Source organism: Pholcus phalangioides, unplaced genomic scaffold (assembly GCF_987345545.1).
Source record: "Pholcus phalangioides strain wild (caught in Gottingen) unplaced genomic scaffold, Ppha-v1.0 ptg000005l_1, whole genome shotgun sequence".
Lineage (NCBI taxonomy): Eukaryota > Metazoa > Arthropoda > Arachnida > Araneae > Pholcidae > Pholcus > Pholcus phalangioides.
Genome location: NW_028301598.1, coordinates 4,602,420 through 4,674,508, shown reverse-complemented (window position 1 = coordinate 4,674,508; position 72,089 = coordinate 4,602,420). Strand labels below are relative to the sequence as shown.

General features: G+C 37.1%; 3 protein-coding genes across 3 annotated transcripts; 1 reads left to right on the top strand and 2 right to left on the bottom strand.

Annotated features, from left to right (window-relative positions):
* Nucleotides 1–14,186: 14,186 nt before the first annotated feature.
* Nucleotides 14,187–15,334, bottom strand: LOC149085768 (ubiquitin-conjugating enzyme E2 Z-like). Its single transcript, XM_089232378.1, has one exon. The coding sequence runs from the start codon at nucleotides 15,055–15,057 to the stop codon at nucleotides 14,332–14,334; it is 726 nt and encodes a 241-aa protein (XP_089088504.1). The 5' UTR covers nucleotides 15,058–15,334; the 3' UTR covers nucleotides 14,187–14,331.
* Nucleotides 15,335–24,020: 8,686 nt separating this feature from the next.
* On the bottom strand, nucleotides 24,021–60,814 carry Ttc26 (tetratricopeptide repeat domain 26). The gene is made up of 17 exons (XM_089232162.1): nucleotides 60,731–60,814; nucleotides 57,614–57,748; nucleotides 56,902–56,994; nucleotides 56,103–56,217; nucleotides 55,361–55,556; nucleotides 54,511–54,580; nucleotides 49,315–49,416; nucleotides 47,305–47,379; nucleotides 43,848–43,950; nucleotides 39,750–39,859; nucleotides 38,982–39,045; nucleotides 38,807–38,895; nucleotides 34,386–34,469; nucleotides 34,214–34,283; nucleotides 29,990–30,096; nucleotides 25,685–25,818; nucleotides 24,021–24,496 (listed from the first exon to the last, which is right to left on the bottom strand). Exons 1-17 carry the CDS (start codon nucleotides 60,731–60,733, stop codon nucleotides 24,385–24,387), a joined length of 1,662 nt encoding a protein of 553 aa, XP_089088288.1. The 5' UTR covers nucleotides 60,734–60,814; the 3' UTR covers nucleotides 24,021–24,384.
* An 8,395-nt stretch (nucleotides 60,815–69,209) lies between these two features.
* LOC149085766 (proteasome inhibitor PI31 subunit-like) lies at nucleotides 69,210–70,106 on the top strand. Its single transcript, XM_089232388.1, has one exon. The coding sequence runs from the start codon at nucleotides 69,210–69,212 to the stop codon at nucleotides 70,104–70,106; it is 897 nt and encodes a 298-aa protein (XP_089088514.1).
* The last annotated feature ends 1,983 nt before the right edge of the window (nucleotides 70,107–72,089 follow it).

Here is a 72,089-nt window from a genome sequence, read left to right as displayed (position 1 = left end):
TAGCAGTGCTCTGTGACGGTGGCACAGTCATAGGCGGTGATAGACTTGGAAGTCTGGGGGGGGGGGGCACGATGATAATGATAATGATGATCTAATGTCGGTGGAGTCGACATTAGATCAGTCGACTCCACCTTTGACGCTGGAGGGGGGGGGTGCCCGCACGCCCCCCCCGTATCTCCGCCCATGGGCACAGCCCAAAAGACATCCCTGTTTATATGCTGCTACAATATATATCTCTCATCATCTGTTCACTAGTCTTCGGCTCCAGTACTTAATAAATTAATATTTTTTTATTTCCCGTGATAAAAAAGATACTTTGGTAATAATTCCTAATAATTCATTATTGGATTCTTATATAAACAAGTCATGGTTTTTTTCTTTATAATTATTTTTGCTACGAGCCTAATCTATGAAAATATTTTATTACGTAAATCTTTGAATTTATACAAAATGCTTTCACAATGCATGCTTACTTGCATGTAATTATGACAGGGTAAGGTAATTAAGGTAGATGGATACTTTCGGAATAACATACAATAATTAAAACCTGAAAGTGTTGACTGTGAAGAGGTCAACTAAAAATATTATATCCAATAGTAGTAGACTGTCGAGCCATCGAGAGTAACTTAAATTTCAAATAATTTGGCAAGTACCAACCAAATTTATTGTGGCACTAATCATAAACAATTGAATTAGTATTTGGTCATGCCAGAGCACTGGTTATAAATTTTTTCTACAATTCTATGAGGGAGGGGGAACAACAATTAAAATGAATTTTTTTTCACTATGCGATGGGCAATGGCGGCTCAAATGAGGTGTGACTCACGCAGACCCATGGAGCCACAGAAGAGGCATCACATCAGGGTTAAGGAAAAAAATAATTAGAGAAAAGTTTGAAAATTTTTCCTAAAAGGGTGCAACGAAAAGAGGGGTTTGGCTGTTCTAGCAATTTTCACGCAGTCAGATGAACCAACTTCAGGACCGTAACTAGCTCTTGGGTACCGAATACATCATTCATTTATCATCATGAAAATTTATACCGCAGTAAAATATTTAATTTCGTACTTTGAACAGGGCCGTAACTGCCCCGGGTGGCAGTTTTAGGTGGGAACAAAGAACACCATTACAAAATTATCGAATTTTAAAGTTGTGGGGGCGGCAAAATAATGTTTGCCACGGCCCTGCTTTCAATAGTGATAAAAAAAATTCAAAAAATTTAAACACATATAAGGAAATCGTCGGGAAAAATGAATTTCACGTGCAATATAGAATTCTTTGCATTTTACTTAACCTTTTCTCGTCAATCTTCATTGGATTCAGCTTACGCACCGCTTATTTTCCAAGTAATAGGATTAATAATGAAAATTAGAATACACAAACTTACCCTGATGTATTTTCATTGAAGAAAAACTTTTCTTACACACTCGAGCACGACAGTTTCAATTGTAAATCTGTCGATTCAAGTCCGGTAATTAAGAGAAATAACACTCTGCCCAAAGCGCTTTGACTCTGCCATTAAGTTTCGAAACAAGATCCTATGAGAAACAATTTCTGTATGAAAAATCTACAAAGATATCGCTGATAAGTTTCGTTTAACAACGAATTATATGAATCGCCACTATCTAGTAAATTCGCCTGTTGGAAAATCCAAATATGAAATGCCTAGATCTTTCCGATAGAGTAATTATGTTTGTACTTCATCTTCACTGTTTACACCAATGGTTCTCAAAGTGTGCGTCGTGGCTACTAGGGGTACCGCGCTGAGCCGTCGATATTGATGTGTGGCAATCATTCTGGCCAGCAGTAAACATAGGTAGTACTATACTTTTACTTGCTACCTAACATGCAAAAAAAGACAACGACGACGACTAAGGCAATTAGTGCAATGCCATTGCTGTAAGCACAACCATGCTAATAACATCCAATCACAATAAAGAATTGGCCATTGACAAAATCGGACAACCAAAACAATCTTCTCACAAGCTCCTACAGCTGGTTGTCGGCAGACTTCACTGATCGTTTAATAGCATTTTTAGCGTTTTGGAAAATAAAAGAACTTCGGAAAAAAAAGAAAGAGGAATATCAATGGTTTCAAAATCTTCTTTGCTTACTTGGAGTTACCTCCCCCATACCTACGTACCATTTACCCCACACAAATACACTGGTGAAATAAATTAAGAGAATTTGCATATTTTATCGAATTTCATGAAAAGAACTGAACTGAATGTAAAACCACTGCTTCTAGACAAAAATGCAAATCTTGTACGTCAAATACGTAAGCGTACACGTGTGTGTAGGCGGAGCCAGTAGAGAAACAGGCTTTATAAGCGCGCGTAAGTTAAGACGCATTTCGTTCGCTAGCACACCTCGGCGAATTTCTTGGTGTTATCTCAAGTCCAGATTTGTAGAGTTCAATTTAACGCCCAGAGTCGTGTGTAACATATGGAAACAGTTCCAGGATACCGGATCCATCGAGAGAAAGCCTGGGCAAGGTCGTCCAAGAGCCACGACGGCCAGAGAAGATCGCCATTTGTCGATTATAGCGAGGCGTAACAGGAGTGCTACAGCTCTCTCGTGACTTGTATGCAGCCACAGGAACCCGTGTATCAAGGGTGACTGTTTCGAAAAGACTTCATGAGAGAGGGTTGTTTGCAAGAAGACCTGCTGTTTGCGTCCCGCTCATTTCTACGGACAGGAGAATCCGTTTATCATGGTGCAGAGAGCATAGAGATTGGAGTATGGATCAATGGGCGACCGTCCTCTTCACTGATGAGTCCCGGTTCAGCCAAAGCACCGATTCTCGCCGTACGTTCATATGGAGAGAACCAGGGACCCGCTACCTACCCTCCAATGTCCGCGAAATCGACCATTATGGCAGAGGAGGTTTAATGGTCTGGGCAGGCATCATGCTGGATGGCCGCGCACCTCTCCATGTCTTTGAAAGAGGCACTGTGACTGGTGTGAGGTATAGGGATGAGGTCTTGGAGCCCTATGTTCGCCTAAAAGTCGAACATCCCTGAGGGGACCACACCCCGTATTAACCCATCTTTCAACCCATTTTTTTGTTTATTCTGCAACCGCTGTTTCATACCTTCCGACTCCAACAAGTGTTACGCACGATCATGCGTGTGTATTACAATTATTGAATGGTTATTTGTTTTGTATTGTATCAATGTATGTACATATCAAATTTCATTAAAATCGGTACTGTAGCTCTAGAGATAATCGACCAAGTCTGCAAATTCTCTTAATTTCTTACACCAGTGTATATCCGCTGCTACTTCCTCACCCAAGGGGATGTCGGTCAAACTGAAAGACCCCGTCTTTGCATGTGCTCTTTGGAATTCCTTCACTAATTGTAATAGCCACGAGCACTTTTTTGATGTTATCAGGGTTAGGAACTGGAAACTGGAATCTGTTTCTTCTCCCACGAAATGTAAGTTTCAGGAGGGAAAAAATCGTGTTTCCCATTTCAGAAGAAAAGGATTTCTTTTACGATAATTGCGGCGCCCCCCCCCCTAAATTTTGCGACCAGATGGGACCGCCCCTTTTGCAACTGCTTAGGTCTGGTTCTGCTTCAACAAAATGGAAAATGAAAAAACAACGAGATTTCTGTTTGAGAAAGGGGGTCTTCCTTCTGTCACACGGAACCCATGGATGGTCATCCATGAAGGTTTCCCTTTAAAGAATAATATTCGGTATACAATAAAAGAATAAAAAGTGAATCGTTTCCTCATCCAAGATCACTGACCCTCCTGAAATCCTTCGGAAAAACCGAAGTAAAAAATGTTCGAGCCCACGTGATCATGCGCAGGGCTACCTTTCAACAGAGATCTAAAAATCATACCCCCAACTAATAGGGGCTAACAGGGCTCCTACCAAGAATGAAGATTTGTTTTGGCACTTCCCCCAAAGTTTCCCATCACAAGTCGCCAAGTCTACATTGGAAATACTGTATACAGCGGCACCCTGTCTTGGCCGATCTCGTGGCACACCCCTTTCAATTAGGAACCGTGGCTGTACTCGGCACTGTTTGATTTCCAAACAAAAATATTGCTCCAAATGGAACCATAGCTCCAGAAGAGTGCGCAGGAAGGAATGAAGACTGGGCCTCCATGTGATCAGAAATAGATAACTGATAAGAATTGAAAATATTTAAGAAAATTTAATTAAAATATCATATTGGTATATAGAGAAAATACCCATATATGATATTTTAATTAAATTCTTTCATCTTAAAATGATAATTTTAATACAAATACAAATACAACGCCACAACAGGCAAAATGCCCAACGAGGTGGCTGATAAAAAGATGCCCATAAAAATATGGATGCCAAATATTTCAAAAATACAGCAACCCAATTAAAAATGCAATTAATAAAAATTATAAACAATATATACACGTGGTAAAATACAGTATTATACAATGCCCATAAAGAATACTTATGGTTGCCTTATTCTAAGTATGGATAGCTTCTCGATTTACCACAACATGTTTATCGTATTTCTTTTTAAACGTGTCAATTGTGTTACAATTTACTACCTCCGGGGGTAAGCTATTCCATTTATTAACAACCCTATTAGAGGAAAATTTCCTGCGACACCATAACCTTGCATTGTCCCTCACCAATCGATACTGGTGTCCCATTGTAAAAGCAGTAGATTGGCGGTGTACTAAAAGTTCATGGTCCATCCTATCCATCCCATTGAAAATTTTGAACACTTCGATCATATCTCCTCGACACCTGCGTTCATCCAATGTAAACATATTCAAAAAGTCAAGTCTCCCTTCATAACTCAAGCCCCGTGTGCCAATAAGGACACGCGTAGCTCTTCTTTGCACCCCCTTCAACCAAGTCTATGTCCCTCTGTAGGTATGGTCTCCAAAATCTTACTGCATAATCCAGTCCAGGACGAACTAAGCCTCGAAAAAGCGGAAGAATGACTTTAGGAGAACGCGAAGAGACCTTTTCGAAAATGAGACCAAGCATTCTATTCGCTTTTTTGACCACCGCTGAACAATGTTCAGAAAACCTAAGCCGCTCATCAATGAGAATTCCCAAATCGGTGACCCTAAATGCATCCGGGATAGTGACACCATTCAACTCGTAAGAGAACCGTGGGTTGTTCAAACCAAAATGAGCGACCATGCACTTATCAACGCTAAACGTCATGCTCCATTCATTTGCCCATGCTGCAATGCTGTTCAGACTGGTCTGGAGCGACTCCCTATCGCTTTGATTCCCGATTACCCCCATTAGCTTCACATCATCTGCGAATTTGCTAGTAATCCCATCGATACCCTGATCGAGTTTATCGATAAAAAGTGAAAAAAGTATGGGGCCAAGGACACTTCCTTGAGGAACTCCACTTGTGACGTCTGTCCAACCAGAGAATTCCCCGTTCACCATAACTCGTTGCGACCTATCTCTTAACCACGATTCTATCCAATTCCACAAGTTGCCCCCAATTCCAATCTCGTGTAAACGCGTCAAGAGTTTGCCATGTTGGACCCGATCGAATGTCTTCTGGAAATCAAGGTAAACAACATCTACATTTTAGCCCTTACCCAAAGCCTTTGTCACGTGATCATTGAAGCAAAGGAGGTTAGTTACACATGACTTCCCCTTCCTGAACCCATGCTGATTATCCGACAATACATTATTCTCGTCTATCCACTTCACAAACTGCCTTTTGATGATAATTTCAAAATTTTCGAGAGGGAGCTCGTCAAACTCACTGGAGGAAAATTGGACACAGCTTCTTTACTACCCTTCTTTAATATCGGAACAACATTAGCAAGTTTCGAATCCCTTGGGACTATACCCTCAGCCATAGCCCTCACATCCTGAAGCAGGGCCCCTAGGCTGGGATCTTTTACGGGCCGCCCGACCAGAATTTCACGGGGGCCCCCTTTATGAGGAATTTATAGCGTGAAAAACCAAAAAAATGATTAAAATCCTCCCGGGCCCCCAGGGCTGGAGCCTTGTCAGTACACCCCTTGTAGGAGCCATGTCCTCAGCAACACTACTTCTGTATATCTGTGCGACTGGACCCAACAATTCATTAGTACATTCCCTAAGGACCCTGGGATAGATATCATCTGGTCCTGGTGCTATGCTTGCACATACATTTCTTAAAAAATTCAGGACCTCCACGTCTTCTACTTGAATATCGTTGAGGGTTTTATTACCCCATGCAACGCGCGTATATCGAATATCATTATCTCCATTAAAAACCGACGCGGAAAAGTCATTGAAAGCATTACGCATGCCTACATTGCTCTCTAACGTAGATCCTCCTATCGAGAGGGGGCCAACCGTCCCCTTACATCCATTATTGATGTATCGAAAAAATGATTTTGGATCACAGCCAATGTTATCTGCCAACCTAGATTCAACTTCCTTTTTACTATCCCTTATCGCTTCCTTCAACAGTCTTCTTTTATCAGTAAACAATGATAGGTCCCCTCGTCCACTTTTATACTCTCTAAATACTCTTTTCTTTTCAAGATAAAGGTTTCGCACGCTATTTTTAAAGTTAGTACCGCAAGATTTTTCGGAAGATATTCTCTGTATTCTTATTCCCTATGGCCTACCGCAGTAGAGCCTCAGACTAAACTTTTCACACATGTGCCCTTCTATAGTTAATTTGCAATGTGCAAAACAAAAAATGATAGGAGAATCATCCCGGGCCCCCGGAATGAAACCCTGTTAGCGAGCTGCTCCTGCCCAATATAGAGTCTTTTGCTGTACATTAATGTAACGCAGTTTTTTTACATAAACAAATTTAGATATCAGTGGTTCTAAAAAGTGCAGGTTGCGGTTCCTAGTGGGTTCAATGTGACTTTGCAACATTGCCTGTTCCGTGCTCTAAATTGATTTCTTTCATCACTTCTAAAAGGCGGAGGAGAAACGATGGGGACCAGGGCCCCACAAGGGTGTGGCTGACAGGGCTCCAGCCCTGGGCCCGGGACGATTCTCGTCATTTTTTGTTTTTCACGCTATAAATTCATTACAAAGGGGCCCGTGAATGTCAGGTTGCGCCCCCCCCCCCGCAAAAGATACCATTAGCCTGGCATCTTTTGAGCCCTCACAATCTCATGGCCTGGAGGAGCCATGCACGAGGGAACCGTGGTTGGCAAACACTTGAGAACCACTTGATATTGTATAAGTGGAACTATTGCTAACCTAGCTGCTTCAAATAAAAGAAGGTCCAAACACTCAGAGAACTTGCCTTGATGAGCAGTCTAAAGCAGCGGATCTTAACCTTTATCTACTCGTGCAGCCCCTTTTAGTATATAATTTCTATGACGTAGCTCCGTAGATTCGTCTCTTTTATTTATTTATCATTTACTGATTTATTTTATTTTCTTCGAGTGACTGCGGAGCCTTTCCCGAAGTGCACATGGAGCCCCAAGGACTCCGCGGAACACCGATTGAGAACCGCTGGTCTAAGGAAATAAATGCACCCCAATTGTACCACTGTCAAGACTTGTAAGCAAATTATCCCATATCTGCCGGCATAGGCGTATGCTGAATTTTCTCGAGGAGGTTCAGATTTTTTACGTTTTTTCGCGCAAAATAACACTATAATCTTGGCTCAAGCCCCCCCCCCCCCCCTTTTTGAGTAAGCCAATGTCTGCCGGTATCAGTCATAAACAAGGAGACAAATTTTCCTTAAAAAATCTTTGAAGGCATTCATTTATTCGAGTGAAATGTGTGTATGCATTACCCCATCAATGCAGAATTTCATTTATTGTAAAATAATTTTACCCTGAGATAATGGAAGGACGCCTGCGTGCAGGGCCCCAACTAGATACTTTGTCACGCGGGACAAGCCGGAATTTTTGCACCCCTTGCATGAAGAGGAAGCAGTTAAAGAATGAATTCGGCACCCCTCCTGGTTCAGCGCCCAGGGCACCAGACCCGCCTGCTTCCCCCTAGTTGCGCTCCTGCCTGCGTGGACAGAATCGTAAAAAAAAGTTGGTGTGGGCTCCAAAAATACCCGTCGTAGGTGACTGAAGCTGTAGGAATAACCACTGGATAAGTAGAGCAACAGGACAGAACAAAAGGTATAGGATGAAGAAAAAAAAGATTTTTCATTTTTTGTTTATTGCAAAGCACTTTAGGTGCACAAGCAGCAGCAGCAGCAGCACCCCCGGGTTCTGACGTCACACCAAAACATATGCATCTGGATACCCTCCATCCCTTAGGCAAGACAGGGAAAAAGGGCACAAGCAGAAATGTGAGAAAACGGGGGGGGGGGGTGGAACATGGTGACAAATAGATCAAAATTTAATTAAATTTTATTTAAAAGTGCAGAAATATTTATAACCATTTAGTTGTTAAACTTAATTTCAATATTTATCTAAAAATTAGCAAGAATGTGCACCTTATTTAGCGAAAAAACGCACGTTTAAATGAATGCACTTTTGCATAGCAAACTTTAATGACTAATATATACTTGAAAACATTAAAATAAAGAACGATTTTACGTACCCGTGAAACGTTATTCGTCCCCCTACCCCACTCTTTTCATCACAAGCGTAAGCAAAGCACATTAGCACCATTATTAACAAAAATAACGCACGAGAGCAGACCCCAAGTAGCACAAAGATATAGATCTATACCGTAAAATTTCAGTTTCCAATATAGATCTATATCGGGCCACGATATCGTTCTGGCTAAAAAAGGCATAGTCGGAGATAAATAGATCTATACGAAGGATTTAACAACTGGCTGTTGCGAAGATATATTTTGGAAAGAGAGAAAATTCAACTGCCCCTGCGGGGAATCGAACCCACGTCCTTTCACTTTCCGGTTGAACACCCTAGACCACTAGACTACAGAGGCACCGAATCTCTCAATCTTTCCTTGGAGCTCGTGTACACTGAAAGGGACCGTACATGGACGGCCGGACCAGACTCAGGCCAAGCTCACAACTGCTGACGCTGTCACCAGATGGTGACTTATGCAAGGATGACGTCACTCTCCGCTACCATATGAAGGATTTAACAACTGGCTGTTGCGAAGATATATTTTGAAAAGAGAGAAAATTTCTCTCTTTCCTGACGTCATCCTTGGAAATAGATCTATATCGTGAATGTGATATATTCAAATACTTCAAATTTTGGACGATAGATGGCGCCCTTTCGGGGGAAAAAAAAGTAAGTAATTATTTGGAGGTGGGTGGGTCTCCCATCTCTAACTCCGTATCTTACCAACCCACCACAACAGTACTGGTTATTGGTTGTTATTATAACATTAATTCACAAGTAATCTTTTTTTTACTTGTATTTTCAATCATTTATTCATTTTCAAGTATGCACAAAAATTAATAAATAGAAATTGTGAGACATTTATCATTTTGAGGTAGATAATTGAAAAATTATATTATAATTAAGGAAACTATATACAATACAAAAAACACAAGAAACAAATTAATGTATTGTGTAGTATATTATTTATTTAAAATTATTAATTTATATGCTAATAAAAAAAAAATACAGAATAAAAAATATGCAACACAAAAGAGTTAAAATTCTCAAAGTATGGTAAAAAATGAAAACATCAAAGGAAAAAAAATAATTTTAAGAAAAACACACATATACAACAAAAACAAGAGCAAATTTTTTTAATTAAAAAATATGTGCAGTTATAAAGTGGCAATTAAAGTTACGGTGAATAAGTTCTCGCTCCTCCTAAAATACCAACATCTACGATGCAAAACATACACACAGTAAGGCTTCAATTATAACTGACGAAATGATTTTGATATATCAACATAATTAATCCTATCAAAATTTCATATGAAAAATTATTCATTCAAACGTTTAAAATTTCAATTCAAACAAAAAATTGTACGCGCTTGACTTTAAATTTTCTCCAAATTTTTATTTGAAGGCAATATTTTTATTTAAAGGCACACAAAATGGTGATATATCAGCATATTGCGTATCTGATATACTGTATATCTTTGTCAGGTTCACGATATAGATGTATGTCATGTTCAGGATATATAGCTATATCTTCTTTGATAGATCTATATCAGGTCTATATCGAGAATCTGATATAGATCTATGTTTTTCAAACTATATTAAAATAATTTATTGTCCCAAGTTACTGTCCTTCAAAGTAGAGATTATTCACATGGAATCAAATACATATTCGGTTGAAAAATTAAAGACTTGATCAATTAACATCATAAATAATTTGCACTATATAAGACGAGATCGTTCTATATCATAGTTATGACATCTCATATTCCTCTGACATTTCGATATATAAATAAATGGTCCAAATATTGTACTATATCGTTGTGCTACTGGCGGCGACGCTTCCTAGACACAGAGTAAGAATAATATTTTTTTTTTTTATATCTTTTTATATCTTTAGTCTATGTGCCAAGAGTCTATGGTAAACACATAGAAAATGGCCGCGGGAGGAGGAAAATCGTTTATAAGTCACGTGACCTTTACTGTCTGCACCCGAAAAATAATGTTTCCCTCACTCCACTTTATTTCTCCTCTAAGACTTTTACAAAACTTTTACAGTGTAATGGCCAGGATTACACTATAAAAGTTTGATAAAATCCCTCTTATAAAACTTAAAAATCCAACCCCAATAAAGCTCATAGGTTACATTCGAGCAAATGCGACCGATAACCTTAGTGGTTGAATTTTTCATGTTTTATAAAAGGACTTTTATAGGACTTGAAAAATGCAACCAATAATTGTACCGGTTATATTCGCGCAAATGCAACCGATGATTGTCTTATCGGCTGCATTTTTTAGGTTTTATAAAGGAACTTTTATCAAACTTTATAGTGTAATCCTGGCTTAATTCAAGTATAAGGGAATTTATGATGTGATTATTGAATGTGCCTACCATCATTAGTGCTCGCGCAGTGTAAACACGTTTCGTGTTCTAATATTGAAACTTCATTCCGCTCGTTTTTCACGTATATTTTTTACTCAATTTCTGTTCTCTTGAACATCACCATTATTTACCTGCATCTATAAATCAATATCTTAGATTTCAGTATCAGGTTTTTGCGTTTTTCCGTATCGAGTTAATCATCATTCCGTTTGTTTATGTATTTGTATTTTATTGTATTTTTCTTATCTATCTCTATAATTGAGCGATGCTTGCCTGTTGAGATAAATACAGGGTGATCAGCGAATAAGCCCTTATTTCAAAATTAAATATCTCTACAACAAAGATCAATAGAATTATGCGATAAACGGTACGTTTATTAGCAAAACTGTAAGAATGTTGTACAGGAATTTCGAAAATTTAGTTGTTTTTTTTAATTTTTTTAAATTTAAAAACAAAACAAAACTGGAGATTTTGTGGTTCCGAAAATCCTCATTTGTGTGAAGAGAAACCACTGCATTCGCCTAAAGTGACTGCATGGGCTGCGGTATGCGCCAGAGGCATTGTAGAGATATTTAATTTTGAAATAAGGGCTTATTCGCTGATCACCCTGTATATATAAATAAATAAAAATAAACCGTATGTAGCAATATTCAAACGTATGACCAAAAATATATATTTGTGCGAGTGTATGTAGTATGTGGTTCGGAATACTTCCTCGATGTCATCGTCATTCATTAAGATTACACGAGTCCAAATCAAACAAACAGTAAATCTCAACAAACTATAAAAAAAATGTGCATAATTATGGTGTACCTTTTTATAAAGTGAATACAGGGTCTTTTTTGTGTGTGTTGAGGATTTTCTGATGTCCAAAGACATTTCAGAGTCATTTAGCTTCATAAAAACATTTCAAAATGATACCGCATCATGATGCGATATCAAGAAATTGGATCACTTTGAAAACATTAAATGAAGTTACTGCAGCCATAGACAGGGCCGCAACTGGGGGGGGGGGGGGGGGGAGCAGGTGGGTCTGGTGCCCCGGGCGCTGAACCAGAAGGACCGCAGAATTTACTCTTTAACTGCTTCCTCTACATGCAAGAGGCGCCAAAATTCCTGCTTGCCCCGGGTGACTAAGTATCTAGTTGCGGAACTGGCCATAGACATTATATGAAATTAGATTTGATCAAGGCTTTAGTGTTCCTTCTCGGGGAAGACTTTTTTTTCGAACCATTTTGAAAAGGTTATGCTCGGAAAAAGGAGGAATCTGCAAAATGAGAGGACCCCTCCCCCTTATTTTGCAAATAATTTTAAACAAGAATAATGTGGACAAACTTCTGCACCATATGACACATGTTATTCCTCCTGTGGCGGGTGCGTGCGACCATTACTTCTTGGCCAATTGCAGGTACATTCATTCAAGTGTTTTCCCGTGGGGTAGGGATATATCCAGCAGGTTGTTTCTCGAGTCTGCAGCCACCACATTGACAAATTTTCACTCCTATAGGCACTGGCTAGTATCTGTTGGTATGGAAGCAACTCTACGACCAGCTCCACATCTCTGACGCAGTCCCAGGAAAGGGGGCCATAGCGAGGGTGGTTCGGCAGAGCTTCCTCCCCTCCAGTAACACCGCGATAGCCAGGCTCACTTCTGCTGTCACATCCACGGACTCTTCTGTCGGCAGGTGTACGGTGGATAGAGACACTGTGTGTGTGTGTGTGTGTGTGTATATATATACACACACACATACAAATACAAGTACAACGCCACAACAGGCAAAATGCCCAACAACGAGGTGGCTGTTAAAAAGATGCCCATAAAAATATGGATGTCATATATTTCAAAAATATAGCAACCCAATTAAAAATGCAATTAACAAAAATTATAAACAATATATACACATGATAATATATTATACAATGCAATGCCCATAAAGAGTACTTATGGTTGTCTTATTCTAAGAATGGATAGCTTCTCGATTTACCCCAACATGTTTATCGTATTTCTTTTTAAACGTGTCAATTGTGTTACAATTTACTACCTCCGGGGGGCAAGCTATTCCATTTATTGACAACCCTATTAGAGAAAAATTCCCTCGCGACCTCACATTGTCCCTCACCAATCGATACTGGTGTCCCCTTGTAAAATCAGTCGATTGGCGGTGTACTAAAAGCTCATGGTCCATCCCATTGTAATATAATATGTAAATAAATAAATATATATATATATACCATATAAAGAACAGACTGAGCACGACCAGTCTCTATCGCTTACGCGATTTTAGCTTATTGCCACGGAGGGCGCAGTCGTGCCTGAGAAAATTCTGAATGATAAGGAGTGAGATTGGGGGCCCTTTCGTACGGTGCAATATACATTCGTTAATCGTTATACTGTACATACAATCGTTGTGACAACAACACACACATATATATACACTACTTCACCAAACACCAACTCTGGCCATATCGCTATATTCTCGGGATGTTTTCGTTGGCGGGGGTTTCCGGGGACTTAATGGGTGTGATTGCCGTGAGTCGGAGGCGATGGGGGCCTCGGCGGGGTTGGGTCCTGTGGCTTACGCGTCGGGAATGCCTGCCGGGCCCGGACATCAAGAGTGTTTTTCCAGCATGGCCCATCCGCTAGGTAATCTGCTTCAGAGCTGGGCCATGTTTGGTGTTAATGTTTGTAGTCCTTTGCGTGGGTCGGCCCGTGGTCTTGGTGGCTAGAGGGGCTTTTTCTTTTTTCCAGAATGGCCCAGCCGCAGGGTAGTCTGCTTATATCCCACAAGTGACAGAACGGGGGCCATGTTTGGTGTTTGCATATCGCTATATTGCAATTTACTGTCATTAATGAGATGGATTGGAAATGAAAGTGCTGTCTATCGGTGGTCGCCTCAAATTCGTTAGGGAAAATATCTTATCTATATCCTCCCTTGGGTTCGAACCCGGGACCGTGACAACAACCTTCACTGTGGTTGATGAGCATCTTGCCACCACGCCACTCGGGCGTACACATATATACAGACACACACACCACGATGGAATGTATATGCACTCAAACTTCCGGCACAACTCACTCGGTAGTAAGCTCATAACGATAGGTCTGGATCGTGTGACCTCACATCCTGGTGTAGGGCCCCTCAGACCTGACTTTCACGGGGCCCTTTATAATGAATTTATAACGTGAAATAACAAAAAATGAGAATCGTCCCGGTCCCCAGAGCTTAAGCCCAGTGAGCCCATCCCCCCCCCCCCAAGTTTGTGGGGCCATGATCTGGTTCGATTTCAATGAAAAAGGAAGACTGATAAAATTAAAATAATTTTATATCCAATATAACTGTATGAGTCAAATAATTTTCGTGTCTATGGATTTTGATATAAATTTATATACGATTCTGACCTACTAATTCTAATAATTTTTAACACCGATCTGTCCAAATAATAATCGCCCTATCTCGCTAACTTTAATCGAATGTCAGTTATGTTCCTCAAGAGGATGGAGTAATCGAGCGATGGTCGAAACGTTGGGAACACGTATTCGACCATTTCCTTCAACAACCGTAGCATCTTGTAGCGCCCTAACACGCCCGCCTTATCGGTGCAGATCTTCACATACAACTGGTATCTTTCCAAGAACGATTGCTCCATGTTGTCCTTCAGGAGTTTTGGCATTCCTTCCGTGTCTCGATTCAGGCCCTGCAACATGCCACAAACGGCAACCCTCATCGTCGCGTATCTTGTTCTGTCTTCAAACGTGTCTCCTTCGAGACTCTTCAATGGCCAGTAAAAAGGCTCATAATCCTCTAATATGAGATCTCGAATGAACTCGAGCACAGTTTGTAAAGAAAACCGTGGATCCCATTGTGGCCCATCGCGGCTCCCGAGCAAGCTTAAACGGACGTTGCCATTGCTCTGCAGGTAGGGGAAGTTAGTACTTCCATTTCCGGTCGTCTTGAAGTGTACTATCGGCGCCGAAAAGGGATAATCTGCGGTGAAAAACACGACGAAGTAAAAGAAGCCACCCTCGTACGGTGTCCCGGGCGGTCCTATGATCAAGGCGTGGACTTTGGTTGGGACGTGGTCATCCCTCTCCGCAAATATTCCGGGTGGCGAGTCCTTCTTTAGGTTCTCGATGTCATATGCGATCCTCTTGAGGCACAACGTGGATGGAGTCATTTTTACTGTTTACAAATAAAATCGAGCGGTAGAATAGGCCTAATATGTGGATTTACTTCATTTAATTTCGACTACAAATTTAGATCTGTAGTATTCAAAAATTGACCCGATGTTTTTTTGATTCGATTGAATGAGCCTTACCGCCTTTTAATCTGTTGAACTTTCGAACTAAAGGAATTACTCCCCTCTTTTTTGACGTGAATACGTCTTTTAACTCTTACAATGGCATTCTCGAAAAATATATCTTAGTTTCTTAATAAAACTCTCTCAAAACGGCAACCCCGACACGGCATACCCCCGTAAGTTTTTTTTCTCCTTATAGCATGTTATTACCCCCCCCCCCCGTCCTATTAATTAACTGCCAGTGGGCGGAGTCAGCTTTTCTCCAAGTCTGATGAGGCGCCGTTCAAGTATTACTTGAAGGGTTTCCGATTTACTGACTTTTGATGACAGGGGGGGGAGGGGGATTCGGATAATGCTTACGTCATCAACCACCCTTTATGAAAATATGAGTTGGATTCAGAGGGGCAGAGCTGGTGACGAAATTTTGCTGACAAGGGGGAGGGGGAGGTCAAAAATGGCTAAAAATTTGCTTACGTAATACTTGAACGGCCCCTAACAGAAGGGAGATAGAAAGGATGTATCTTTTCCCTTACGGGTAGTTATACGATTATGTTTACGGCATAAATAACAGAAAAAACGCCGATCGTTTTTTTTTCCTTGTTTTTTTTTACTGTATTGTGTGTATGTGGGGAGGGGGGGGGGGAAATCATTTATCAGCTCCCAATCGGATTTTTTTTTTTTTTTAAATAGGTGGTAATTTTTTAAAGGTTTAGTGATTTCCAATGTGACTTAAAATGAATAGCAGAAAAATGTTAAAAACCACTTAAGGGATTAAATCATCTGATGATACTGGGAGCGTTCGAAAAGAGTTGCGCAACGAAACGTTCATATCTGAATAAGTATTCAAAATTTATCGGTGTTTTTTATGTCTCCTAAACACAAATCAAATGATGCCTTTCTGGTTTTGATACCTCTTCCTGTTTGAGCACTAAGCTTGCGGCTTGCTTTCTTAACGAAAGTGTTTTACGCCAAGGTTTCTAGAATATAGGTTTTACGCTTGCTAAATGCTAATGCTAAGTTGTGACGGTAGCGCATCTGAGTCTGTATGAATGAGACGTTGTTTATCATAATTAGAGATACGTTATCTTTAATTATGATGCTATGTAGAAGATATTATTTACATGGTACATTTTTAAGAGAGATAGAAAGACGACGTGGGTGCATCTCGTGTGAGAGCTGAAGCTGAACTGATGTTCTCACACACATGGCCCTTCGAACCCTCCGAAGGAGCATCCGGTCACGTGATCATCTCGTGTTTCAGTACAGAATGTACTGAGCTTCTTTCACGTGACCAGAGCGTGCTTGTTAAGAGAGAGCCAATGTGCAAAGTATAATAGTAATAATAATACATATAAGAATATATATTGAGGCTCTACACCAAAGCCGCTTGAAAGAGACTCTTAATGCAGCTTTGCTCTACACGCTACATTTCAAGCAGTCTGCAACGCAACAGTTGCGTCGGAGATGGTGGCGCGCCCATAGAAATTTGTGAAGTCGGTCAGTGGGTTGTGAAGTGGGTTTTAACTATACAGCAATTAAAAATATAAAACAATTTAATCTGCATAAAAGTAAGTTATTTTTTGTTATTTAACATATCTATCAGGTTTTAAAAAAAAACTATTTCACAACATTGATAATAAATTAGTGTTTAAAAACAAAACTTAAAACTGTATATAAAAAAAGTATTTTCTCATCCATGTTATCAACTTATTGTATTCAAAATATTATACAAAAACATTCATTTAGGTTTTTGACGGTTTTCGACAGTTTTTGACATGACAAGCGTCAAAAACCCAACCCTGCCTGCCAGCAATGAACTAGTGGAGCGGTTCCACCGATCATTGAAGCAGTCGCTTCGATGCCACAATGGTCATCGATGGATTGTACGGTCTATTTTTTTCACATTATCTTAGAGCAAATCTTGGGCCCTGCTTGCAACTTGGATTCTAATATTCTGGGAATTTCGATGGCGATTGTTCAAAGTGTTATCATGTGCGGGAAAAAACACATCAAACACTCATGTCAATGGAGAGATTTATGTTTCAGAGTGGAAAAAAAATTCCCTAGAAAAAATAAAGAAAAATAATGACGACAACCTGAAAAGGAGGACCAAAGGGTGACTTTTTTTTCTAAAAAGTTAGAGGGGACGTCTGGTAACCCTACGTATGCCGGACGAGTGCTCTACCTTTCTTTTTCTCTACATATCTCGTGTGCTGCCGTCTACATTTCAAATTGTGACTTTTTAGCTAAGGAGATCGGCTCGCATTCGCCCCTTGAAGTTGTGAACCACAGGAAACTCACCTTCAGCTGACCACCATTGTGGCACCACCGGTTGGGTCCTTGAAGTCCGTCACTATGATCACTCGATCATAAGCGCGGCTGGCTAACTGTGGCGAGAAATGGCTAAAATCAATGTGTTTCTTAACCTCTTTTTCACCCGTAGCCTCCTTTGAGCCACATTTTTTTCATGTGCCGTCCCCCCCCCCCCCCCATTTTTTTTTTTAATAACATACAAACATATACAGAAACACATTAAACATACACTTTTGACCTCAAGGGACATGCCTGTCCTTCCAGTAGGTCTGATCCGGAACATCTTCCCCCCCCCCCATCTCTTCCTATTTACTAAATTATTATTTCTTTTTTTGAGCGAATTCATAGTCATAGTGCACAAAAATTTTAGGAGTAAAGTTGACCCCGATTCAGTGGAGACTCTATGCAGTGCCGTCTAAACACTATGAGCCAAGAGTATAATTTATAATTATATATATCGCCGCCTATCAACACCGAACTCGTAACGTCACTGAAGGCGGCCATCTCAACTAGTAGATCAGTGGCAGATCTAGAGCTCGCTGTTGCGAGGGGTGATTTTTCACATTGCGAATGGGATGACCATACGTCATACTTATTTTTTGGCCAAAGCTTTCTTGAATTTGTTATTTCATCAAAAACATTGATACAAATAATTTTCAACGGATTTATTAAATGCAATATTATCATACTCGCATTTTTCTGGGGGGGGGGGGGACGATCACCCCCGCGCCTGTATTGGATATATTACAAAAAACGGTAAAAATGGCGCATGCTATATCCAATAGCCATAGGCGAAATTACCTTCAGTGACGTCACGAGCTTCGCGCGGAGGCACTAGCTCCTATATATCTATATAGGAGGTAGTGGCGAAGGTCTCCTGCTAAATGGGTTGCTTCTACCCACCAGTGTTTTCTATTTTTCAAGTTAACCAAGTTATGTGAGCAAAACTTATTCAATGAAAATGATGCCAACTTTACTATTCCATCATTGAGCGGAAAAATTTTATTTAGCACGCATCTTATGGACGTAAAGTTATTGGGAGGGCTCACGCGCAGATCCAGAGGGGAGAGACGGATTCGATCGCCCCTACCAAGAGCCGAATAATATGGGGAAAATTTGTCTGCCCCCGTAAAATAAGGGATGATCCGTCGCTTCTTCACTCCATTCGAAGCTGATGATGTCCATCTCGGCCTCATTTACAGCTGAATGCCTGCCTCGGTTCATTCGCAACTGAAGCTGTCTGGCTCTGCTCCATTCGCAGCTAAAGATGTTTGCCTTCGCTAAGGTAGATCGCGGGGGGGGGGGGGGGGAGAATAGGAACGACCACCCATTCCCAGAGCTACTATGAGAAAAATTTGTCTGTCCCGTAAAATACGGGACGATCCGATTTAATCCACACAATAAGTCGCTCTTTTCCGACATATCACCCTGGATTCGCCTCCTTCGACTCTATTCGCAGCTGAAGATGTCTGCTTTTTACTCCATTCGAAGCATCTTCACTCAGGCGCGGATCCAGATTGAGGCGATAGGAACGACCACCCCTCGTAAGAACCGAATAATATGAGAAAATTTGTATGTCCCGTAAAATTCGGGATGATCAGACGAACTTACACAATTTGACCTTTCCACAACACCATCCTGGATCCGCGCCTGAGAGGGCTCAAACATAATATTTCCATAGGTTACTATGGAGACGGGATGGCAAATGTTGGGGGCTCGGTCTCATGGGCCGGATACGGGTCTACATCTATGACTTTCAATTTGCTGTTTCAAACAAGTTCGAACTGGGCTACACAATGTACTTTTTGTAAATGAAACTGCTAATGCTGCACTAGTTGGCTCTCAAACAAGCATTTATGTTTTTGAGTGTGGGAAAAAATTAATAAGATCTTCCCACATCATAGTTTCAACATAATTCATTGAATAAAACATTTAATACAGCATCAATATAATTATTACAACCAAATAAATTCATTTAGAAAATAGAATCTCCACTTATAAGAACAGACTTTTCTATAATGAAAAAACCATAACATGACTAAATAATCCGACTAGAAATATAATCAAAATGAAGACTAGATCTAAACTCCATGTGCAAAACATACTTATCTTGAGGATTATTGATTAACAAGAATTATGTACAGTAGAATCCCGACTATCCGACCTAATGTGGCGGGCCGTATAACAGGAAAGCCGGAGTTCTTAAATTCCCCACTTCGACTATACCATCAAAAACACCATTCCAATACCAAAAAACCGCTCATATTTTGTGATCTCTTGGTACAGGTCAGAACTTTATACATAAATGTGTATGCCACTGCAAAAGCCCAAAGTTGTCTACTTCACGAACTTTCCGGCCCAGTGTCCGAAAGTCGTACTTTCGCCGTGCTTTGGCAACACTTTCTATAGCCGAAAGCCTCCGCGCGAAGCTCGTGGCGTCCACTGAAGTCGTCCATTTCACCTATAGTCATTGGATATACTGCAAAAAAAAAGGTAAAGATTTCACATACGACGGGCTGGTATATCCAATGGCTACAGGTGAAATGGACGACTTCAGTGACGTTAAAGCTTCGCGCAGAGACTTTCTGCAGGCCCCTATATATCTGTTCCTAAAAAATCGGTAACTATGATTCGGGGTCATAGCCATGTTGGCGTATTTTATTTTTAATTTTTTTTTGTATTAATTATGGCCATTTATAATTAGCCATAATTATTATGGTTATCTATGACAACCCTAACGATCAAAGAAATCTGAATATCGATATCTTAGTGATCCATGTATTAGTCATCGACATATAACGGCCGGCCAAAGCACAAAATTCGGACAATAGCCGGCCAGTTCGCGAAGCAGCCAACTTCGGGTTTGGCGGTAACACACAAAAATTTATAATAGAAAAAGGAAGTCCGAGAATATAAATATTGTTTTGGAAATTATGTAAATAATTCTTATTTATCATTTATTATGCCATTTTTCGCCTGTAAATAATCATTATCTTACGTGAAAATGAAAATTAACGCATTGCTTTGTAAATATCGCCAGATTAACAACTTAGAAAAGTTTGGCGACAGCTCCGATGATTTGGTGACGTCATGACGCCAAGAGTTTAGGCCGGATAATCGCGAGCCGGATAGTTGAGATTCTACTGTATTTTATGATTGGAAAATATTGTATAATTTAAATTTTTTGGTATGACTTTGAACATGATAAAACATTCACCATATAAAACAAGATTTCAAGGCACCCTTATAAAAGGATCGATACAGTTACTACTACTTAACCGAACATGCACCTCGTACACACATTCCTTTACGGAATTTCAAACGAATCGGCACATGCCGGAGAATGTATGTTCTGAGTGTATGCTTGGCCCTAACGTATTTATGTTGTCGAGTTGCGCTTGTTTCGAGTTCATGCTGCCATCTGGCTTCCACTTTCTGAAGGAAATGCTTGAATTTTCATGTTTTGTCAGTATCGTGTTGCAGGCCTGCCTGCTCTCTGCGGAGAGACTTTTTCGATACAGTTACTACAGAGTGATCCAAAAGTCACGCAACCCGCTATGAAATATTCGATTTTTAAAATTCTACTGATTATACATCGTAAGTCTAAATTCAACCTTTATCTCACATCACCTGTTCGTCATACATAGATAGTTTCAATTCAGAAAATGCTCAACATATGTTCATGAATCACTGTGTACAAGTTTCGAGTGTGAAATAAAATAAAAATAAATTTTTAAACGGTCCCTGCCCTCTATCTTCGAATTAGATAGCTGTTGCTCTGTCTCTCTTGAAGCCAAAAAAAAATCCAAGTTTTCGAGTGCAATATTCACCGTGATATTTGAATTCCGAAATCGAAGAAAAGCTGGGAAAGAACAGCACAAACCAACAGTCAACGCTTCTTTCCCTCATTTATGCTATTGTTTCTCAGCTTTTCTCCAATTTTTGAATTTAAATACCTCAGAGAATATTGCATTCAGGATCATGAAACTTTTTTGTTGGCTTCAGGAGAGACAGAGCAACAACTTTCTGATTGGAAGTAAGAGGACAGAAGGACCACATAAAAATTTAATTTTTTTATTTTATGACACACTATTTTCTCTCCAAACTGGTACAAAGTGATTCTTGAACACATTTTAAGCATTTTTCAAATTAGAACCATATCTCTACAACTTATATATACACTAAGAACAAATTACGACTTACAGGACACCCTGTAGAAGTTTTCCTTTTGATACTATACTTTTCTAAATGAAAAGTGATTTTTCATTTTCCATGCACACTGATACTTGCAGTAGCTTTTAGTTTGTTGTACGGGCAAGCCTGTTTTTCTCCGAGGAGAAAAGACTTTCTATTCGTATAATTCATTCATATGAAAAACCATTATTTAGACATTCCCAAAGAAATTTTCTAATGTTTCTGCACACAACAAGATGACAATCATCTAATTAGAATGCAGTGACTAGAGAAGTGGATGTTCGTCTCTATTAGGCCAGAAATGTACGAAACGAGAAACAAAATTTTAAACTTGCCTTCAAAGAGTGTATGAAAGCCGGTATAACAAATGAATTTGTCATATGGGACTGTTCACAGAGACCCAAAGAAATTCAAGTTTAAGGCTTAGCATGTTTCCGTGGTTCAGGAATCGAAAGCTCCTGATTAAATTGCATGTTTAAATTATTGTCCATAGCTGGGATCGTTCATTGATGAAAATGACATTGAGAAACTTGATTCTGCGCTATATACAGATGAAGCTCGTTTCATCTGACACGCCCTGTTACCTATGCACCCTGCATATAGTCAAAGCAGCCATTTCATGAGAAAAGACCACAAGCCTGGTAAAAAGGATTTACACTTTTATTCATGAAAGAGGCTTCCCCCATTTTTAACGAGTACTACTACTAAACCACACATACACCTTGTCCACATTCCTTTGCAGAACTTTGTTGTGATATTTCGATGGAAATGTTTCTTTATATCTATAAATGCTGTTTCGTTAAAAAAAAAGTAGTTTTAGGATTTATTACTTACTTTGTAGCATTTCATAACTAAAGTACATGAAAATCCCTCCTTGGCGGGCACTTACGGGACAAAAAATTTGTCCATAAAAGAGGGGTGACCATATCTGAGAAGGTTCCTGTTGAAACTGTGAAATATGGTATTAACAATAACTATAAAATGTTTCATTATTTGAAAATTAACACAATTCTGACAATATAAGATTAGTTTAAAGTTATGAAAGTAGGTAATTATTGCAATGATGCACAGTTGAAATATTATACAAAGAAGTTTAACACTAACAAATTCCCTGGACAAATCATACATATCTTTCGGCAATGCGTGAAGATCACGTTCATTATTTAAAAAAGTCTGCATACTGAATTTACATCTTTTGGAAAAAACTGATCAATAGACATGTTTGATGGGTTCTGCTGAATATTTTAATTCCTTCAAAAATTAGATTCCAAGCTGAGCGATAAAATCCTTTCCCCTCACTGGGTTTACAGGAAACTGATTTAGTCCATCCAGTCCAATACTTCAAAAACCAAATAGTTTTTGACACTGCTTTCTTGCTCCTCACACCCTGCTTCTTCCATATCATCATCTTCTTCAGATGACTCTCAATAATTTCTCGGATATTTTGGTGGTATGCTCTTCTATTCTGACATTATCATTTCTGGAAGCATAATGTTCTGCCAATACCATCATAAATTACAGTATTTGATGACATCAGGGGTAAATATCCCCTCAGTGATAGACAGCGATGATTACTAGAACTGGCCATATTAAACAGCGTGAAATCATGTAAAAAATACAGTAGAATCTCGTTAATCTACTACTTCTCCAAACACCAACTCTGGCCATACTGCTATATTGCTATTTACTGTCATTAATGAGATGGGTTGGAAAGGCGCTGTCTATCGGTGGTCACCTCAAACATATTAGGGAAAATATCTTATTTATATCCTCCCTCAGGTTCGAACTCGGAACCATGACAACAACCTTCACGGTGGTAGACGGGCATCTTACCACCATGTCACTTGGGCATTAATCTCGCTAATCTGGCACATATCAGACCAGAGTGTACAGGATTATTGAAATCACCGGATTACTTAAAGTCGATTGAAAAAGCCCATTTAAATAATGCAAACTTCTGTGGAAAGACATGCAGTGACATGTTTTCCTCTTCCATGGGCACACAAAGAAAACCTGTCTAAAAAATGCCAGATTATCAAGAGTCTACTATACACAAGCAAAACCAGCAACACATGATTTTAGATCCTAAACTCACATCAGAGCTGTCAAACATAAACAAACTTCAAACCAAAATTTCATTCAAAAGTAGCCATAAAATGAACCAAATAAAGGAACTGTACTGCCATCTAGTGAGCATAATTCAAACTAAAATTTCAACTATTGGTGTCCGTACATGTATTTTAATCCAATGGAATCAATGATGAAAATGGTGTCTGTGTCCGTATCTGAAGGTGGCTGTTAAGTAGAGCAAATTACATTTAAATAGGCTTTTTGCCAGAGGAAGTTTTTATTTAAAACAGGGTGACACACTGCATCTGAGAGGTAACCGTTAAGAGGGATTTTACTGTACTTCATTACAAGTTGCATGACTTTTGAATCCCCCTGTGTTTAACTTTTGGTGTCTTGTCAGTCTAACAGATTTATCACCATAGCACCCGTTACAGGTCATTTCTCTTTTCTTTTTTTCACACAAACAGTATTTATCTTGATGTATACATAAATCATTGCGACCTAGGACTTGACAGTAGTAAATGCAATTTTGGACGGATATTGATAGCTATTAAAAGTGTGCTAATTAATAAAAAAATAGTTCACGCAAAAAATGGTGGTGTAAGTGTAAACCACTGCATATGGGCTCTAAATAGCCATCCTGTTTTCTTTTGCCCAGACTTTCATCACGCGAATAATTTGCTCGACTTGCGGGTTGGATGTATTACGAAGCATCTGGAGTATTTCATGGATGCTCTCTCTGAAAAATTTAAAAAATTTAAATTAAAAACTATTATTCTATTAGACTAAACTGCTAAAATGGCATTTGGAGTTCATATCTATACACAAATACAATAAAAATCCAAATACAAAGACCATAGCACGCGAAATGTCCAATGAGGTGGCTAAAAAAACAGATGTCCATAAAAAATATGGATGTCAAATATATCTAAACCATATAAAAAAACAGCAACCCAATAAGAGCAATAAAAAAACTAATAATTAATAATGTATAATACACTGCCCATAAAAATTATGGTTGTCTTATTCTAAGTATGGATAGCTTCTCGTTATATTCCATTATGCCTATCATACTTTTTAAATGTGTCAATTGTGGTAGAATTCATGACCTCTGGAAGTAAGCTGTTTCATTTATTCACAACCCTATTAGAGGAAAAACTCCATGTGACACCATAACCTACAATTGCCCCTTACCAATCGATACTGGTGTCCCCTTGTCGAAGCATTTTATTGAGACGATGTATTAAATATATATACCTAGAAGGGCCAATGGCAGTCATTTGGACTGCTGCTTCTGTTTTAATACAAATACAAGGCCATAACAGGCAAAATGTCCAATGAGGTGACTGAGAATGAAATTCCCATGATATAACTTAATCACAAAATTTTTACAATAAAAAGTCACAAACATTGTCCCACATGTTTGTTAATTTGTGAATTTTGAAGAAATTTGCTTTTTCTCAAATATAAAGGTTGTCCATGAAATGACTCCCCAATTTCGAATATGAAAATATAGAGAACACTTTTTCACAAGATTTACCATGAAAGAAAGATAAACATTGCACCACATCGTACATTGCTCCATTTTAATAATGTGTACTCTTTTTATACGTGTATATCACGGTCAGACTATTTAGGTATTCGCATACGCCATGGATAACATGTAATATTGCGTTACCATATATTAGCACATTGAGTAAAAACCTGCACACTATCAAAATTTCATTCTGCAAATCAATTGATAAATAGTATATAAATTGACAAAATTCATGTTTGTCTTTCATTTCCATCATAATCATGGCTCTACAGAACTTAATAATTACTGCAAAGCAGATGTATCAATGTATAATACAATGTGAGAACAAATAGACAAGCTTCGTGAAAAGTACACTCGTGAATGGTAGTGGAAGAAAATTTGTTTGCTTACTTCGGTTCATGTCCTGCAATTATCATCTGAAGAACTCCAACACAAGCGCCTCTCTTACCTTCCCAATACTCTGGATTAGGGTCAGCTTTCTCGAGGGTATCAAATGCTTTTGCTGCATAGAAGAACTGGCCCATCTAATGTTTTAAATGTTCCAAAGGAAAAAAAAAGTATTCATTGAACAAGCAACCCAAACAGAAAATACAGCGAAGCAGTGTTGACATTGCTTAGTAAAGTTATGGCTAATAAGAAATGATGTTCAGTGGACAATGTGATCATTAAAAAATAAATTTTTCTGCCATCTGTGTATGCATATTAGATCATTCCACTTTTAAGTACACCAAATTGTCATTTTCTAAATTTTTCCTAGCAAATATTTGGGGAAAAAAAGGTCTGCTCAACATATGTGTTGCATTGCTGTGATGGGTTGTAACTCCCCTGAAGAAAATTAAACTTTCCTGTAACTACTACTTTTTGAATATTCTACAATCATATATTTGTAAGAAATGGTTGCTAAGAGCTTGGAATCACTGCCTGAATAGTTGAAATCCGCTTCAAGTTAACTAGTTAATATTTGAATGTTTGTATGATAATGTACATCTTTTAAATATGAAATATATAGCTGATATGATTTGTTTTCTTAAACAGAATTTGAAAATTAGTTCTCAAAAATCAAAAGTTTGTAAATGTGAAAGATGCTCAAGGAAATGGCATGTGCTTTAGAACCAGAAGACTAGTTTGAAATGAACAGTTTTGTAAATATGAAGAAATACTTGGCAGTTTGTAAATAAAGTGAAACTTGCTTATACCAAACACGGGTATGAAGAATTTTCACACATATAATGAAGCTTTTGCATTTCCCATGAATTTCATATTGCTTAGCCATGCTCATCAAGAGGGTACGGATGTAATGAAGTTTAAGTGTAAAAAATATTTTTGCTGTATTTTTCGACTTCATTATAAGTGAGTCTGACTGTACACACAGGGTAAACATGAATAGTTCTGCCAAATGAAAGGGGGTGTTAGATGAGCCCAATTACCCTACCAACTATGTCCTATTTTGAACATTTTTGAGTTATGGTGGATAATTGATTATGTAAAAAAAATGTGACAAACCTGAAAAAAACTCAAATGTGTAATGTTTCCCACTAGACCTATATGCAAATTAAGCACATATTTAGAAAAAGGAGAAGAAATCATATAAAGTGGCGTCATTTGCATCAGAATATCAAGTTTACTGGTGAGCTACAAGTGATGAGATTTTGGCAAAATTCAAAATCAAATTATCGCCAAAATGTTTAATTGCTGATTCTGCAAATACCCTTTTCGTGACAATTCAATTTAGAACTTTGTCAATCTTATAACGCTTATAGCTCGCCTTAAGTCTAAATATTCTGAAGGAATTGCTGTTGCCTTTTGGAATCTTTTCCTGCTCTTTCCAAATATGAGCTTAGTTTGCATGTAGATCTTACAGAAAATTCATGCCGTCTATCCTGGAAAAAGTTGTCTTTTTGATTTGTACAACTGGAAGCTAGTTGTAAAATTTTTGAAGAACTTTGGGGCAGATGTTCCTGAATTATTATTTTTTTAATTTTCTTCACATTGATCTCATCATTGCCACATGCATTTCAGAAGCAATGTTTTGTAGTTCTCCTAAATCAGTTATCATCAAACTTTCATTCGTGCATTTTGAATGAAATCAATAACGACTTTCATTTACCAATTTTACATATAGGAAACACAGCAAAGCTAATACAGACTGGAATATCTCTTGTGGAAACAAAAATGTGCCATCTTTCTAAAGCGCTTGCTACTGGTTGCAAGTTCACAATTCTGCCACCATTCTCTCATCACATCAATTCAACTAACTCCTTCAATTGAAATCCCTAACACCCGTGAAGGGGCCTGGTCAATTGATACTAATAAGCCACATTGAACAAGGTGATGATGTACTGGAATCTCACAATGAGGGTTTTATGGAGTGAAAAATAGCCTTCATAGTGAACCCATTCCGATTGATGGCCAGTCAGTCACAGAAAGAAATAGGACTATAGTCCAAATAGTCCAAAGACAGAAGAAAGAATATGTTCTCTGATGCAAAAATATAACAAATTCAACTACACATGAAAGCTTCTTCATTGAAAATCTCTTTAGACCAGGCATCTTCAACCTGGTGCTCCCTGAATCACCCAGAGTGCTCAATGCTCTTTTCTGATTCCGTGTTCGCGAGCACTCGATCAACATTCCAATCGAACACCTAGTACAAATTGCATCCAATGATTGAAATCATCCCGATTTCATGCATTTGTAGGTATGTCAAACTAGCAGTAAGGGTGCTCCTCTCTAGATGATGGAGTGCAGGCCATGCTCTCGACTGCATAAAGGTTGAAGACCTCTGGTTTAGACACTTTAAAAATCATTTTTGGGGGAGAAAACGCAAAAAAAACAGAACTTTCTGCGGCTTACAACTGAGAGGTACATCACAAAATGGGTCATGTAAATGAAAGTCGTGTAGATGAAAAAAAAAATAGCATTGCTTTCCTATCCCTTTGGCTGGGACTGCAAAAAATCGCTTTATAACTGAGAAACATATAAATGAAAGGGTGTATAAGCAAAAGATCACTGTATTAGTAAGAGTGGGGATCACCAAAAAAGGCATCCTAAGCAAGAAAACGTTCTAAGTAAGAACGTTATAAGCGAGATCCACTGTACCATAATACTCAATTACAACACAGCCTTTTCACATTTGTTCATTTAATCAATATGAATGGTAAAATAATTTTTGTAAGAACTTATATCTACGTTTTATGTTGATGTCTAGTTTATTCTGAAAGTGTATGACAGTGACATTCATACTGACAGTGTGCAGGATTTTGTGTTTCCTGCAATTAGGTTAGACATTTTAAAATTTATCCTCAAATATGTACAATATTTTTATTCTTGGAGTTCTCTTTTGTAATAAATTTTTAAAATATACAGTACGTAACAAACATTTATAAGGTATTGAATTAAGAAGTCAGAAAGTATGAATAAGAGCAGGTTTTGATGTAAAAAGGTTCTTTTAATCGTATGGGTGGGATGAGAAGTGGGCATTTATAGAACTCAGGCTAATCCAGCTTTTTTTGTTATCTGATGTATCATTCGATCACATTAGACTGGATATTGAGAGTACTGTACATACAGTCATACTCAAATCTAAAAAATATTTTTTGAAGCATCAAATATCAGTGTACATCTTGACCCTGATTCAATGATATATACATATTTTTTGATTCAGCAAATGAAAATTGTGGCCAAATTTGATTCCTTATATACCTTGGCCAATGAACGTCTCAGCTTATGAATTTTTCAGCTAACAAAGATTTTTTGTGATTTTTCTGCCTTGACTAACAAATAGGAGTTCAGCTAATGAACATTTTTGTAGGAATGGATGCATGTGCTAAAATAAAACAGCTGCGGTGTGAGCTGAATTATATCATCAATCGTTATCAGAATTACTGTCACTCAAACTTGGATAACTCATGTCCAACTCATTATCTTTTCCAAGATTTACCTCCACCTCTCTTTCTAAATTTTTTGTAACCATCTCATGAAAAATGAAAGATTTAGTGAAATTATTTTTTTTTAATGAATTTAAAAAAATAAAGGAGCCTATGTTTTCAGAGCACACACTTTTTCTACAGTGCAAGACTCTTAACATCAAACTGAATAGCCATTTTGGGGCACTAATCTTTTCCATACACATGTATCAGACACAGAAATGGGCTGAACAAATCACAAATGTATGGGGACACGTATTAACTTGACTGGGTCATGTGAACACCAGATCTTAGACTACTAAAGTTGGTGTTGGTTATGCACAGTGTAAAATGGAGAGATCTTCAGTGTCTCATCTTCCTGTAACTTCTCATTTATCCAATTTCAAAGCTGTTCATTTTAGACTTCAGTCTGTTTTTGTCTTTTTTATAGCATTTCTTAGTGTTTTAAAAAGTTATCTGCAATTTTTGGGCAGAATCTGGAACGAATCAAACAATTTTTCATGGAAACCTATGCGAAATCACATTTCGGCTAATGAGTGATTCCAGAATAAATCATCTTCATTAGCCGAGGTATCACTGCACTTTACTATAAGACAGCCATCTAGAAAGGGTGTTAAAACTAGAAATCTTTAAAATATCTCTATCAAATCCTTTCTTATTATTTGTTAACTAGTCAACTTACGAATTTCATTAGGATATATTGGGCTTATCATTAAATTACATAATGTTAGCATTAATCACAATAGCATTCTGACATCTTAAGTTTTACCTTATAGCAATCATTAGCTATCAACTGCAAGAGACTGAACGACTCGCCTGATGTTTCCATCTTCAAATAGAGTTCCCAGGCCAGTCTAGCCTTTTTGTTCATGATATCTGTTTCATATGGAAGAAAGAAATGTTCAAATTACCACAAAAGAAAAACTAAAAACTTAAAAAGAGGCATGAATGTGGCCCACCCACATTCAATTACCTTTTGTAAAGCATTTTAGACGTCAATTAATAGCTCTCAAAACCAATAACAAAATATTATGTAAAAGAATACCATTGACAGATTATTATATAATATAGTGATCCCTTGACTGGCATGTTTAATATGTTCCTGAAGGTTACTACTGCCAAGCGGGATCAAGAATTACCGAAATTTCACATATTTTGCTGTGGTACCAATGCCATCCACCTAGAACAACTTACTTTAGTGTCATTGTTGCACAGGCTCTAGTGCAGGGGTCTTCAACCTTTCAGACATGGCGGATGGAATTGAAACTTCTCACGAAGCCCAAGAGCCACCAACTATTGTAATTTAGTGACATCTTAACAGAAGGGATCAATTGGGACCCTGAGTTAAACAGGGACAAAAATGATTGAAGACTTTTATTTATTCTAAAATTATTTCTTTTATTAATAATCGATTGTGATTAATTCTGAAAATATTTTTAACACTAATTCTAGAAAATTTTGCCATTAATTTTTTATTTAATTAATTCTGGAATTAATTTTAGTCTGAAATCACTTTAAATGATTCTGTAATTACTCATTTCAGTGATGCAAAAGTTATTTATTTCGGTAAAATTTTGAAAAAAAATTATTTTCTTTTTCAATATATTTTGAAATCATTTCTTTCAACAATTATGTAATTATTCTTTTTTTAGTGATAGTAAAATAATCTCTCAGAAATTACGAAAATTATTTCTCTCACTGGTTTAACAAGTTATTTTTTTTTTCACTAATTCTGAAATTATTTGCTTCAAAAATTACTTCTTTCATTAATTCTGAGTTTTCATCAATTTGTTTTGGAGAAGCATTTATAATCCATTTATTCTTCTTAAGTACAAGTCTTTCATTAATTTCAAAATTATTTCTTCCATTTATTCTAGAATTATTTCTTTCATTAATTCTGGAATTAACAATTTTTCAATGAAAATGATCAAATGAAATGAATAATTTTCTGAAAATGATCAGCAGGCCATGACAAAAAGCTTTGAGAACCAAATGTGGCTTGCGGGCCACACGTTGAAGATCCAATGCCTCTGGTGTATAATAATTTCTAAAAATTTCAAGGAATACCTGTGCACTAGAGAGTATAAGTGGTTTTTGACAATAATCATTCATTAAGGCTATTTAAGTACCACTTGTCACATCTTCTCAGACTATAGGTTGAGAAACACTGCTTCAGGTGGTTCCTCTCATTAAACTCGAGTATTTATCATTTATCGGTTCTAACAAATTTTGGACATTGCAAATGTTTTTCCACGTTCTCATGCAACTTTGTTACTTCCAGGCTCGACTGCAATATGACACACTTGAGTATTATGCTAATTGTGATATTGATAAAAACATATTAAATTGATAGAAATCAGGGCTGGACAAATGCCTGACATGCGCAAGGCATGTAAAAATTCTTGCCAAGCAAGTATTTCTTTCACCACATGCCCAACATAGGCATGTAAAAAATAAAAAATATCAAAAAGACACAAAGTGTTTTGATTATTGAAGGTGATGCAAGATCAGTCATTTTACGACTCATTACTACAGTTGTATGTGGGTGCGTAATAAGGGAATATAATGGGGTTTTATGGCATATAAATAAAGAGTGTTTAGAAAGCTTACTGGGGGGGAATGGTAATATATGACATATGTAAAATAAGCACGTTATTTCAATCCTTTTCAATTGAAGATATGTTTCAATAACCAGTTGTGAAGAACAAAGACTGAATAACGGTTTCCTGGACATGCTATATAATAAGGTTTGTTGATGGTACTTCCTAAATAACACTGTTGAACAACAAAATCTTAAATTGAACAAAAGTAGCCAATTCGTATGGATTTGATGCTGCTAAAAACTTAAGTGACACACAAAAATTATAATTATATAGCTCTAGTTTTTATTTTACAAGTGATGATTGTGGAGAATTGTAATGTAAATGCAACGGAAGAAAAATCCATTCCACTAGTAATAACTGAGAGGAAAAAGTACAAGAGCTTAAGGTGTTGTATGTTTCACTCTCATATAAGTGAATATTTAAATTTTCATTGTGTGCAAATGTTTGTTTATGGCTTTTGGTGATCTAATTTTCTTGTTTTAGAATGCCTCGAGTTTATTTGAAGTGTCTTGGCAGCTTTTGATATGTGCATTGGCATATGCAAAGAACCGGGGGGGGGGGGGGTTGCCCCAGAGCATGGTGTGTTTCTGCATTAAAGAAATGAAACCCCTTCATGGGAAGGGAAAAAATTTGAAACCCCCCCCCCCCCTCCTTGAGAAATTCTTGTGATAGGATGGACCATGAATTATCAATATGCCATCAAACTGCTTTGACAAGGGGAATACCAGTATCGTTTAGTAAGGGACAATTCTATGTTGTGGTGTCACAGAAAATTTTTCTCTAATAGGGTTGTGAATAAATGGAATACCTTACCTCTGGAAGTCGTGAATTCTAACACAATTGGCATGTTTAAAAAGAAATTCAATAAAGATATGGGATAAATCGAGAAGCTATCCATACTTAGAAAAGACGACCATAATTTTTTATGGGCAGTATGTATATTTACATTTTAACATAATTATTGGTTTTTTATTGCTCTTATTAAGTTGCTGTATATTTTTGAGATATAATTTAGATATATATTTTTATATATGACCTCCATATTTTTTATGAGCATCTTTTTTCAACCACTTCATTGGGCATTTTGTCTGTTGTGGTATTTGTATTAATGAAATAATAAATAGTATTTAAGAGTTACTAGTTCTTCCTATTTAATTTTCAGCTAGGATTCTTAGACAGTTGCGATGGATTATATAGTCAATGAATTTTAATCTATTTTATTTTTACAGCCCTTTATATTTTGTGGACTGGTGCTGCTCCCGTTCCTCGCATCGGTCCAAGTCTGGTTCTAAAACAAGTTGGCTGTAATTCCAGGTGCAAAATGAACAGTCACTCACCGACTACTACTACTAATGCAACTAAACCACATATCTACCTCATCCATATTACTCCGTCGAACCTCTAACGAATCGGTACATGCTGGAATGTACGTGTACATGTTATGAACCTAGTGTGAATTTTGTTTCTGTGTTGTGCCACCATCTGCCCTCAGTTTTTCTAACTATGAGTGAAGTGTAATGATTGAATAACTGTACCGTTGTAGGCCTGTTGCTCTGTGTGGCAAGACTTTTCAACTGGAAGATCAGTTTGCACGTGCGCCTCAAAGTTGGGAACCAACTTCAGTCGACCACCACTAGCAAAAGTAGGGCTCGAACCCGGGTCCTCGCGATGCGAGTCCATCATTATGACCACTCGACCACCACAGCGGCTAACTCACTGACTTCTTTTCAGACACCAACAGCGTGAAAAATTATGATTGACTGATCTTAGATTTTCAATTGGTGATTGCGGTAATTTTTATGAGGATCAGGATTGATAGTCCAAAAATGGAAAAAAATTTACTCAAAATCTAAAAACAATTTCTGACAAAAGAGAAAGTAAGGCAAATAAGATTGGGAAAACTTCTGCTGGTTTTCATCATATTTAACAGTCGCAGTAGTGGTAAGGCAGATTCAGATAATGATTTATGTTAAAAACTTTGTGTGTTCATTATGATTTTTTTTAATCCTTTAAGTCATTTTTAAAATTTTCCTGATCCACATTATAACTGCCATATCGGAAATAAAAGCATGTTAAGCACCCGAGATATTTTGGGGTGACCGAAATGAAGCAGATCACGTTTAACCAGGTATCTTAGGATTTCCGCTGTAATGTTAAAGAAGGTTATAAGCGAATAACTATTATATGAAGCTGTTTTGTGCATTCTTTTAAACAATGGGAAACAATTTTTACAATGAAATAAGTAAATCTGGTAATATTTAGGAGTGTTTTACGAGCATATAAAATATAGATTTTGGTAAGTATTATTTGAAGTCACATGCGCGCGCCCGACTGGACATTTAAATTTTTGGTAATTTGTCCAGCCCCAATAGAAAAATAGTGATACTTACAGCATCTGGCCAACCAACTAAGATATACATAATCATTTTTGATCTTCTCATTTTGAATCAGCAAGAACACCTGTAATATTACATCAAAAAATTTTAAGTCATCAATAAAAAAATAATACTGCCCCCCCCCCCTCCTTCACCATGAAAATAATACAGATGACAAAAAAACTACCTCCTCCGCTTCCTTGAAATTTCCAGTAGCTGCTTTTGCTTGAGCGAAATTGAAATTGAATGTGTCATCATTGTAGAAATAGCTCTGAAACAAAAGAGGAGAGACACGTGAGAGAACTGTGATCATGCGTATCATATTATTCAAAATTTAGACATGAACAAATAATGTTGCCACAAGTATAGGAATACATAAAAATCCAGGAAAACAATACCCAAGAGTTAAGAGGAAATACAGTAAAACCTGCTTAAGTTCGACATCTATGGTTCTATTAAAATTTGCCAAAGTTAGAGAGATGTCCAACATATAGAGATATAAAAGAATATTTTAGGTCATTGCTAACTGGCTTTGACTGACAGAATATGGGGGGGGGGGGGACTAACTATACTTTTAAGAATAATATGTAATTTTAACAGGTGTTAGAATATTAAAACTATAATTTATCTCATTATTTTCAGTTTTGTGAATTTTTTTCTTTACACACTAGTTTTTTCCCTCTGCTTTTAGGGTTGACGTTCTGTTATTATTATGTTAGACACAGTTATGTTGTAAAAGTTTGTATGTGTTTTTTTTTTTTTGTTTTTGTTTTTGACACAAAATAAAGTGTTCCAGACTCTGCCACGAAGCTGGGCTGGAAGAGATCTCGGCAACGGGATAAGTCCAGTGGCAAAGTTCTGGCGTTCATTTATTCATGTTAGACACAGCTGATTTTGAAATTCAAGTTCTGCAATTTTGCTGCAATTCTGAAACTTGAAATCAATCAGTACCGCCTTTTTCCTCTTCTATGGTCAACTTCACAAACTTACATTTACTCATAATGATAAAGTTGAAACTTACATTCACAATTGCACGAAAACTAAAAAACAATACTCCCCATACATATCACTATTGGAAAAGATAAAATTTTGAAAAGCAAAGAGATGGAAAAAAAAAACGTAAGGGATAAAGGAATGTGCAGTTGTAGGAAAATCATGTAATCTATCATTTCACAGGTTAGCAATGAAATTATTCAATAAACCTGTTTTTTAAATCCCCCAAGAGAGGTGCAAAAATCTACCCTCAAAACACTTCCATAGCACTGCCAGCAGCTGTGATTCCCAACTCCAAGGCGCGAATGCGAGAAGATCTCCCTGTTAAAAAGTCTCGCCACAGAGAGCAACAGGCCTACAACGTTACAAGTATTCAATCATTACACTTCACTCACAATTTGAAGTATAGATGGCAGCACTGAAATATCATACATAACACTAGCTACACACTCAGACTGTTAGGTGCACTCACTTTGTTCTAGACTCTGCCACGAAGCTGGGCTGGAAGAGATCTCGGCAACGGGATAAGTCCGGTGGCAGAGACCCTGGCGTTCATTCATTCATTCAGCACTGCCAGCAGATAATGTGCTGTACTTGTCCAAAATAAGAACATAGAGGGTGTCCAATATCCAAGATGCATAGTATTGTTGACATGCTTTGATATAGGATTATGGCAGGTTCCATTCAAAACCATTCAATATAGGGAGGTGTACAGGATGTAGAGGTGTCCAAAGTGACAGGTTATACTGTGTATCATAGTTTCCCTAACTTTTCGTTCCACACACACACACACATCACCCTTTTCCTTCTTCAAAAATTTTTTCTTCTCATCGATGTTGAGTTAGTAGGCACATAGAGGACTTCAGTACTATAGTTTTATGGGACATCACAGAGTATCCACAGAAATTTGAATTTGAACAGCATGTCTTTACTGTCAAGGTGCTTTCTGACTTCCAGAAACAGAGCTTAAATCAATTCAGAAGAATTGTTTTCATAGTCAAAGCGACGAAATACTACCACTACTATTAAACCACACATGCACCTTGTGGAAATTCTAACAAATTGGTACATGTCAGAATGTGCATGTATATTTTGTGTACCTAACATGAGGTTCATTTCTGTGTAATGCTTGTTATGCGTAGTGCATTTTTTACCATCTGCAAACAATTTTTCTAACTATGAAAGAAGTTTAATGATTGAACAATTGCACCATTGTAAGCCTGTTGCTCTCTGTGGTGAGACCTTTTGAAGGGGAGATTGGCTCACATTCGCGCCTTGCAGATGGGAACCACATTGAACATTGAAGGACCGGACACACCCCGCTTCCCATCTCAGAGAGATATCGAAGCTTTCCCGGAGGATGGGTGTATCCGGAAATTTATTAATTTATGTGAAAATAACAATGATATACATATATACAATAAATAATCTGGAATAAATAATCGTACAAATTGTGATCATATAGCATCATCCCCAGATAATCAGTCCGTAATCGTAATAGTCCTTATATAAATAATCAAAAAATAATTTTTGTCTTGTATGTGATAAAATCTGGAAGTGAGTTTATCCAATCTAGAATATAACAATCTCGGCAATCAAGCTGTAATAAGATATAAATTGACGTCTATATGTCCGGCATCTCCATTTCATTCACACCCGCCGGAAAAAGGATGAAACAGTTGACACTTGTCTTCTTGGGCGTAAATTGTATCGATTATTAGATGTCGGTGAAACAACCGATGCATGTCTTCTTGGCCGTAAGTTATACTTTTTAGTAGGTAACCGTGTTACCTCTCTTGTTGGCTCGTAAGACGGGTCCTCCGAGCGCGAATTGCGTCCCCTTGATCCCGCAGCTCGTGTCTTATTGTGGAGTAGATGTAGGTTGCGGTCCAGGAATCGAATCAACCTCTGCAAACGTTGAAAGTTCAGAGGGCTATCTAGAATTCTCATTTTCCAAGCAAGCATTCTGGACTCTGGCAGTTGGCCAAAGTGGAAGTCTCTCGTCTGGGGACACGTGGTTATATAGTGCCATAGGGAACCATTTGAACCGCAGATGCATACGCTGTTACTAGAACGTTTAAAACGCAGAAGATACACCGGAAAAGGGCCATGCTCGGTGATAGCGATTGTTTTCTCTCTAGGCCATACGTTCAAACGCCATTGAACTCGTCGTTGTATCTTGTATGCGTCCTTTGCTGCACATGTATTCCAAGATGGGAACCACAGAAAACCAACTTCAGCCGACCACCACTGTGGCGACAGGGTCTTGACCTGGGTCCTTGCTGCGAGTCTATTACTATGACCACTCAACCACCACAGTGGCGCAGGTAAAATACGGGGAGATGTGACATTCTTTCCCCAATGACACAGATTTGCCGATTTAATAATGATATAATGGCATATCTTTTTTATCTTACCCACAGAAAAACAGCACTTTCTATGGGAGGGGCGTGTGGATCCAGGGCTATATAGCAGCAGGTGTAGCTACAGCAATGGCTAATTGAATTTTAAGTTCTTGTTGCTTGATATATGACTGTATTTATTCATGGACGCTGTAATAATGGGGAAACTGCAACAATGAAGCTAACCTTTCCGATATTTTGAATTTTCTTAGCAGGTTTTCACTTTCAGCAATATTTATGCAACAGTTTTTTATAAAAACTTCCAGAAACCGTAGAAAAACTTTTTTTGGGAAGAGTTTTTAAAATATTTATTTAACACATACAACTTACTGTATTTTAACGTGTATAAGGAACCTGCATGTAAAAGGAACTTTGATTTTTTTGGGCTTAAAATTTGGAAAAAAGTTGAAAAGATATGTGTTATATCACTAACCATGTATCAGAAAACTTCTATTTTCAGCAAAAAAAATGTTCTTTATGCATGTTAAAATGTGGTATATTTTGTTCCAATACGAGAATTATATGCCACTGTAGAAATTTTTCCAGAAAACTAGGAGAGAGACTGCAAATATGAAAACATTGAATATGAAATCTGTGAATACAAAGAGTGAACTTTACTGCATTTTTTGATTTTTCCTGTGTTTCTGCATGTTCAGAGATCGAAGATATGTGCTGTTGCGTAGTGTTTTGTGGTGTGTTCTTTAATCTTTTGCTGTTTATTTAAATTTCACACACTTTATGTATACTTCATGATATGCAAAATACTTAAGCTCCCATTCAATTCATGTTATTTATGAGAACAAATATACTTATTTATTCAAAATTTTTGATAAATCAAGATTTGTGAAAGCAAACAAATTTTAAACTATCTGAACATATTTTATAAAACCAAAAGGATCCTAAAATGCAGAGGACTGGTAAGGTTCAGATATTTAAGAATCACCTAGAATCTGAGACTCAAATTTGACAGGAAATATGGGTATTTCCGACATGCACCCTCACTGTTTCCTGGTAAATGCAAAGAAACATGATAGTTAATGAAATACTAGACCTTCACTAATAAAAAGATTTCCAACAATTTGAAATTATATTTTAATCAGTGGAATGTTTGATTATTGAGTAAAATCCAAAACTTTGCACTTGAAAAAAAAATATATATTTATGAATTCCATAATTAGAACTTCAAATTATATTACCCTTTGATAATACAAACCTTTATGGAGTTTAGGTACAGCAATACATCATCGAACTGTTTGAGTAGAAAGAAACAGGAGGCCATACATTGTCGGCCGGGTATGGTATCTAGATTGGAAGAAAGTAACACATTTGAAGTATTTTCTACTAAGAGCAAAAGTTCAGGAAAGATATCAATGAACTTGGTAACTTACCACATTCACTCGCTGATCCTCCGACAAGTTGGAAATACTGTTGGGCTACTTTGAGGTACTCTCTCTGAAATAAAAAAAGCCAAAGTCTAAATTTTTTGAAAGTCATAAATAATAATATTATCAAAGTTGTTCGTGTGCAGAAATGAATACACGCAACAAGGCTATTCCTTGAAAGAGGGTTTTGTGAACTATAAAATTAATCACTATGCTGCATAGACATAATAAAAAAACAAATATTTTTCTTCTACCTAAAGGTACATAAATGCTGCATTATTGAAATACGGGATACTGTCTTTATAATCAACACTGGACAACAAATTTTGACAAAGTTTCTGCATCCAAAGCAAACATAGTCATTTTTTACATAATTAGGTGTGCTGAACACAAATTTGACTATAAAAAGCTGGATTGGTTATGGTTTTCTCTGAAATCGCCGCCCTTCCTTGAGGGGGCAGTGATTTCGCTACAAACTACTTGTTCAAAATTTTTTCCATGAACCATGATTTAAAAGTGATTGATTTGGAAAAATGTGTTTTCTAAGATTCAATAAAGCTATTAGATGGCAGCACAAAATTATTTACTTTTCTTTATTGACTTGTATGTGAATAAACTCAGCTACAGGAGGATAAAAAATATTGATTGTTCTCATGCAAATCTCCAAAAAATGGGATCAACAACATGGACAAAACTTACAAATTTTTCAGTATACACACACTCTTATTTGCTAAAATCCTTCAACACAATTAGAAAAAAAACCCCTAAACTCACTGATCCTTGTTCTTGGCCATTCGCTGCATTCACCACTCCTTTCAAGATGTATTCGTGAGGCACAGCGGGCTCCAAATCCTTGATAAGGTTGAACGCTTCCTGTACATTATCTTTTTTTAATAAGAATGATAAATTATGAAATAATTAATTATTAATTAATAATAATAATAACATAATAATTGTTATTAATTAATAATAACATAATGAAAAATAAATTAGAGTATACTATTTTGAGACCCATTTCTACTAATTAATGAAAACATTATTTGAAATCTGAGGGGTATGCAGGGAGAGAGGTATGAATTACCTTTCAATTATAAGGTAGTGTAGACTCTCGCTAATCTGGCACATGTCAGACCAGTGTGAGCTGAATTATTGGAAGTTAACATGAAATGAATAGGCTTTCTGGATATTATGTCGAGGTGAACAGGAAAAAAGTGTTGTTTCTTTCCACCAGGAATTGAACTCAGGACCTCTTGCATACTAACACTTCACTTTTTTTCCTGTTCACCTCGGCATAATATCCAGACAGCCTATTGATTTCATGTATTTTAGCCGACCAAAAATCATCATTCATCCCTACTGGAAGTTAATATGGAAAAAGCCTATTTAAATACAGATAAACCCTGATATAATGATATTCAGCAGACAAAGAAAGAAAATCATTGTTGAGAGATAGTTGTTATATTGAGAAGCAAGAGTATCATCATGTACCATCAAATTTATGCTGTTGTTGGCATCTGTTATGATTGAAGAGGGGTTTTTGACAATCAAACAATCCAGGGGCGTCTGAAGTGTTTTGAAAGCGTGGGTGCTCATCTTGAGCTTTGTATAAGAAATTTCGATTTCTAAATGAGCTCTGCTCACACCTGTGTCACAAGTTAATGTGGCTGCTCGAGCACCCACAGTTCTCCCCCCCCCCCCAGCTCAGATGCCACTGAAACAATCTATCCTCTATCCCTTTCTGTAGACCTACATGCCATTGAGACATTTTGGTATGTGGATGAAATGATAAGTTCATACCCATGCGCTAAGTATAATATTTATGTGACAAAAAGTTAATGAATATTCACACATTCACACATACATCTATATCTGTTGTATAATTACAAAAATATACAGGGTTTATAGGTAACAGCATGCACAGTATTTTACTGGTGGACCATGGATCTTAGGGGCATACATCCAAATCTTAGAGGAGAAATAAAGGTAGGGAGAGAGGAAACCCTATTCCTCCTACACCGCAGTTCTATCACGTGACTCATCAGGACCACAGGGTATTTTTTCCTCTGCCGTCATTTCCTACAGTTTTTGCACGGTGGTCTCAACTTGCAAGATGAAAGGTAGTTCAAAATCGTTGTAAAATAGTGTCTTCAAGTTTTGCATATGGCTGTTTCGAGAGAAAAGTTTCAAAGGAAGACTCATAACATTTCAAAAATATGTAATAAACATAAAATATTTGCATGTATTCAAATATAAATAAGGTATTAAAACTTGCTACTGTAAGAAAAATCCATAAAACTTGTGTTTTAAAGCGTCATAAGTCAATCAGATATCACATTTTTTCAGTAAAATTTGTCTCAATTACTTAATTATTGTCTATATTACTTAATTGAATTAATATGCATTTTTCAAATATTTTTCAGGCAAACTTATGTTTCTCTTGGCAACAGAATTTTCTGCCAAAACAAGTTCATATTTTTATAACTAAATCAGCAATTAATGTGCAAAATAAACAAAAATAAATGGTGATTCTCCAAAAATAGCGGAGAATTATAGTTTTTTCTTTTTCAGTTAGTATTTCTATTCTTTTAGTCATTTAATTTTATTCTGACATATTTATTGCACAAAAGATTGTTCTTCCTGGGACCGCTTCTACGTTTTTTGTGGGGTTTTCTTTCAAATAGTATATATTTCACTTAATTTATGTTTTTTTTTAAATAACATAATTAAAATAAATTAGTTTAAAATGTAGAATGGAACACAGCTTTCTAAATTGTTTGTTTTACATTTTTTGAGCACCAAATTTTTACTTACAGGTTACAGTCCATATATTCAAGATATTTCAAACCTAAAAAAAGGACAATTTGTCCATTTTTTTAAATTTGTTTTGGGCTGTATGAATTAAAATACAGTATAAATAATGTACAGGAACTACTTTATAGGTGCATGCAGGGAAGGGGGACGAGTTGTTAAAAAGTTTGGGCGTGAAATAATTGAGGAAACAAATGAAAAATAGTTTTCTCCCGTAAATGAAACCTTTTTTTTAAAGTTGGTGAGTGTCTATATATGATGAACAAAACTTGGACATATTTTTATCACATTTGAAAAATACAGTAGAGCCTTGAATAACTGATACCTGACAGTTTGAATATCCAGATTATTTGAAGCAACTTAAAACTAACGTAAAACTTATTATTTCTTGAGACACTCTTTTTTTGTTTTTTCCCTCCAAGAATCAAACTTCTTTGTTTTTTTATAAAGGAGTACTACGTAGTATGCATGTATTGTAAAGTAATTTAGTTTGAAAAGGGATAGGCAGCCCTCAGCCCTGTAATTGGTATAATTGGTGTAATAAAATATCAGACTCCTCTGAATGGACGTAGACCATTTTAATTTTTGTGGGGATGGAGGGATGCAGAGAAAGAGGAACAAGCTTGACCATTTTCTATGACATCGTTCCCTAATTTCTTATGTAAAATTAATGGAAAAGCAGTTGAAAGCTATCAGTGACTCAGCGCCATTCACCATCGATCCCATCCCCAACTCTTCTCAATCATCTCTCAGCTCTGCTCCCTTTTCACATTCTTAATTTTTCAAAACATATCTCATATGGTCATCTGCATCTTATTCAAGAATAAAACTCCAGTAAATATGCTAAAACTGGTTTTTTTTTTCGTTTTAATCAAACATTTTTTATTGTTCTTGCAGATAATTCAAGATAATTCAATTTCAATAATCCGAGGTAGCCTTCATCCGATCCACTTTGGATTACTGACGCTGTACTGTAAAAGGAAAATTTAAGAATTCTCAGAATTTTCTATATTGAACATTCCTTAATTTTCCTTGTGTTTGGAATTGGTGAAATAAAACCAACAACATATTCAACACTCACGGTGAATAGCATAAAAGCCCAAAACTCCGAACTCATTGAATTCAAATAATAGTTGATTGATTGATTAATTAATAACGGCTGTGAAACTTTCCCTGAGGACTATCACAGGACATCTCAGTGGAACCACTTTGAAAACCACTGAACTGTGCTTTCATCGATAGACGGTAAAATCAGGGGAAAATAAGTAGATTCGCTCTCATCGAATTAGATATCACAGCCAACCATGACGGCTTTTGGCGGCTGTCATGTGAACGGTGATGGCGTGTTCCATGGGAGAGATATGAATAGACTTGCCCTCTCTATTATATATTGCCTCTAAGTTCCAAATAGAAAAAGTATCCAAATAATGTGTGGCACTTGGATACGTCATTCATATTGCAAGGAGTTGTACAGTTATTAAAATAAAAAATTGACTTCTTATACAGACATCCTGTCTCAAGAACCCAGTTGCAAAGTTGTTGCCCTGTCTCCCCCCCCCCCCACCCCCAATGCTAACAAAAAATAAATAAAAATCAATGTTTCTAAGTGTGTAATATTTGCTGAGACATTCAAATTAAAAAAAAAAGAAGAGGAAAATTGGGGGAAAAATAGTGTTAAATATGAATAAACCGTTTTGCCCATGTTTTTTTAATGCTGTTTTTTTTTTTTTTTTTTTGCAACTTTCCTAAATTTGAATATCTTAGCAAATATTGCACACTTAGAAACATGGACTTTTTTTTGTTAGCATCGGGAGGGGGGGGGGGGCGAGACAGGGAAACAACTTTGCAACTGGATTCTTGAGCACAGGGTGTCTGTGTAAAAAGTTAATTTTTTATTTCAATTACTATACAACCCCTTGCAATATGAATGACGTATCCAAGTGCTACACATTATTTGGATACTTTTCTAACTGGAAGTATGCCTCTAGGATCAATGGACCACCAGTTAAATGTTCCGTGCACTTACTTATGCACCCTGTATATATAACAAGGTAACTTTCTTACCTTGTTTTAAATGGTATATCACAAGATTCAGTCGTGCTTCAGGAAAAACATCTACTAATGGCGGTAAAACTTGCAAAGCACCTTCCCCTCCTCTAAAAACTACCTGAAAAAAAAATATAAATAAAAATTCAGGAAAAAAACATTGAAAGAAAGAAAAAAACCTAAAATGTCTATTGGCTTATTGTTTGAATAGGTGTTGCTTAATTTACTTATATAGGGTGAACTGCCAACAATCTTCCAAATAAAAAGGGGTGATAGACGAGCCCAAATGGAACACATAAAACACCACAGGAACCTCATCTTATCTCTAACAGTTTTCAAGCTATGGTGGATAATGGATTATGGAAGGGAAATGCAAGACTGGAAAAAAAAATAGATTTGTGAAATTTCTGAAAGACTTTTGTGCAAACTAAGCACATATTTGAAAAGAGCATAAAAAATCTTAAAAGGTGACACCATTTTCGTCAGAATATCTGGATTTAATGGCAACCTACAGGGGTAGTATTACACACGTATTAATTACGAACTGATAACTTTTCCATTATTTTGAAGCTATCAAACATGGGAGATCAAAGTGATCTTCCACTGAAAGAACTAAACTTTGTAGGAGCGGTAGGTGCAAATTATACTATTCAGTTTCTATCAAGGTTGGCAAGTTTTTGTTATAGGTTTGGGGAAAACCATGGCTGTCCTGGCAAAAATTGATTCTTTCCCAATCGATGCATCGTTATGCATTTATTTTTCTATTTATTATGCAAATGACATAGTTTTAAACTCAAATTTTTGTTTAATAATCAATAATTTTTAGAGTTAATTTTTTGCCATAGCTGGAAAAAATTTAGAAAACGTCCTGACAAAAATATGTATTTGCCAAGCATAAAACAAATCAATATTTCCCACATTTATTTATGCTGAGTATCATTAAAAAATGATGCAGACAAGTTGTTTGAAGCACACATACTCTGGTTTAAAAATTATATTTTATTAACATACTTGTTTGTCAAAGGTTGAGTATGTATAAATTATGCTTCACAAAAACATCTGCCCTAATACCTACTGTTTACTCAACCATGTTAGCAATAACAGCAGCTATTTTTTTCATTCAAAAAAAATCAAAATGTTCAACAACTGATTATGCAGAAGTAAATTTTCAATATTTCAATCCTAAAGAAATTGTACGTCTATCAAAAATTATGTGATGTGCAGTTGTAATGGAATAATCACTATAATGGTGGGGGGGGGGGGGGGGGGTCATTATAACAAGCATTGACCCTGTATCTACTTATTGTAAATGCATTTTCCACCAGATGACTTTACTATACAACATTATAAAGTTGATTGTTGTAATGATTTGAAGTCTTAGTTACATATAATTTACATACCGAGTCTAATTTTTTTTTTTTTCATAGAACCATTTTTGCCCTGGTTTTTACCAGGTTTTGCCACTGTCACTGCAAAAATATATTTTTGCCGTGGCAGTGGCAATTGTTATTGTAGTGTTATTACAGTGACAGTGTTATTTGCCAGCAAAATGCACAACCCTGGTTTCTATGGCATGTTTCAAGGCATTCATCGAGCTGAACTGTCATCCATTGGAGTAGACTTAATAAGCATATATTGCTGAGACCAAGGACTCATCTATAGAGAGTCCAATAGAGTCAAATTTTTCAGTTTAATATTTTATAAATAAAATTTTTTTATAAATAATTTTTCTATAAAATTTTTGTTTATAGTTTCCATAAACTTTCGGGGCACGTTATTTTAACAAATTAACTATTAGAAATACTATTTTTATTATTTCATGAAAAATGCTTTTACTTTTCTGTGAAAAAAATTGCATTTTGGTACACTGTGTACTACAAAAATTATACAGAGAAAACGATTCCATAAATTTTTGGGACATAGTGTATATCCTGGGACTTGATTTCCATATGAGCAAATAGGATTTGCTGAAGACTACCACAATTTGGGTGACCCTGAATTTATACACTATACATTTGACGAATGGCCAAATCTTACTGGTCCTAGTTGTAAGATCCCCAAAAGCCCACTTTGTGTCCAGGTTCTCTCTTCACATCAAAGTTGGCACCAGTATTGGTTTTCCCAGTAACCCAACTTCTACGTACTTCCCAACTTCGAGGAGTGAATGAGAGCCAATCTCCCCATCCAAAAATCTCACCACAAAGAGCAACAGGGCTACAAAAATGATACAATTATTCAATCCTTACACTTCACTCATAGTTTGAAAAATTGATGGCAGACAGCAGCACTACACATAATAAACATTACACAGAAACTAACTTCACGGAAGGTTCACCACACACACACATTCCAACATGTACCAATTCGTTTAAAGTTTCGCAGAGGAATATGGACAATGTGCATATCTGGTTTAGTGCACCTGGTGCATATCTGGTGGTGCACTGCACACAACAAGCATTACACATGGTGGGCCATGATCTGGTTAGGAGGAGAAAATACCAGGATCTGCGATTTCAACCATGAACCCAAATAAATTTTAAAAAGAACAGAAATATCTGAGGATATGCCCCTACATTCAAAAAGTTTTGGAATTTTTAAAATATTTTTCAAATGTAAATGAATTATGTCACTTCGCACTGAACAAGCAAAGAGCATCATATGGCTGGCTAGCCAGAATTGGTTTCAGCCAGTTCAAATATGTACAGCCCGTGCCTTGTCATTACAGCCGCTCAAAACTACATAGCAAAGGGAAGAGATGTTGAATTTTGAATGGCTTTCAAGCACCAAATAATGTGTATTGCTAGGAAAATCTTTTGTCTGTTAACCCATTAAAGACGACTGATTTTTAGAAATAATAAAAACACTAGGTGGAACCACTTCCACCATTTATAGGCAAAGAAAAAACTAAAATTTTAGATGGCAAATTTTCTAAACTAACTGGCATCAATGGGTTAAAATGACATGGCAACTTCAAACTGAGATGTGAAAAAGTTCTGCAATCTCTGCAACAGTTTTTCAATGATTATCTTTTGCAATTTCTTTATGGTGATTCGTTCATCTGTTGTAGATACTGATGACCTCTCATCGATACCCTGACCACTCATCGTCTTTGATACTCCGTCGGACCTTTTTGAATTATCAAAGCCATTTATTAACTCTAGTTTGACTTATTGCTGTTTCACCACACATACACAGACTTAATCATTTGAAAAGTCTATGCAAAAAAAAACTGGAAACACACAATGTTTGACACTTGAACTTTGTTTTGAAGTTTGACATTGTTTCCCTGTGACATGAAGTTTTAAATGCTTGTAATGACAAGGCACATGTGGATGAAACTAGTTCTGAATAGTCTATCACATGATACGCTTCTCTCATTCAGTGGGAAATGACATTATTCATTGACATTTGGAAAATATAGAAAAAGTTCCGGAAGTTTTTTAATGTAGTGGCACATAAAATAAATGTACATTACCAAATTATGCCTTATCAAATCCTTAGCATACGTAAAAGAAGGTGATGACATATCCTGCAAACTTTTTAATTCAGCCTGGAAATGTTGAAAGTACAACATAAATTTTCAGTAAATTTATTTCACAAAATTACTAGTCAATACATGTATGAGATTCAATAAAACCACAGCAATGATTATGAAACATCCCAATTTTAAATGCAGTAAGCCCTTGCAATATCAAGCATGCTGGGACAGCAACATGTTGAAAGAGAAAGCGTGACACAACCAACGACTTTATCCAGGTTTTAATGTTAGTAGAATTTTCATAACAGTTCTAATAAAGGCAAGAAATATTGAAATGCCAAATATATAATGAGAAGCGATGTAATAAAGGGCTAAATTTCTTTCTTAACACCCCCACCCCCTTGCTTATCAACTCCCATCTTGGAGACTGGAGCTGGTCCTGTTGGTTGGTCCTTTTTTTATTTTCGCCCGAGTGGTGTAGTGGTAAGATGCTTGTCTACCACTGTGAAGGCTGCTGTCACGGTCCCAGGTTCAAACCCAAGGGAAGATGTAGATAAGATATTTTCCCAACAAACTTGAGGTGACCACTAATAGACAGCGCCTTCATTTCTAACCCATCTCATTAATGGCAGTAAATTGCAATATAGCGATATTTTTATGTTTCATTACTCACTGAAACATTCGTCCGAGTGGGAGACGATGAGTCTTCCATATTCCTGATAAGACAAAGAGAGAACTTTTTGACTTATTACATTTAATGCGCATACACATGATAAAGGATGAAGCACGAATAGAAATAGATGTTAACGCGTTAGCTACATGATTGCGAATGCTCGAGAAAGCCAGAGACACAGAAGCAGAACAGACAGCAATCTTAAATCACTTGAAGATTATAAACAAAGCACAGAATAAGGTCTATTAGATGCTGCCATCTATATTAACGAAATAGATCACAGCAGATATGGCCAGAGTTGGTGTTTGGCGAAGTAGTTTTGGAGACTAGTTCCACTGAGACAATGTTCCATTATCTTATACCTTAAAGGTCTATTCACACTGTTAGAATATAAGAAAAATATTTACATATTTATCTTTGCGGTAGGCAGTTCTTTCCAGATGAAATGGCTAACAATATAAGCACTTCGAGGTATGCTGCACTCTGCTAAAATTATCAAGATTAAACAATGTATTTATTACACATATGTCAGTGACAGCCTGTGTCCATTAGAAGATTTATCACTTTTCAATTCAAAAAAACTTTTCTTCTTCCTTCCAGTAGACCATTCACTTCGGACTCATCAATCACAGTTCAAGATCTAATCCTAATGTGTTTTAGACAGACAAGACAAATCTCTCAAAAGGAAGACGAGCCATGACTGTTGTGTGTGAATAGACCTTAAGTGTTGCATCACGATTTTTTGTATTGGGGGAAGGGAGTAGCTGTGTGCAGGAGTGAATGCCTGTTGAAATTGATATATTTTTTGAAATTGGCACTATGCTATTCACTGTACTCTTCCACGATAACCACTTTCAACCTGCAGCCTGTCAGATTTAAGTTTATGTGAGTGACATACATATATGAGTTTATCACATCTCTCTCTCTGTGATCACGTGTCTCTTTTAATTAAATCCTTTGCGTATATGCACATTTCACAGTCAACTGATTGCTCATCATGCTGCCCCCACTTAGCTCCCTTGTATATATGCTTTTGATCACGGCTTAACAGCCCAGAAGAGTTTTTATGCTGACTTAAAAAAATTGGAAAAAAACTAATTAAATGATACAGTCAATGTTCGTTATAACAACCCTCGTCATTCTGTTGAAACCAGACATTATATCGGGTGGTCGTTATATCAAAATGAAAACATACAGAGATAGTCATTGTATGGAAAAATTTTGGACTTATTACACCAGCCGTTGTAATGGGATGGTTGCTATAAACTAGGGTCATTATAACAAGAGCGTCTACTGTATTTACACAAAGGGAAACATCGGAATTCGTAACTCACCTCTGCTGCCTTACCATTATACAACCTAAAATGGTTGCATGCTTTCAGGTTTATAGCAGTTGCGCTGTCTGGATAATGTTGTAAGTACACAGCAAGAACTTCCTTAAGGAAAGAAGAAAAACCATATTTTTCAAACAAATTTTTTAATAACTGCCACGTAATAAGTTTGAAATGAATGCACGAAAATTATTTAGCACCCATTCACACTGATGGGAATTTTCTATATAAAGATGTTTGTGGTTCTTTTTCTTTATGAAACTAAAAATCTCTACATGCAGCCTTTTAGTTGCAGACTGCCATTGTGCTAAATCGTGATGAAATTTTCAATTCAGCGAGGGAATATAAGATTACATTCTCTCACAAAAACTTGAGAGCCTATTCCAGTGGTTCTTAACCTTTTTTTTCCATCCTGCACTCCCAGTGCAGTTTGATTTAAATTCCAGCACCCTCTTGGATAATCAGTTGTCTGTTTGTTAGAAAATTTATTTTTTGCAATTAATTACAACAATTATCCTCTAATTAGTTATGCATTCATCACTTACATTTGAATGACCTCTGGTTTTTTTTGTTCGTTTGTTTTTATAGGCGAATGTAACGAAAACTTTATTTAACAAACAAAGGTGGGCGATACCAAATGGTAGAAGCATTTAACAGGCTGTCTTCACTGGTTTTGGAAATAGTTCCAACTGAATCCATCAGAAATATTCTATATAAATTAGAGTTTTGAAATTCCTTTCTAATATGCGCTCTTGCTCAACTTTGAATAAAATAATCATTTTTATTAACACTCTACTGTGGGGGATGCCGTGGTATCACCATTCTCTTGTTCCAGCCGGCAGTGATGGCAACGTGGCATCATGGTCCATGCATTTTGTTGGGGAACTATAGAATTCTACCACGGGGGATGAGGCCTTGCCTTAAACTTGCAATGTAACCACTGTGAACATTCAAATTTTTTCATACTGTCAGTTAGCTATTTCAAGTCTGTCTACTCTACGAGCACTCCATTTTCCAAAACAACTTTCTAGGTAAGTTTTATGTTTGTATTTATTCGTTTTTTTAATATATCCACATCTCACACTAACTGTTTTTTATTACAAATAAATAGTTTTTTTGCACATGAAAACACACTTCTATACATACATATATATTTTTTTTTTTTGACGAATCTGTCGTGAGACAATATAGCTATAAGGACTTTATTTTCTTTTAAACCATTAACAAGATATCTTGTGGATTTCTGCCATGATGCTTAGAGGGTTAATCAATCGTAGAATTGAATGCTTTTTTTCTTTGCTCTATTTTGCCAATCTAGGTTTACCTTTACTTCTTATTTTTGGTGAAAGCCTTTCAAAGTTCATATACCAATCTGCAATAGACTTGGCGACTGCAGTCAGATTATAAACACTGAATGTAGGAATGAGACAGAAGAGTCAAACAAAATTCCAGAAGTAACACAAATGATTCTTATTTACTAATTAGAAAATAGCATCACTGTCAGATTGCTTGGAATCTTGGTGGGAAGGATAGGATAAGGAAGTTTGGCTTTCTTCAGCCAGACTGGCACAATTTTCTTTGAAATTAAGTTTAAAAATTAATATAATATACAGTCGAATACCATTATAGTGAAAATCTCATTGTAACAAAAACTTTTAAATCCCTAAATAAGTTTTCATACGAACAATGTATTGCAAATTCCGATGTTACGAAATGAAAAATTTGTTATAATAAATTCAAAAATTAGTTTTTGAAAACCAACAAAAGAGTACAGAACATTCAAAAAGGGATGCCGTAAAATCGGTTTCAGAGACTAAGGTTGCTGAACTGTTAGGGAGGAAAGACTGTGTTCTTGTATGACTTGTGAAAAGAAATTTAAACCAATGAGATGTATTAAAAAGAAATAAAATCTGTGGTAGGTCGAGTGCTACGTGTCAAGAATGTAATTATCATTATCACTCCTTATTTCAAAATGAGTGGCCTTGAAAGAATGCAGTTTTCGATTAAAGAAAAACCTAAGACCATTTCCGAATTTCATACTGGAGTAAATAAAACCAATGTCAGATTCAGATGCGGCATATATCTCCATCTACTCTTTCAACATTTTTAAAAAATCAGACTAAGTTGAAATTTCAAATTCAAACAGCAGTTATAGGATCCCACAAGGAAAAGATACAGGGCATTTGATCAAGATATATTCCTGAAGCGTACATAGTTTCAGGACAATCGTTCCTGAAATGTGCCAGTTACCAGCCCACTCATACGAGAAAAGACATATGCTTTTGGATGTAAAATCTTTCAAGCATTGGACACGTTTGAGCAAGCATATACTTTAGAGGAATTTGTTGTTTTTTTGGCTTCCACAATACTTCTACGAAAAAAAATTATGGATTATTTGCCTCAAAAATGTTAACTGCTTCATTCACAAGCGATTGGCGAGAAATTCGAATAATCTCTGCTTGATGAATTGGCAATAAATACGATATAAGTTTTGATAACCTTGTTCCAATGTAATGGAATATTAGAAAAAGGAAGAAAAAAAAGTAGAAAAGTAATAAAATAAAACAGATGAAAGGAAAACAGTATATTACTATACTCTCTCTTATCTATAAAGATAAATATCAGATAATAGATAGCAAGTATGAAGTATATTGCAAAAAAAAAACTTGCAATATAAGTTTTTCTCTCCTCATTACGGAGATGAGAAAAGAACTACTTTTTTATAGGGTTGCAACAAAGTTTTGTTGAGAAGAGAGGAAAGAAAACAGATAGACTTGTTTGAATTTATCCCACTGGCATTTGGACGCAGTATTACGTCCTTGATCATAAAGTGGTAAAACAAGGCTAGGAACATAGTGGGGCAACAAATGGAAAAGAAGAGAAGCAAGATGAGAATATAACCGTGAGCAAGGAACATAGCGCACATAGTGGGGAAATGTTTGATATAGCAGATAGTATCAAGTAGAAACTCCCAATCAGTTTGTTTTTTTTAATTAAAGAATGATCACATCCTTAAAATTTGCAAAAATTTCATAATTATAAAAACCATCGCTCTAGACAAGTTTAGAAATAATAGTGTTGTGATATGGCTATTTTTAAATATAACTACAGAAATAATCCATTCATATTTCGGTCGCTTTCCCCCTACATCTCTTCCCGTGGCACTTGAGTGTGATCACTTCCCAAAAAACCAACAATATTTTCTACTAAATTTATGAGTAAAAAATTGAGAAAAATATCGAGTTTATCAACAACCCCCCCCCCCCCCCTCCCACTGTTTAAATTTGTATTATTAGCATAGGCGGGAAGGTAGAAGTGGAAAATCTGCTCCCGCACCCCCACCATTAGAATACCTTTATTTGTATGAACATTTGTTGGTTTGATTTTTTTTACACAAGAAACATAATTATTGACATACAGCATAAAAAACATTCTGTATGCTCCCAGTGTGGAAATATTGACAGTACACAGAAAATAAATAAAACTTGCTAATTTTTCCACAGAAACAAACATACATGATTTTTTTTTAATTGAGACTACTCAAACACATACGGTACATGATAAATTAGCTTAAAACTCAAAATATAAATCATTTTCAGTTTGGTTAGGCATATGCACACGAAAAAGTTTGATGGGAAATTTATGAAAATTATATTTGGTACTTGATATTTCCATTTGATCCTCCACACCATTTTGAAGTATGTCAAGAATTTAATGTAAACAATTCTGGTGGCATTTTCGACCTCACTACCGCTTTTCAAAAGCAAAAATAAGTCCTTCGATGGCCATCTTGAAACTACACACAAGCAAGCAGAGCAGCTAAAGCAAAATATCCTTTGCTATTATCATTTGTTGCCGCCCTGCTGCGGTGTGCGCCACTGTATGCAGGCACATTGGAATCCATGTGTTTCCTTTCGCTGCTTGGATATCTTCTCTCCTTGTTGCTTTGCTCTCCACTTTACTATGTTTTCAGCCTAAAACTTATGCCAAAAAAAAAATTCAATGCCTAATTGATTTGAGTTGCTCGCTTTGTGTTATTTTTTTAATTTAACTCCATTATTTTCATTATCTAGAATGTAAATGAGTAATTTTTTTCCTTAGAATCAAACTCCATTACAGCAAAAATTTTTCAGTGAATTTTAAAGTTAGTAAAATTGGAAGTTCCTTTTTAACAAAGTGATTTGCACAGTCCCTCGCGTTCGTTACAATGGGATTCGACTGTAATACACACGAGTATTCCCACCATGGAGTTCTTCCAAGGGCAGAGGATAATGGTAGGTGATTTGTAACCAAGGACTCATGATCACAGTGTACGACTGCGGCCACTGTAGTGGTCAAGTAGTCATAGTGATGGACTTGGATCATGCGGACCCCACAGTTACCACAATGGTGGTGGCTGAAGTTGGTCCTCTACGGATCCCAACTTCGAGGCACAAATGAAAGCCAATTTTCCCATTAAAATGTCTTGCAACAGACCTATAATGATACAAATATTCAATCATGACACTTCAATTACAATTTGAAATATAGATGGCAGCACTATAAAATCAGGCACAACACTAGATACACACTCACACTTCCGGCACAACTTGGTCTGTAGTAAATCACTTATGATGATAGGACCCGATTTGTAATCTGTCTGTATGGTGGAAAATGTTAGGAATTTGTGGGTTTGACTTGCTGAATACCTTAAATATTGGTACTTGCTATATTCTGTTAATGTCAGCACTGAAACATTAGGCAAACCACTAAATATGCACTCAGATTATATACACAGGTACACACACTTTGTTCCAGACTTTGCCACAAAGCTGGGCTGGAAGAGATCTTGGCAATGGGATAAGTCCTGTGGCAGAGTCCTGGTGTTCATTCATTCAGTGTTTGACTGTGATTTAATTTTAAACACCCATATGCTTCATACATCTTCCACTATAATATGTGTATAAAAGTAATTTCTTCAAAGGGTTTGCTTCTATACATAAGAGATTAAACATGCAACATCATGGTGAAAACTGCATGGTAAATAATATGTTGAACCGTGTCTGAAGTAAGAGATTCCTTTTTTTTAAATTATGTTATCTATTTTTTGACAATAGAAACCGATATACAAGCTGTAAGTAGTGCAAAGTCTTTAAGAGAAAATGAAAAATATTTTCAAACTTAATAAAAAGGAGTGAGAGGATTCAAATTTAAACATACCTGTGCTACATCATAATAATCCAATTTGTAATAGCACAATGCAACATAAACATTCAGCGCTAATGATTCTCTGAAATAATGCACAGATATATAAAATATTAGATTGGTCCGAAACAAGTTCGATAGAAATAATTGTTAATGAATGAGACACACACAGTGCAAATAAAACAAAAATATGAACCACAGGAAAAATTCCCAAACTTTTATTAACCTTTTACTGGCCAAATTAAGACTTGAATTGATTTTCTAAATTTTTTTTTCCCCGTTATTTCCTCTTCTGATCCCTTAGTTGATATCTCTGAACTAATTCTAAACATAAAATTCATGAAAAAAATTTCTTGTATGTTTTCTGGACATGCCCGTGTCCATAGAAACAACATAAAAATTTTAAAAAAAAATTAAATTTTATTCTTCCTTAAAAATAGGTGATTAAAAAAATTAAATTTACGGCTTAAGTGCTGAAATGAATGAAATTTTTGTTTTGTAAATTAAGTTTGAAATCTCATGAATTCAGAAAAAAAATCAATGAGTAAGATTATGACTGATAAGATTATGTAAAAAAATTCCAAAAAGAAAACAATTTTAAACAATTATTCCATCAAACAAGAATAAGTCCATATTTCCATTTCAAAGTTAGTGAATTTAACCCATGGCCTCCACACAAAAATATTTTTTGCATTATGCTTTTTGTCCCTAAAATAAAACTAGTATCTTGACTCATTCTCCACATAATCAGAGTTTTTAGCAATAGAGGGGTGGTCTCAGTCCCATTCACCTCGGATTATTTAAACTCTGCTGTGCATGGAAAATATATTTTGATAAATAGCAATCAGTATCAGATAGGAATTACCTATTGTCCAGAAGAATGTGCTTGTAAATATCTATAGCTTCCTGATAATGCGACCGCAAATAGTGTATGGAAGCTAAAGACAGCTGGTCTTCCAATATGTCCTTCAACTGCTGGTGATAAACCATCAGCTGCTTCTCGTCTCCAAACTTATGAGCCAAATGAAACAACAGGCGATTCTGCAACTGATTCTTAGGACCTAGGAATGAGAGATTATGCTACAAAAGTATAACTCTTGAATATAGATTTGTCAGCTGGATTTATTAAATCATTTTTCAGCAAAAAATAACTCCACTTTATTTTCAAACAAAATCGAGGTATGCGTTGGTGTAGACATTCATGGTAGGCGTCTAATTGAAAATGAGAATTTCCAGGCTGTTGGGTCAAGGTCTGCCATTTCTTTCTGATGTTTTGCTCGCAGTTGTGGTGAACATCTTCAGCGGTGAATCTGATAATACTGAGCGCTACCTTCCTATCAACTTTTCTGGCTTCACTTGCTGTAGATTGTTGTGATTGGCCGGAAAAAGCATGAAGGGAACCAGCCAATTACAACAATCTTCAGCAAGAGAAGCAGGGAAGTTTATAAGAGCATGTTGTCGACACTCAGCAACACCATATCACACAAAATGTCAGAGAGTAATAGCACACCCCAACCTTACAGCTCAGTAAGTTCTCATTCTCAAAATTCAAGTATGTCAACTGGTTCTGATAAATTAACTCATGTGAACAAAATTATGACGTATACCTTTCATAGCTGCACTTTCAGCTTCTTTATACATGCCTAAGTAAAAATAACAACAGCCCAAGTAAGTCCAGACTTCAGGAGGAGCATTCTTCTTCTTCAGAACCTTCTCATACTCCTAAAACAATGAAATTTATTTTTTGCCAGTCCACACATTTCTCTCATTTCCACCACAATCAGCAAAATTTTGAGCTATTTTTACCAGTTGGGATCTCATTCAAGTGTAAAAAGGTTTAAGAACACTAGTCTAGAAAAGAATAACTTCTAGGCACAGAACCAGCACAAATTACTAAGCCAACTCCTCGTAATGCCCCTGACAGAGGTTGGCGACACCCCTAGAGCTGTGACACACACTTTGAGAACCACTGATATAGCTATATACAATGGATCCTGCTTATAACATTTTTTTTAAATTGTCATCAAAAAAAGTTGTAAGCGAGAAAATACTTTAAACGTAAAATTTCAAATAGTACAGTTCACACTCATTATAGACCCCCCATATTATAGCAACATTCTATTATAATGGCCAATAGGATAAGTCTGAAATGTTCTTATACAACTACTATCTCTCTCTCTCTCTCTCTCTCTTATATGTTTTTCCTTTCCATATAATGAACACACCTAATATGATATTGGCTTTTTGAAAAACGATGGGGGTTGTTATAACAAGCATGGCTGTATTAGTAAAAGTTAGGACAACAAAAATAAGTTGTAATAAGCTGAAAAACATTCTAAGATGGAACGTTATGAGTGGGATCATTTGCATTACTACTTCACATCATGGGAAAACTGCTACACTTACCTCCATGGCTCTCCTATAATCAGACAAGTGGAAAGCACAATATGCGATCCACAAATCATTTTCTGTGTCTGACTTTCCACTGTTTCTTGTGAACTAGAGAAATCATGGAGAAAAATAAAAGGCTATGTAAGAAATATTATGTAAAATATCTGAAATATTTGCATCAGAAAAGAGCAGTTTCACTTACAGACCGAAATGGAATACTATCTATCAATGAAAAAAGATTTAACGTTACATTCCTGTAGTTCAGAATATGGGACAACTGAACGTTGGACAACTTAACAGAACAATTCAATTGATAAAACTGGTTAGTTACCATATTTAACCTTAAAATTGAATGATGTCCACATTACTAGAGCTTTCCGTAGTCCAAGGGAGGTCCAGTCTTAGCTCAGGTAATCCAAGCTCCACTGCAAGGCTCAACCAATTGGAAAAAAATCTAGGTGCCAACCAAATATTTCAGGAGCCAAGTGCGTGTGGTTTTTTTCCAGACATAACAATCACACATAAAACATTTTAGGAGCCAATACCAATTTTTTAGTCGCTGCAGCAACATGGCGCCTAAGGTTTGTCAAGCGTTGCCCTACAGCAACAGTATGCAAACACCAATAGCCACTTGAGGCCCACCAAGCTCTTTATTTATTTATAAATAAAGAAAGTGCAATTATAAATTATTTGCACAAACAAATTAAGGTCAGCATCAATTACTTACTTCAGCAAGAGTTAGAGCTCCAGTGAAATCTCTCTTCTTTATAAATTCGTCTAACGTCGGAACTTTAGACTTGCTCTTTGTTTCACTTGAACTGGAATTGCCAGGAGCTGCCGCTGGTTTTGTCCGGGACAAAAGCTTGTCAATTCATAAAATAAAGAGATGATAAATCAATGAAACAGAAAAACCTTGTAGGAAAAGATAATATCAGAGCTAAAGATATTAATTTCACAGTTAACATTCATCTGGGTGCAACCATTTCTTTTTTAAAACATACAGGGTAATTATAATTAAAGTTCTCGTGTACTCAGAGTAGTTTTTCTCAAAAACTGCTAATCGGAATATAGTCAAATTTTTATGATATCTTAATGAGAAAATGGGTGTTTTTATAAAACAAAAAAAAATTCAATTTTTGACCACTAGGTGAAAAAGTAGCACTTTTATAATTGTGTTTTACATTGTCCCATGGTTAACAGTCTAGTATATGTACCACTACTACTACTGAACCAGACATGCACCTCGTCCATATTCCTCTGTGGAACCTGTAACGAATTGGTACATGTTGGAATGTGCATGTAAGTGTAGTGAAACCTGACATGAAGTTTGTTTCTGTGTAATGCTGGTTATGTGCAGTGCTGCCATCTGCCACCAGTTTTTCTAATTATGAGTGAAGTGCATCGTTGTAGGCCTGTTGTCTAACATATTTACAAAGTTTCAATGAAATACATCTACCAGAACTGGTACTAAGTAGGTCTGAGTAATTTCAGTGTACTGACACTGCTCACACCAATGTAGCACTTGTCAGTATACTGACACTACTCCGGCCTATATAGTGTCTGTTCCGATAGACGTATTCCATTGAAACTTGGTATATACGCTATATGTTCGATGGAAAAAGGGGAAATTTAGTTTTAAAAACTCCACTTTTTCATTTGGTGGTCGAAAAAATTGAACTATTTTCTTTTATAAATCTCTCTACCTTAAGATGTCTCATTAAGATATCCTAAAAATTTGGCTGTATTCAGATTAGCAGTTTGAGAAAAACTACTCGGAGTACATGAGAACTTTAATTATAATCACCCTGTGTATAGGATCCTAGAATATTTCTTAGGAAAAACTATACAACAGTATTTTGTTTAACATTTCAAAACCACATCCCGTAAAATTCAGTGTGATTCTAGAACATACCGAAAAACTATTATTGTGCATAAGGTAAGAGTGGTTTTCATTTGAATCTTTTGAGAAAATTTTAATCGAAATGGAAAATTGATGTATTTTATGTTTATTTTTTAATTTAATAGATAAGAAGCAATAACTGAAAGAGATGAAATGATGGGGAAAATATAAGGTTATTTTTGAATTTTAAGGTCATATTTTTATGTTTTTTAGGTCAGAAATACTTGCATATTTCAAAGATTTTTTGGTCATAAACGTCAGAGCCCTAGTGATAAATATTTTGGTAATTTTTGTAGTACTTATAAAATTCACCAATGACCCTTGGGCACTATGCATAATCACCGGTGAAAGTGATGAATGTAGAGAAAATTATCAAACTTTGTTCGGTGATTAGGGGCCATTCAAGTATTACATCAGCAGATTTTTAGCCATTTTCTACCCACCTTCCCCCTTGTCAGCAAATTTTCGTCGGCACTCCCCTACCTCCTAACGCATATTGGAATCAGGTACGTACATGGGGGGCATAGCCCCACTATGCCATGATAAAACAAAACAAATTCTTTTTGATGCAAAAAATATTTAAAAACAAATTTAATTTGGGAGGAAAATACGTTTATATATTATAATCAATTTCTATTAACTTCAATGCTATTTGAAGGATAAGAATACAAATTTTTTCTTTAAGAAATTCATTGCGACCCACCCTCTAAGCCACAAATGCCTCACTTGTAGCCCTCCCGGATATCTGATGTGGTCCGCCACCTCAAACCTAATTTTGGTAAAAATTAACTAAGGGGGGACACACATTTACAGATCGCTTACATGAACCACTGCACTGTTCCAAAACACTCAAGTTGTCTGTGGCACATTTAGATATTGCTTATGTTGAATGTGGAACAGTTTTTGGGCACTTAAGCGGCCTGCAGTGCAGTTCTACATCACTCAAGTCACCTGCGGGACATTCTCAGATTATTTAGGTGATCAACGGCACTGTTACAGATCATTTGAGTGACACGCAAAACAGTTTTAGAGCACTTTAAGCGGCCCGCTACACATCTCTAGAACACTTAAACGGCCCTGACACGTTTCCAGCTCACTTGAAGGATCAGCGGGACATTTAGAGATTGCTAAATACAAATACAACGCCACAACAGGCAAATCGCCCAACGAGGTGGCTGACTTAAGAACATCATGGATCTCCGAGCCATTTTTTGGAGGCCCTACTTACTACTGCTACACCCCCCGCGGAACCCCCAACGAATCGGTACATGCGGGAATGTGCGTGTACGTGTAGTAAAACCTGACGTGAAGTTTTTTGTTTCTCTGTAATGCTTGTTATGTGTAGTGCTGCCATCTGCCACCAGTTTTTCTAACTATGAGTGAAGTGTTATTATTGAATGATTTATCGTTGTAGGACTGTTGCTCTCAGTGGTGAGACTTTTTAACGGGGAGATCGGCTCGCATTTGCGCCTTGAAGTTGGGAACCACAGAAAACCAACTTCAGCCGACCACTATATAAAGTGGTTCTAAAGAGGACTTATCAGTAGGAAGAAAGTTAGTTCAGGTGCCCACAAACTAGAGAAAGGTTTTTCTCGTTTTTGGCGCACCGAGTAAGGTTCCATTAAGAATATCTCATATATTTATAAAGGGTGGTTGATGACGTAAGCATCATTCACCCATTCCCCCCCCCCGTCATCAAAGTCTGCAAACCCGAAACCCCCTCGATCGATGTTGATATAATACTTGAATGACCCCCTACCAGATTTATCACATTTACTGTAGTATATATTTTTTCAAAGGGGGCTCCAGGATGCTGTTGAGATAGCCTCACGCATAAAATTACCATCAACAAGAAATGACGGCTCTCTCACAAAAAAATAAAGATTAACTATTAAACTTCATTGAATTAACTTTTATTTAATTCTAAAAAAATGTAAAAAATACCATGTTTTTTTAGTGAAAAACATCCAAACTTTAAAACTGATGGAGAGTTTGTTTACAAAACATGGCGGAATGGTTTGATTGGAACCAGCACGGCTCCTTACAGTTACAGTTACAGTTGAATTAAGCAGGGCTATCGGCTGCAGAGACCATTCCCTGGCTGGGAGAGAGAAATGTGAGGTAGGTAATAAAATAAAGAAAATTGAAAATTGAAAATTCAAAACAACAATAGTAGTAGATTACTACAAAAACAAAAAGAATGGAAATGGGATGATATGAAAAAGAAAATCTTCAGATCTAGGGGACGATGCTAGATCACTTTTGTGAGTTATGAGATGTAGTCCCAGGATGAGTGTGTGTTTAGGTTGGAAAGGACCTCAAAACCAGAAAGAAATGTTAAATAAATCTTTTACTTAACGAAATGAATTTTTCGAAATGACCAATCGATATACGGAGGTTGGACGCCATGAAGGTAGGCCAAGATTTAATGGGAGGAGAGGACGCAAAAAAGGATGGAATGCGATGACGCATGAAGCGGGAGCAGTTGAAAAGAAAATGGGTCGCAGTTTCCGGAAGTTGGCAGTGTGAACAGAGAGGGCTGTTAACTTTTTTGATGAAAAACAAGTAAGCATTAAGAGGCGCTCTATCACAGATTAACTTGTAAAAGAGGCGTTCAAATTTTGAATTAGAGAAGAGATGAGAAATCTGATTACAACAGTTGAAGAAAATTTGAAAGTCAGGAATAGTGGAATTAAACGAATCAGATGTATATTGACGAAATGAGAGTCGTAACATAGATCGTAGGTCCTCTGGATAAAGAGCCGGCGTGACGTAAGGACTGGGAGAGGAGGAAAGTGAACGAACATAGCTGTCAATAGACTCGTTCAAATCTATCCCAGAATGTGCAGGGACCCAAATTAAAGAGATATGGCAGGTATAAGAACAAACCATTAGAAGTTGGGAATAAAGGAGGTGGATGACTGTGGGAGAGTGACTGGACATTAATCGCATGAAGAACTGATTTAGCATCCGAAAAAAGGACCACGGGTTGGCCCCTGGTGGGGATAAATGATCTCAAGCCCATAGTGATAGCTAGAGCTTCTCCTGTAAATATAGAGGAGTGAGAGTGAATCCACCATGCTCTCATACTATTCGTAGAGGGACAAAAAGCACCGCAGACAACATTAGAATTTTTAGACGCATCAGTAGCGATGATGATCGTTGAACGGTCTAAAGATTTCAAGAAATTTTGAAAGAGGATGTTGATTATATTCTTATGTCTATGTTGTTGAAAATCCAGGTCATCAGTGACAACCGAAATTTTGTTCGAAATCCAAGGATAGAAAGAGTAGATTGGTCTGAGAGTTTGGGAGAACGAGAAATTAAGGAAACTGAAAAATTGGGAAAGTCTGATTTTCAGTTTGGGAGCAATATGTGAAAAAATTGAATTGAAGTTATCAGCACAGCCTTGAGTAGGAGAAGCAGCAGCCTGAATACATGCAATTCCATTTCTAAGAAGAAGAATTTCCTCCAGAGTGGGGAGTGCTAAAATGGTACGCATCTTGAGTATTCTAGTAGAAAGTGGTAGGCCCAAGGTAGCTCTCATTGCAGAATGATACATAGTATCCAATTTCGAACGGTTAGTTTTAGCTGCATTTAACCATACTATGGAACCATATCCTAAAAGAGCTGAAATGATGTTAATGAAAATAGGTTTCACAATAGAACAAGGAATATTTCTGGAAAAATGATGAAGAGAACGACAAATATTGAGAGTGAAAGTGCAACGAGATCTGAGATGATTAATTTGTTTTTTCCAGATTAAAGAACGGTCTAAATAAATACCTAGGACTTTAAGGTAGGGATCAAACGGGATACTATTTCCATTGATTTGGAAATTCGGAACATATGAAGTGGGATTCCGAGATAAAATCGTAAAACGAGATTTCGAAAGCGAGATGGACAGACCACTGTCCTCCGCCCACCTAAGGATACAATTAATTGCAGACATCATACGATCTTCCATATAGGCTTCACAGTTAGATTTATACATGATGAAAATATCATCTGCATACACAAAAAGTTTAATGTCGGGCGGTAAGTAGGTGACAATATCAAGAGTGAAGAGAGAAAATAAGATAGGAGACAATGTTGAGCCCTGTAATAATCCTGAACAAGGTGAAAACTTATTGGATGGGCAACCACGCCAGTGAATGAAATGATCCCGTCCACCCAAATAATTAGATAACCAAAGTAAAAAGCGACCATTCAAACCCATTCTCGCCAGTTTATGTAACAAAAAAGAGTGTTGGGTTGAATCATATGCTTTATTGATATCAAAAGCAAGAAGATAACAGGTCTTAGATTGGCGGAAGGCATCTGAGGTATAAGAAACAATATCTCTGAGACAGGCCTCGGCAGAGGTTTTTGGACGGAAGCCGTAGAAACAGTGCGGAAAAATTTTGAACCGTAGGCAAATCCAATTAAGACGAAACAGAATAATGCGTTCGAAAATTTTGTTTATGGAATTGATCAATGTGATAGGGCGAAAAGAACTCGGATGCGATGGGGATTTGCCAGGTTTTTGAATAAAAATAATTTTACCCTCTTTGAAAGAGTATGGAATTATGGCAGAAGTCCAAATCCTATTGAAGGCGGGCAAAAATTCCAAGCCTTTAGCAGGGAGATATTTAAAAGCGTGAAGAGGAATGTGATCAGGACCAGGTGCAGTAGATTTTCCGGATCTTATGGCTCTGCGAAGTTCCTGAAAAGAGAAATCCGCATCTAGACATTGTTGAAAACAATGGTGGGGACCAGTGAATTGATTCGGAGGAGGGAGGGAAATGTTTGGAAAATGAAAATTTTTTAGAATTGAAATCTGGTCCTCTGGACCCGTGAAGTCTCTGTGAGCAATGGAAAAAACTAGTCGGGAAGTATCAAAAGATTTCGAAGCCACATACCGGTTTCGCCTCAAAATAGAATAAACAGCTGAAGGGGGAGAATGGGGCTTAACTTCAAAAGCCAGAAGTTTAAGACGAAGAGTACGCAGATGACGACGAAATTTAGCAGCACTCTGTTTGTACAAGATCCAGTTTGAATTAGATGGCGAAGAACGGAACTTTCGAAAGTTACGTTTTTTTTCAATGAGAAGAGATCGACCATCCCTATCCATTTTGATACGAGGGAATTTTTTACGAGGTTTAAGCGAAGTGTGCTTTGAAATAGAAGAGCGTAAAAAAGTATACAAGTCGTCAAAATTATCGGACGATGGGGTATTTTCCAAGTCCGAGATAATTGAAGGCCAATGGGAATGACGAACCATTGATGAAGTATTACAGTTTATCGGAATAGAAAGCTTGATTGGAAGGTGGTCACTGTTCAGAAGACTGTCAGTCGGAGACCAGGTTAGAGTCCGATGAACATTTGGGGAGCTGAAACAAAAATCTAAAAATGAGTTGGTATTGGCACTATAGTAAGTAGGGCAGGTAGGAATGGTGAAGCAAATATTATTTTGAAGATACCAGTTGTGAAGGGCAATACCAGCTGAAGAATTTACATTGCCACAAAAGTTCACATTTTTAGAATTAAAGTCACCCAACATAATATAATCGCAAGTCATCAAAGATATCACGTGGTTCAAAGGATCAATGTCAAAAGGGCCATCAGGACGGTAAATATTTGCAAGGCATAATGGATGATTATTTATAAAAATTTTAACACAGAGAATTTCAAAAGATACATCATTAGTGTCCCAAATGAGTTGAGATGAAAAATCAGACCTGATAGCTGTAATTAAACCACCACCGGAAGAATATGTTCTATCAGAACGGTATATATGGAAACCCGGAATAAAAAAGGATTGGTAATTAGAATTGAGCCAACTTTCCTGGATGCAAATGATGTCAAATTGATGAATAATATTACGAAATAAATTAAATTTGGAACGAATGCCACGACAGTTCCACTGCAAAATATTTAATCTTTGACTTAAAGACATGAAAAATAAAAATAAAGGCAGGACCAGCTTGGAATTCTGACAAAAAAAGGCAATAAAAAAAAGTGGCATGCATATGAATAAGAAAACTAATTAGGTATTACCTTTGGGAGGATAAAAACCCCCTAGAGCTCCGCCTGTCAGAAGACTCGAGGAATAGGAAGAGGATGGATCATTTTTATTTTTTTTTCTCGGCAACGTCCTGTCGTCCACCGTGGGACGGAGAGAGTCAATAACAGTCTTGATTACATCAGGCATAAGAGCAGACAAACAGTTCGAGACTGTTTCTTGTAGTTGAATTGACATTTCATTCAACAAAGCTTCTTTGATCTTTGTGATCTCACTCTGGATTAAACTGTGAATTTCTAATTTCAAAGATGCCAAGTCAACAGGAATCGTGGACATACTAGCTTTACTAGCATATGATTGAGGATGGTTAGGACGACACGCAACCCTGGCCTCTTGAAGAGTGACATGATTATTTGCCTTAAATTCGAGCACTTTACATTCAAAGATATACGACACACATGATTTGTCCATTGGATCATGATCACCAGCACAGTTGACACATGATCTAGGATTTGAACAATCTGAGGAGCTATGAGCACCCCCACAGGATCGACAGACTGGACCAGAGGCCCGACAATGGACTTGTCGATGATTCAATTTGAAGCACCTGGAGCATTGAAATGGCCGGTCAATGAAAAGGTTCGGTCTATGTATGGTGAACCATATTTTGAGAACTGAAGGTAAATTCACTCCCAAAATAGTAGCAAGCACTGACGTGGACGCTTCACCATTTCTTGCAAATCTTCTTAGACTCAAAAGGGTGATGTTATTTTCGCGAATTTCCTCGGCCAAGTCCGCAAGAGTTTCAGAGGTAGGAATATTCCGCAGGAGGAATTTCGAGGTAATGTTATCAGTAAGCAAAATAGCTTTGACTGGAATATCTAGGATCCTAGGTATCGATAAGGCTTCGGTCGCCGCTTTTTGTGAAGAGGTCGCAATTATGAGTTCATTACCACGAGTGAAACGGACGTCTAAGATCTGGGAGGTGTCTGAAAAATAATTTAATAAGCTTTTTTTCAAGTCCCTCGGTCGAGATCTCGGAATAGCTTGAGCACCCGACAGCTTGACAGTGAAGCATTTAATTTCATTACACGCACAGGCTAATAAGTCTACATCACTAATATTTGAAGACCACGTGTTGACAGGCAGAGCCCTATTAGGGTTCGCAAAACCATTAGAGGGAGCATCATTATTAATTTCCATGTCGATATTGTTATCACTCAAGTTAGCTATAAGAGAGTTGGAACTACATACCAAATCCGCCGTCTCGACGATAAAACGAGGATTAAATAAATAACCAAAAAAAAAAAAACAACGAAAAAATTACCGTGACGAACAATATGAAGAAAGGGAAGGAGGGGAAAGAAAATTACAGAAAGGAAAGATTATCCTTTTTCTAACACAAACGCAAAAAACAAACTAGCGCTACAAAAGTCGACGCGGAAACCGGATTACGAAGAAGCAGCCGATCACCCCGTCCCTTTCAGTCGAGCATCATTTTTTCGCACGGCTCCTTGGTCTTTTCATCTAAATTTTTTTTTTTTACATTTTCTCTTTTTCCCTCCCTTAAATTTATTTAATTTTAAGTAATTAATCTCCTCAATTTTTAATTATAAAACAACATAATCAAGTTATAATATAAAAACTTTCATTTATACAAGAAAATGGTGTGGTTACTGTACTTCATCATTATGCTGACCATATTTCCTCGGGAAAAAATATAAAATTCTAGATATATGGGAAATGGCCAATGATAGCCAAGAATGATTCCAAAAGAAAGAAAAGTTGCCAATTATCGTTGAAATCATAATACAATCGCTAGTCTTGGCGAAATGAACCACAGCTGCGAATTGCAGTGGATTAATATGAATTCTACCAGAAAAAAAAAATTAACATGCCACTCCATGGCAACCGTATTTTCAAGGTAATTTTAGTCATCATTACTTTTCAACAAAACCTTTCTTTTCTTTATTGAGATCAAGGCCTGAACATTTCTTTTTTTTAACTCACAAATTATATTATGATAATTAGAGCTATAAATAAAAATATTCATCCCACATGTTCCTCATGTTTGAACGTTCATGGAGATCATTTCAATGCATTGCAGTGATGTTGCATCTGCATCACAACATCATGATATTGCATTTGGTGATTTTTCAATGTAAATTCTCCTGTATTTGGAATCCAACCATCAAGTGCTCGCGATCACGCAATCTGGTGTGAGCAATGAGCACTCCCGGCGCTTCAGGGAGTACCATGGTGTTCGTGAGCAACGAGTTGAAGATGGCTGCCATAGAGGAGGCATAGGAGTAGAGTGAGAGGGGAGCCCTATCCCAAGTTGTCGCCTAACGTCATTAAAAACGTTTTTTGGAAGTCATAAAATGTCACAAACATGACGTGAGAAAATGGTCATTATGTCCATTTTGGAAACGTCAAAAAATAACCATTTGAAAATAGTTTGACTTTTAGAAGATAGATGACGCTCTTCGAAGAGACGGAAAGGAAAAATTTATGTCGTGAAGCTTTCCTACCAAAAATTAAGATAAAATTTTGATTTTTGAAAAATCATAAAGAAAATCTCATTGTAATTTTTTTAATACTATGACCTTTATCTGACCTTTCTATTTCCTTAAATGATAATTTCTTGAAAAGCTGGGGGTTAAATGATAATTTCTACCCCCCAGCTTCCACAAAAATTTAAAAAGTACACTTTCATTAATATTCTAGAATTATTTCTTTCATTAATATTCTAGAATTATTTCTTTCATTAATATTCTAGAATTATTTCTTTCATTAATATTCTAGAATTATTTCTTTCATTAATATTCTAGAATTATTTCTTTCATTAATATTCTAGAATTATTTCTTTCATTGATTCCGAAATTAGTATTATTTTCATTAATTCTGAAATTAGTATTATTTTCATTAATTCCGAAATTAGTATTATTTTCAATTATTCCGAAATTAGTATTATTTTCAATAATTCCGAAATTAGTATTATTTTCATTAATTCCGAAATTTGTATTATTTTCATTAATTCTAGAATAAATCATCTTTCATAGTTTTCAACCATTTTCTGAAAATTCTCGGTGGGCCAAATGTCCGACGTAAGGTATACCAATTACCAACTCGCCAAATTACGAAGTGAATAAGATAACCGCCAAACGCGGCAGCTTTGTTAATATTGAGTCACGTGGTGCCATGGGTGGAGATACGGGGTTGGGGGAGGGCATGGGGGCATTGGCCCTCAGCGTCAAAGGTGGGGCCGACTGATCTCAAATGTATATATACAAAGGCGTACACAGAATTTTCTCGAGGGGGGGTTTCCATGCAAAATAACACTATAATCTTGGCTCAAAGAGGGGAGGGGTTAGAACCCTAAAACTCCCCTTTGCGTACGCCAATGTATGTATCATATGAATTGACATAATCATCTTGCCCCCCCCCCCCCCAGCAATAATGACCATGCCTTCCTCCAGACTTCCAAGTCTAGCCTAAGCGTAGTGCACTCTGAGCACCCGATCGGAAGAAGGCGTGGATGGACTTCCTCACTCTATTTTCATTTTCTCTTCTAAGACACACACTCGAACTTCCGGCACAACCTATACAAATATAAATTTAAGGCCACAACAGGCCTTAACTGCCCAACGAGGTGGCTAAAAATAATGTCCATAAGAAATCTACAAAGATTGCAATTAGTTAATCGTCGTAGAAAGATTAAAACAAAACGGTACAGAAATTATCTCTCATTTATTCTTCAATTATTTCTTTCATTAATTCTGGAATCAGTATTATATACAGTCGAATCCCGTTTTAACGAATATACCATTATAGCGAAAATCTCGTTTTAACCAACACTTTTCTGATTCCTCAGATAAGTTTTCATAGGAACAATGCAAAAACCTGGAATTCCTTTATAACGAGATTTCGTTGTAACGAAGTGATTTCTCCGATATCTTGGAGTTCGTTTTAACGGGATCAGACTGTATCTGAAAAGAAAAAAGATTTTGAAGAGTAATTTCACATTCCTATTGAATTATTTCTGCCATTAATTCTGCAATAATTTCTTTCATTAATGCTGGAATTATTTCTTTCATTAATGCTGGAATTATTTCCTTCCTTAATTCTGGACTAATTCCCTTTATTATTTCTAAATTAATTAATCCAGAGGAAACTCAAGGGAGTTTGAATCCAAATATTCCGTGTTTTTTTTTCCTCAAGGAAATATGGTCAGTACGACATGTATGATAGTTTTTAATATTCCCTCACGTGATGAAGTACAAGTTTATCGTCTGGGAAAATCGTCAACGTTGTATCAACCGTTATAAAGGCTATATATATATTCTCAGAGTGTATTTTGTAATCGATCGTTCGTTTCTAGAAGACAGCGTTTCCTCGATATCCGAAGATCTAGTGAATATGGAGTTCAAAGGCTTGGAAATCCTCCACTCAGTCATCAAAAAGGACTTGAAATGTAAGAGCGACTGCTTAGTCGCGGCGATCCACGTGCTGTTGACGAACAGGGACCTCTACTGCGTCGGGATCGGCGACCAGGACGACGACAAAGATGGCGGGAAACGATCCGAACTCCTACCAGACGGTTGGAACGACGTGCAGGACGTCTATTTCATGAGGTACGTGTCCGGCTCCCCGAACAAGGTTACCAAGTACCTGCTGAAGATCGTCAAATCCGGCGGCGACGAGGACGACGAGAAACTGCTCGTGAATCTGTTCAACGCCGATACAGGCGAGGCCTCGGGGATGGAACTCGACGTCCGCAGACACGTGTCCGACAACTACCAGGAGTTCCGCGGGAACTACAACGACCTGGATTCGGTCCAGGAGAGTTTCCAATCCAAGATAGCTTCGAAGGTGAAGATCGGTCACGACGATTCGAAGAAAACACGTGAAAGAAGTTCGTCGAGGACGATCAATTGGACGGTCGTCGAAGACCAAGACGGAAGATCGTCGAGGATCGTCGACAGGCTGGTCGGTCTAGGAGGAGGAAGTCCAGGGATGGAGCAGGAGGATCCTACCCGCAGGATCCTGCCGGTCGGCTCCAGGGATCTCGACCCTCTCGGAGGAATGACCGGAGGCATCGGTGGCGGCATGCTGATGGATCCGTCGTCGGTCGGTGGCGGACGACCGACCCCGGAGGATCTCGGGATCGGCGGACCTTTGGGTCTGCCGAGGGAAGCGGTCCCTCCCGGCGCGAGGTTCGATCCCATCGGGCCCGTGATGCCTGGAAGGCCCGGTGCGGTGCGTCCCAATCCGGATAATGCGCAGCCTCGACCGGACCCTGGAGATGGTTATTAGCGCGCTGTGCTAATTTTTTTCTTTTTCCTCTGAAGTTGCTAATTAGTATATTGTTTTTTTGTGCGTTCATTTCCCTTTTTGCCGGAAAAGATGGCCATTTTTTCAACGGAATAAATGGTTTTTTGAGCCATTTTTTGAAATGTTATGTTATTGTCATGTCATATTATTACTCATAGATGTCACTTTCGTTATTATTGGGACTGGGGGGGGGGCGGGGTGAGTGACCGTATGACACCAGCTCACTCATTCGGTCACTCATACATACGACCACTCACTTGGTCACACACTGTCCACATTACCCACTTATTTTGTCACTGATATATATATATATATATATATTCACTTTCCCACTCGCTCAGACCGTCACTAACGAACTCATTTGGTCACTCGAACGCTCACTCACCTACTAAGTTTGTCACTTATACGATTAATCACCCACTTATACGGTCTGTCACTCACCCACTTATGCGATCAGTCATATGCTCACTCACACAATCTGTTACTGACAGGGTGGGTCAGATACCCACTCTCTTGATAGGGGGTTCTTAGCCCCAATCAAGAGATAAGTAATACTTTATAACGGGTTCTCGAACCTTTGCAACCGCGACACTCTCTTCCCTAATAAACGCTTATCCGCGACTCCCGAAGCAGTGATTCTTTGTTACACTGCGGTTTATCTCTTCTAAGAACCTTCGTCGGCGTCACCACTCCGAAGAGCCCTCCGACTGTTGGCGGCACACAGTTTGGGAACAACTGCTGTATAGAACAATTTGTTTGTTCCGTAAAACACGGGACTGTCCAACAAACGTACGCAATTCACTTCTCCCGACATCGATCGTCCTGGGTCGGCACCATAGGCGGAGATGGACTTGGAAGTCTGGGGGGGGGGGCAATGTCCCTCACCCCCCCCCCGGGTCGGCGCCTGTTTGGTGCCATCTATCGATAAACCGGAGAACATAATCGGAAAAATGGTATCGATTATGGAACAGCTGCTGCCATCTATCTGATATTTATAAAAGAAAATCCACATCTAGTATCACCTATGAAAACTAGATGGCAATAAACCCTCATTGATATATCTTTCACCCCGTTAAAATAAAAAAATACATCCAAGCCGTACAGAGTTCGTGAGAAACTAAAGGCAGTAGGGCCGAACATATTCACATCAGTAACGTACATAATGGATGTTCATAGTTTACTTTGAATTTGACGCTTATCTGGACAACCATTGGCGCACAGACCCCTCCCCCCCCCCCCCCCCGGCTTTAAAAATACACTAGAAATGGTATATATATATATTATTATATTTGCATACATTGAGAAAACATGTTCTTTGCCCCTTCCCCTGGAAAAGTTGAAATGACGGTCCCGTGTTGACATGAAAAAATTTGGACGGCTTTCACCAAGGTTAAAAAAATATCTAACAAATTATATGATGATTTTTTCGCCATCTATGGTTCAGAAATAGAACTGGTTGACAATTTTTCGTTTGCTTTTCAAATAATAGATGGCAGCATTAGTCCTATTTTTTTTTTTTTCTGTTTGTGATATCACTAATGTAGTTCTGAAATTTTCAGATAGATGACAGCAAGAGCTGAAGTATTTCGACATGGATAGGGTTACCAACCGTCCTTCTTTTTTTATGTCATTTCAAGCATCCTCTTTGTCCTCTTTTCAGGTCTCCACAGTTATTATTTTTTTTTTTGGGAAATTTTTCCCCCCCGCTTTGAAACATATATTTCTTCTTAATATTAAGAAGACACCAACGAATAAGGCAAATACACGATTATATATTTTCGAAATACACGAGATATATTTCGTGTATTTGCCGTGTATATTCATATATTTATACATATCACCATATATTCGTGTATATATGGTGTCTTCTTAATATTTTTGGGCAAAGTTGATCAACTCTTCCATATATTTCTTCATTGATGTTCATTGATGAGTAGGGTGACCATACGTCCCGTATTTCCCGGG

Coding starts and splice junctions, on each gene's coding strand:
- LOC149085768 (XM_089232378.1), bottom strand. CDS start 15,057: ATGACTCCATCCACGTTGTGCCTCAAGAGGATCGCATATGACATCGAG.
- Ttc26 (XM_089232162.1), bottom strand. Junction 47,380..49,314: donor ATAATGGTAAGGCAGCAGAG/GTGAGTTACGAA, acceptor CAACATTTCCAG/GCTGAATTAAAAAGTTTGCA. Junction 39,046..39,749: donor ATGGCCAAGAACAAGGATCA/GTGAGTTTAGGG, acceptor TTTTTATTTCAG/AGAGAGTACCTCAAAGTAGC.
- LOC149085766 (XM_089232388.1), top strand. CDS start 69,210: ATGGAGTTCAAAGGCTTGGAAATCCTCCACTCAGTCATCAAAAAGGAC.